This window comes from Jatropha curcas, chromosome 11 (assembly GCF_041381405.1).
Source record: "Jatropha curcas cultivar XTBG-Jc1 chromosome 11, XTBG_Jcur_1.0, whole genome shotgun sequence".
Classification (NCBI taxonomy): Eukaryota; Viridiplantae; Streptophyta; class Magnoliopsida; order Malpighiales; family Euphorbiaceae; genus Jatropha; species Jatropha curcas.
Genome location: NC_143161.1, coordinates 9,463,662 through 9,531,827, shown reverse-complemented (window position 1 = coordinate 9,531,827; position 68,166 = coordinate 9,463,662). Strand labels below are relative to the sequence as shown.

The 68,166-nt window shown below is 30.6% G+C and overlaps 5 protein-coding genes and 2 pseudogenes across 7 annotated transcripts; 2 read left to right on the top strand and 5 right to left on the bottom strand.

Moving 5' to 3' along the window:
- Window positions 1–12,076: 12,076 nt before the first annotated feature.
- LOC105643315 (uncharacterized) lies at window positions 12,077–13,609 on the bottom strand (annotated as a pseudogene). The gene is made up of 4 exons (XR_016318929.1): window positions 13,408–13,609; window positions 13,148–13,197; window positions 12,811–13,040; window positions 12,077–12,718 (listed from the first exon to the last, which is right to left on the bottom strand). The product of XR_016318929.1 is annotated as an uncharacterized LOC105643315 (transcript).
- A 289-nt stretch (window positions 13,610–13,898) lies between these two features.
- On the top strand, window positions 13,899–15,580 carry LOC105643304 (uncharacterized). Its single transcript, XM_012228410.4, has 4 exons — window positions 13,899–14,150; window positions 14,366–14,415; window positions 14,508–14,739; window positions 14,830–15,580. Exons 1-4 carry the CDS (start codon window positions 13,985–13,987, stop codon window positions 15,468–15,470), a joined length of 1,089 nt encoding a protein of 362 aa, XP_012083800.1. The 5' UTR covers window positions 13,899–13,984; the 3' UTR covers window positions 15,471–15,580.
- Window positions 15,581–15,693: 113 nt separating this feature from the next.
- LOC105643293 (hypothetical protein) lies at window positions 15,694–19,701 on the bottom strand. The gene is made up of 4 exons (XM_012228401.3): window positions 19,607–19,701; window positions 18,090–18,592; window positions 16,783–17,392; window positions 15,694–16,283 (listed from the first exon to the last, which is right to left on the bottom strand). The coding sequence occupies exons 1-4, from the start codon at window positions 19,694–19,696 to the stop codon at window positions 15,825–15,827; spliced, it is 1,662 nt and encodes a 553-aa protein (XP_012083791.1). The 5' UTR covers window positions 19,697–19,701; the 3' UTR covers window positions 15,694–15,824.
- An 875-nt stretch (window positions 19,702–20,576) lies between these two features.
- LOC105642733 (Small GTP-binding protein) lies at window positions 20,577–27,076 on the top strand. Of its 2 annotated transcripts, none has more exons than XM_012227661.3 (12): window positions 20,577–20,924; window positions 21,755–22,505; window positions 23,066–23,222; window positions 23,344–23,398; window positions 23,572–23,639; window positions 23,714–23,818; window positions 23,918–23,989; window positions 24,153–24,266; window positions 25,914–26,054; window positions 26,136–26,195; window positions 26,399–26,600; window positions 26,699–27,076. In XM_012227661.3, exons 1-11 carry the CDS (start codon window positions 20,619–20,621, stop codon window positions 26,562–26,564), a joined length of 1,995 nt encoding a protein of 664 aa, XP_012083051.1. In that variant the 5' UTR covers window positions 20,577–20,618; the 3' UTR covers window positions 26,565–26,600; window positions 26,699–27,076. The 2 variants fall into 2 exon arrangements, with proteins under 2 accessions (XP_012083051.1, XP_020538379.1); XM_020682720.3 differs by having other exon boundaries at window positions 20,785–20,924; window positions 21,759–22,505.
- Window positions 27,077–30,306: 3,230 nt separating this feature from the next.
- On the bottom strand, window positions 30,307–33,612 carry WRKY72 (WRKY DNA-binding protein 72). Its single transcript, XM_020682449.3, has 5 exons — window positions 33,499–33,612; window positions 33,324–33,404; window positions 32,165–32,704; window positions 31,931–32,044; window positions 30,307–31,317 (listed from the first exon to the last, which is right to left on the bottom strand). The coding sequence occupies exons 1-5, from the start codon at window positions 33,583–33,585 to the stop codon at window positions 30,532–30,534; spliced, it is 1,608 nt and encodes a 535-aa protein (XP_020538108.1). The 5' UTR covers window positions 33,586–33,612; the 3' UTR covers window positions 30,307–30,531.
- Window positions 33,613–43,848: 10,236 nt separating this feature from the next.
- LOC110010439 (serine carboxypeptidase-like 45) lies at window positions 43,849–46,444 on the bottom strand (annotated as a pseudogene).
- An 847-nt stretch (window positions 46,445–47,291) lies between these two features.
- LOC105642719 (plant cysteine oxidase 2) lies at window positions 47,292–50,971 on the bottom strand. The gene is made up of 5 exons (XM_012227641.4): window positions 50,203–50,971; window positions 49,071–49,189; window positions 48,811–48,973; window positions 47,997–48,275; window positions 47,292–47,741 (listed from the first exon to the last, which is right to left on the bottom strand). Exons 1-5 carry the CDS (start codon window positions 50,477–50,479, stop codon window positions 47,617–47,619), a joined length of 963 nt encoding a protein of 320 aa, XP_012083031.1. The 5' UTR covers window positions 50,480–50,971; the 3' UTR covers window positions 47,292–47,616.
- Between the last annotated feature and the right edge of the window lie 17,195 nt (window positions 50,972–68,166).

Here is a 68,166-nt window from a genome sequence, read left to right as displayed (position 1 = left end):
TGTAATTTAATTATAAAGATTCTAGAAATGCACTCTCGATGGGTGAGATGATGACAATAATTATTTTTTTTTTTAATTAGAAGTCTCGAATTTGAGTTATAGATGTAGAGTCTTTTTAAACACTTGTGAGAGAGCACTTTGCCTTGCCCTTTGTGGCCTTACCCAGTATGAATCTTAATTAAACAGGCCCAGTGAGCTTCAGACACTAGACGGCAAAAATAAAGAAATTTCATTAATTTAATAAGTACATATATATAATGAATTTAAATTAGGTGTATTCTACTTCACCTTTTTCATCCTTTATAAATAATTTAAAATTAGAATATGTCAAATTTAATTTTTTTAGGCTTTTTTTACCAATTTAATTAATGTTATTCAAAACATATATGTTTTTTTTAAGGTAAAACATATATGTTATTTAAGCACTGTTTATTTTTTAAAATAATTTATTTACAAAAGATTCTTCAAATTGTCTGATTTTTGGGTGTTTAAAAAAAATTTGTCAATGAAAAATATTTTTTTAGTCAAAGGGAAAACTGAACCATTTTAAAGTAAAATAACTTTACATTCTCAAAGTGAAAAACAATTTCTAGATATTGAAAAATTTATTACTAAACACACATCCATTTATCTATAGAAATATATAATTTCTAAGATATAGTTGTTGATGTGACAACTTATTAGAATACGGAGGTGATGATACGGCATATATTTTGAAAATATTTTTTAAGAAACATATTTTTTTTTGGAAAATATTTTTTAAATATAACTTATTTTGAGAAATAAATTGGCTTCCATTTCATTTTACTTTTAATCAATAAAAAACAATAAATATTTAGTGAATTAATTAATTGGAATTATTTGCAAGCAATCAAAACTCACATGCCATAAATTAAGGGTAATGTTAACTTGCTAAAGCGACAATCACATGTGTAATCTAATCATTCTTCTCAAATCATAAGCTCATTTCTAGAGAGCCTATAAGCCGCAATTTTGATTTGTGAAATCAACTAATATATGAGAAATTATAGTATATGTAAGATTTTAAACTTTAGTTTTAAAAATGTGACTTTGATCGAAACTATTAAAATAATGTTAATTTTATTATTATTTACCTAATTACTCTTTTATTTTCTATCCGGACGTTATTTAATTTACGATTTGTTTTTGAGCTATTGTGTCGTCTTTTTTCTCCCTTTCTTTCTATTCTTCCACGATTTTCATCTTTGGATTTACAAGTTGAGTTGTCGTTTTGTCTTCTTTTTCTTTTTCTTTCAATTCTTCTACGATTTCATTTTTGGATTTATAAGCTACACTGATTTCATTATTCTTAGCCATTTTCTTGTTTTCCTTGGCTACGATTTCGTCGGTGATTGATTTACAGTCATTTTCTTTCTTCTTTTAATCGATTTATTAATTCCGTTCTTCATCGTTTTTTATGATATTTGATTCTATTACAGTCGATTTGATTCCAATCTACAAAATGCCCTATTACCTGATTGTTTCTGTTGAATTTTTTTATCAATGTTGATTTTGTTGTATTTAGCTCTATTATTTTACAAGTTCTTATCTTCTTCTCCATCAATATTAGCTGTGATTCTAGGCTTCTGTAAATTATAGATTTCAAGTGAGTTATTTAGTTGATTATTGTATGAACATTATCTGCATTTTGAGGTATTGTGTTTAATTGATTTTCTAGGATATTCTTTTAATTTTGAAATTGTTATATATATATGTCGCATTTACTCTTGAATTGAAAAATCTAATTTTATTTGAAAGTCACCAATGAAAACAAAAGGAACCATATACAAGTCCTTATTTGTACGGTACTAAGTCCTTATTGTACTAAACAGAAATAATAATATGCTAAATGAAAGAAATCTAATTATTTCAATATTATTTTGCCATAAAATGACTATTCTTGGTTATCTCCAATGTGGACTATCTAGTTATATTAATGCCAAAGCTTACCCTATTATTGTAGGACAAAGATACTTTTTAAGTTTTTATCATATAAGGTTCAGGCTAAGATCCTAACGAGTAAATAAACTAACATGAGATACAGTAATAACGTGAGTGTGGTCAGGTCGAAATAATACTGTGGACTACACAAAATGGATAGTTCTTCTCTGAACTCATTAAATTGGTGAAACACTTGTGGTCAAGAGAACTACAACTCGAGACCTCTTACTCTTCTCATAAGTAATATTAACAGTAGGTGCAAACATAGATCATTCCATCAAAGAAGCAGTTTAATTTATAATCCATTGTACAGCTGTACAAGTTAAAGTAATTAGAGAATTAGTTAGCAAAACTTAACAGCTCATCATAGTTAGTTTCGTTTCCACCAAATGTACTTTGTATATAATCTAGCTTATTGTGATGTATAAAATATAACTCTCATTTTTACTCAAAGATAAAATCGTTACATGGTATCAGAGCTCTCTTAGCAAAGACGGTTATCAAAAGAGAATTTTCTAGAATTCTCTCTCTTTTATTACGTTTTTTTTCTCTGTGTGTTCTTCTGTTGGATTCTTTCTTGTCTTCAATGGCGAATCACTTGCAAAACCCTTCCAATCCAATTTTCCTTCATCCAAACGAGAATCCTGCTTTGATTCTCGTCTCTCCAGTGCTTACTGGATCGAACTATCATGGTTGGGCAAGAGCAATGCAGATGGCCCTTGCTTCTAAGAACAAGCTGGCTTTTAATAGATGGATCAATTGCGACACTGACAAAAGACGATCCAATGTATTCCATGTGGGAAAGATGCAACACAATGGTATTGTCTTGGATTATAGTCTCTTTCTCCCTCAATCGCACAAAGCATTCTGTGGATTGAGGTAGCGGTTGAAGTTTGGACTGATTTGAGAGATTGCTTCTCTCAAGGGGATGTTATAAGAATCTCAGACCTCCAAGAAGAGATTTATGCTTTTAAACAAGGTGAGCTTTTTGTAACTGAGTATTTCACTTAACTCAAAATCATGTGGGATGAAATGCTTAATTTTAGGCCAATCTCTAGCTATTCTTATGAAGTTCCTTGTAGTTGTGGAGCTGTTCGAACCTTTAAGACATACTTGCAAACTGATTATGTGGTGCGCTTTTTGAAAGGCTTAAATGACCAGTTTGCTGGAGTTAAGTCTCAAATTATGTTAATGGAACCTTTGCCTCTATAAGCAAAGTGTTTTTACTAGTTATTCAACAAGAAAGGCAAGTCACAGGGAGTTTGGAACCTAAAATTTTGATTAATAAGGCAGTTAGAGTTGAAAGGAGTGATAACAATAGGAAACTTGAATTTTTTTGGAAAATATGAGACTTATGGAGGTTATGGCAGAGGAAGTTTCAATTCCTTTAGAGGAAGAGGTCAATTCAATAGGAACAATAACAAGGTGTGTACCTATTGTGAGAGGCACAGACTGTAACATCCTACTGAATCGAATCGTTACATAGAATCGAGTCGAGTCGGGCCGAACTAGAACCCGGTTCGAGCCATTTAAATCCAGAGTGGGGTAGAATGGGATGTGAACTAAAATAAGTAAAAGAAGTGGACTTACTTGAATGAAACAAAAAGATTAAAGTATAAGGAGTAGGACTTACTTGCACTAAAATATAACGTTTAGGTATTAAAATGTAACATCTGGAAAATGTAGGTACTATTTGGTAATTTTTAACACACAATCAAAGATATATTTGGATTACACGAGACTTCCATTTCAGTTTTCCTTCTTCATTTTTTTCATCTTCATCTTCAACCTCTTCTTCATCTTCATCTTCCTCTTCATCTCCTTCATCTTTCTCTTCATCTCCTTCCTTTCTCCATCACTTTTAATGTGATTTAAACACTAAATTCAACCTAGAACTCTATCCAAGTAAGTAGCCTTTCTTAAATTTCATACTTTTGTGATATTTTAGATGATTTATAAGAGTTATGATGTATAGAAGAGGGGAGCTCAAAGTTGGAGGAAAAGGAAGCTAAGAAGAAGATTTAAAGCTCTTTTGGTTAAAGGTTTTATATCTCTTTTGGGTTTTCACATTGTCTTGTATGAACACTTGTGTATTATCAACGATCTGTTGCTGAATGTTGATTAGAGGTCTATAAATGGTGATAAAGCATGGGATAAATTGAATGAATGAAGTAGATATTGATTTCATGCTGAACCAGGTTTGTTGGACCACTGACCAGTAACTTCACCCTGATTTTGACTCTGTTTAACGATGGAATTAGGAAGTGTTATAGAAGAGTTATTTGTTCCTCTATGTTTTAGCTGTCCATGAGTTTTTAAGTGTTACATTTACACCGATCATCAGAGTTTAAAGTATTTACCGACACAGAAAGACTTGAATTCAAGATAACGGAAGTGGATGCAGATTCTGGCTAATTATGATTATGTCATTAATTACCATCCGGGTAAAGCTAATGTGGTAGCTGATGCCCTCAGCCGAAAATCATTGTATGCTTTGCGATCAATGAGAATCAGCATGGAGTTGCAACAGCAGGGAGCTATTCTAGCACAGATGCAAGTACAACCATCTTGGGTTCAGTAAGTTACAGAAGCACAGAAGAAAGATGAGCAAATAGCACTATGGGTTAAACAAGTACAGGAAGACCATGGTGGGAAATTCAGATTGGATAGCAGTGGAGTATTGTTCTATGAAGACCGAGTTGTTGTACCACAGATAGGGGAGATCAGACAGAAGATTCTGCATAAAGCTCACAACAGTCCGTATACAATGCATCCAGGCAGTATTAAGATGTATCAAGATTTGAAGAAAGGCTATTGGTGGCCGGGCATGAAGAAAGACATCGAAAATGTTATAACAAGATGTTTGACATGTCCACAAGTAAAAGCAGAACATCAATTGCCAGCGGGGTTGCTTCATCCAATAACAGTGCCAACATGGAAATGAGATCAAATCACGATGGATTTTGTTACCGGATTACCTCAGACGCAACGGAAGCATGATGCAGTATGGGTAATTGTTGACAGATTAACCAAGTCAGCGCACTTTCTACCAGTTAGGATGGACTATTCTCTAGACAAGTTAGCAGAAATTTATGTTAGAGAAATAGTTCGACTACATGGAGTTCCATCATCCATTATCTCTGATCGTGATCCAAGGTTTACATCGAAGTTCTGGGGTAAACTGCAGGACGCATTAGGAACGAAGCTGCATTTCAGCACCGCATTTCATCCTTAGACAGATTGCCAGTCAGAGAGAGTCATTCAAATCCTGGAAGACATGATGAGATCATGTGTTATAGAATTTGAAGGTAGTTGGGACAGATATGTACATCTCATGGAATTTGCCTACAACAACAGCTATCAATCAAGCATTAAGATGGCACCATATGAAGCGTTGTGTGGTAGACAATGTAGGACACCTATGTGTTGGACAGAACTTAGAATGCAGAATCACCTAAATTGGAGTTATAAATTGAGAGCTGTGACCAAAATAGTATAACCTGTGCAGGCTAGCAACCAACAGCTGGGCAAACTGGCAGTTGCTACTTGAGCTCAATATTTTACTACCTTATCAATGTAATTAAGAGACATGGTAGAGGACAAATTTGTAGCCTAATGTATTATCTAACCATAGAATGGAGAATCACCTAAATTGGAGTTATAAATTGAGAGATATGACCAAAAGAGTACAAACTATGCAGGCTGGAAACCAACAGCTGGGTAGACTAGCAGTTGCTACTTGAGCTCAATATTTGACTACCTTACCAACGTAATTAAGAGATGTGATAGAAGATAAAGTTGTACCTTAATGTGTTAGCTAACAATAGAATTTAGAATTACTGCAATTGGAGTTATGACTACAGAGTTATGCTAGAAATTGTGAAACATGTACAGGCTGCCCTGTCAGATTTCAAGGTTACATTAGAAATGATGTTGGGATGTATATGTAGCTTCATGTAGCCTAAGATTAGTACTGAATTTGAACCTTCTGAGTTGAGTTATATTACAGCAATAAATTCCTTAATCTGACCGGTAGAAATTAGGTTATTTAATGATTGGTACAAGTTGCATCGCGGGTGCATCAATTAGATTTCCATGCAAATTAGTTTACAAGTGATCAATTGTGTGCATTTACTTCTATTTATCTTGGAAATCCTCTTAAAGCATGAAACATACAGAATGAGACAACATACAGGTAAACAATATGGTTTATGCATGTGATGAAGACTTTAATATGCTTTTGTTTTGTATTATTGAACTACCAATAATATGCTCCATTGAGGTTAGGCAGAAACCATGTAGATAAGACTATGTCGTGACATAGGATAGCAGATCTGCGCCCCATACAGTTTGGTACTCCGGCTACAGGCCGTTGAGTGGATATAATTTATATACGGGCCATAGCAGCCCAGCCATACAGTATTCATCCAGTTTCATACAGTATTCATATAGTTCTTCTTATCTCTTCGGTTTCACTATAACCTTATGGAGCCATACAGTTATGAGATTATATTATTTATCACTTATATGATGTAGACTCAAAATTTCATAAGTCATACTGCATAATGAACAACAAGTAAGTTAAGGAAAGTATAATGAAATGTGTGTTTATATGTTTCTTTATACATTGATATCATGAAAGTATAATGATATGTGTGCTTGCATGTTTCTTTGAGCTATCCACTGAGCTTTATTTGCTCAGCGAGTTACTTGTTTAACTTGTAGGTTTTGGAACTGGACCGTAGAGAGTCATCTGACAATTGCTGCAGTTCATCTTTTGAAGATCCAGTCTTCAAGGTAGCTACTCATTTTGATATTTTGGTTCTGTTTATACTTATCATGGCATGTACATGGCATATAGTTGGGCCCATTTCGGATCGATTCATTCGAGTTAACGGGTGGACCGGGAAGGGATGTTACACAGACATACAATTGATACTTGTTACAGAAAACATAGATTTCCTTCTGGCTACAAGTTCAGATATCTAAGTTATCCTGCTACAAACACAATCATGTCAGATAAGAATGGTAGTTCCAATTTTCTAGATATGTAGCCTACATCTCTTGAAACTGGAATCTCTAATGCTATTACCTTTACACCTGAACAACATCAGAAACTCTTGTCCTTGATCCAAGAACAATCATACACAATTGCTACAATAAGCCATCTTACTAGAGACCCTACTTCTCACATCTTACAGCAGCTAATCTTTGCAGGTATTAAAGTCACACAACAACCAAACCGAATCCAAGATAATCATTTTGCTCGACTATCATTGCAATTCTATTCCAGCAGTTTCATGATTTGTAGGTACTAAGTATCCTTTATCCTCAGTTTTATCCTACAATCACATGTCCCCTTCATTTTCTACCTTTGTTCTTAATATCACTACTTGTTCAGAACCCAAAACTTTTGCTCAAGCCAATAAAGATCCCAAATGGCAAGCAGTTATGGCTGCTGAGTTACATGCTCTTGACCAAACCTAAACATGGAAGTGGGTTGACTTGCTTGCAGGTAAAAGCCCCATTGGCTGCAAATGGGTTTCCAAAATTAAATATAAATCAGATGGCACCATTGAAAGGTTCAAGGCCAGACTTATGGCCAAAGGTTACACTCAAATTGAAGGCATTGATTTATTGGACACTTTTTCCCCTATAGCTAAAATGACAACAATCAGATTAGTGCTTATTCATGGCATATTCACCAACTAGATATGAATAATGCCTTCTTACATGGAGATCTCACAGAGGAAGTTTATATGGTTTCACCTCCTGGCCTTTCTCTCTCCAAGGCTAATCAAGTGTGTCTCTTGTAAAAATCACTTTATGGCCTTAAGCATGCCAGTAGGCAATGGTTCTCCAAACTCTCTCAAGCATTATTACAATTTGGTTACTCACAATCATCAAGTGATCACTCTCTTTTCATCAAGAAGCAATCTGATTCCTTCACTTCTTTGTTGGTATATGTTGATGACATCCGCTTGGCAGACAATAACATTTTTGAGATTACTTCTGTTAAAGCTCATTTGGATTCTTTGTTTAAAATCAAAGATTTGGGTGAAGTCAAGTATTTTCTTGGGCTGGAAATAGTAAGATCCTGAGCTGGTATATCCTTATGTCAACATAAAAATGCTTTAGAGCTCTTTTCAGACATAGGTTACTTAGTAACAAAACCTACTTCCACCCCCATGGACACCTATCTTAAGCTTAGTTCAAACACAAGCCACCCCCTTCCTAATTCTTCTCTTTACAGGAGATTAATAGGCAAACTTTTGTACTTCATCACTACCCGTCCTGGCTTTACATTTGCTATTAACCACCTTAGCCAATTCCTTTCTAAACTCACTTTGGTTCACATGTAGGCCCTACATAGGATACTAATATATATCAAGTCCGCTTCAGGCCAAGGCTTGTTTTTTCCTTCACTTTCCACTCCCCATTTAAAAGTCTTCAGTGACTCTGACTGGGCTGGATGCATTGACACTCGTAGATCTATTTCTGGGTTTAGTGTTTATCTTGGAGATTCCTTAATAAGTTGGGAATAAAAAAAACAGACCATTGTTTCTAGGTCCTCTTCAGAGGTAGAATACAGAGCACTTGCAGCTGTTACATGTGAGATACAATGGATTAAATATCTTTTAGAAGAGCTTGCTGTGTCCCACCCCTAACCTGCTAGTCTCTTTTGTTATAACCAATTAGCTTTGCATATTGTTGCTAATCCATGTATCATGAGAGGACTAAACACATTGAACTAGACTGCTATATAGTTTGTGAAAAACTTGCTTCTTGTCTCATTCACTTGCTACCCATTTCTTCCTTCGCCTAACTTGTTGATATCTTCACCAAAGCAATACCAGCTTCTGCTTTAATATAAATGGATTTATCTAATAAAAACTCATGAATTTTAAAAATAATTGGTCCAATCTAATTCATTATATTTTTTGAACTTATTCATTAATTGGATTGGATCGAATCCTTCAGTTTGAATAGAGTTGTAAAGAATCATGTGCAGTCCTAATGTTGACAAAAGAATGATTTAAAATGTTCTTTTCCCTTTTCTTTTTCTTTTTCTTTTTCTTTTTCTTTTTTTTTTGTTTGTTTGTTTGTTTGTTTGTTTGTTTGTTTGAAATAGCAAAAGATAGAATCGAGTAAGAGGAGTTGACAAACAAACAGGAGCCAAGGGAATATAAGGTGAAGCTTTTAGGTCACATGGTTTTTCACATAGTACGACAGCGAATTCTACATTTTTCATTATTCATATTTTTAAAGAATAAAAGTTCAACTTGGTCCTTAAATTTTTAATAAATGTTAAATTTGAAATTTTAACTTTCCGACCAGTTTAGAACTCAAATATTGTTTTCATGATTATTACTTAATTTTGACAAAAAAATTACATTTTCTTCTTTTAAAATAATAAAAAAAATTTACAAATCAAAAACTAAACCAAATAATTTTTGATTTGTTTGAATCAATCGAAGTGTAGTAAGCATGACTTGATAATAAAAAAAAAATTTACAAATCAAAAATTAAAACAAACAAGTAATAAAAATATCGAGTTGATATATAGTCAGCATGACTTTTGAAATAATAATTTTCATAATTTTTAAATTTTTAATGAAGGTTTAATTCATCTAATTTTACAAGTTGAAGTGTTCAATAAAATAATTTTAAAAATTGAAGTTTTTTATCAATATAGTTTTTTGAGTTGAAGTGTTTGAGAGATCAAAATGAAAATTAAAGGTACTATAATATTAAAATAACAAAGTTTAGCAGTAAATTTATATATTCCGTCTATTTTTAGATGACTTCTTAACCTCTCCGCCATCAACTACATAATTTATGTCTAACCTTCAGAAAGTTGGTTAATTCCTTTTCCAATGGGTTGAAGTTCAGGTTTAGTAAAATCATAGGCAGCTCTACTCACATTTAGAATTTGGTCACTTGGAATTAAATTATTATTCACTTGTGTGTAATATTGTCTCAAAATTTGAAGGTTTTCTCCTAAAATATCTCCGCCATTGTTGCACCTAAATTCCAATAAGAGTGTTGAACTACGCTTATAGGAGTTGGGTTTTTTTTTTTTTTTTTTTTTTATCAAGGCTTCTGGCTTTCATTGAGACACTCGATTTATTATTTCCATGGAGCCTTGTACCTTACAAATTACAGTAACTGTTAATGTGTAAGGGAACCCCACAAATTAAGAAAATATTATGTATAATTCAATCAAATCTAAGGTTGTTCAAAATTCAATCTACCAACTTCAGAAATTCAAGATTAGTATTTTAATAGCTATTTTTATTAAATCATTTTTTTACAATTGGAATCCATGAACCAATTAAATTGAACTATTCAATAAGAAAAATTGATCGATTCAATATCGAACGGTTCTAAAAATGATGAGCAGTGTATAAATTAATGATCAATCATGCTATTTTGGGTGAGATTCGGCTTAGACCAATTTGATGTGATTTGAACCAATTCGAGTTTAAATTCAAGAAGCTGGAGTAAGGAGTATATAAATAATAAATATCTAATGGGCACTTGTTCTATTTCCAAAACAAAATAGCTTTAAAAAAGCAAAAGCTTAGCCTTATTGCAATTGATATACTTATCAAAATTTTGCCTTTTGGTAAAAAATTTACTAAAAGATTACAAAAATTTCACCTGATATTCTGGAGGTATCATAACGCTGGACTATGTCAATTGGCTTTCCTATGAAATATTAAAGAAAAAGGGTAACGAATAATATAATAAACTTAAAAAAAAAAATCAATCCTTGAAATAAAACAGATTAATTGAATCTGCCTAAACATGAATGAGGGGTTTAGCTTAGCACATCAAGGAGCTTCAATTCATAATTTTTTTTGCCGCCGATAACTGATATAACCAAAGATGGAAGTTGTTTCAACAATGGCATATATAAACCCGCAACTATAGCTTTTCATGAACAGTTTGATAAAATAGCAATTACCTAATGTAATATAATTAAGAGGAGAAAGAAGTTATTATTTAGAACTTATCTGCAATGTTGGATTAGCGGAGAGAAGAGGAGCGGAGGTGATCGGAAATGGAGGTGATCATAAATGGAGCTGCAAATTGTAGTTTTTAATTAGAGTCATTGATGTTGGTTTCATAATAATTTAATGTCTAAAGTTGTAAAAAATGAACTGAAAAAATATAGAGTATTACAGACAAAAAAATATGAAGATACGACGGTATCTATTTTTAAAAATAAAGGGTAAAGTTTTTTTTTTTTCACACAAAACATAAAGCTATGATTACGTTTTCCCAAGAAAAAAAAAGTAAAATTATTATGGTTAACTTTTCAATTTATACCCATTGGTAAAGTAGTACATGATTTTAATATATTCTTCTTTTTTTTTTTTTTAATTGCTTAGACAAAAAATACACAAACACAATACAGACACACAAGGATTAGGAACACAGACACATTTCTTCTTTTATTTTAAATAAATCACTTTTTTTTTTTAATTATTTGGTGTTTGAATCCCATCGACCCGATTAATCCGGATTCACAATGGGTAAGCCCACAAAAAAAGGGATAAAGCGTTCCATTCGAATGTTTGAAGGGAATTCATATCCAGAGGGTTAAGGGAGAATGATCCCTGCTATTCTATCTCACCCCTTGGGGTTAAATAAAACACTTTAAACTTATTTACTTAACTAAATCAAGTGACCATCATTTGCAAGATTTATGTTAATATGAAATAAAATATCATTCAATTTCTATGTTTTCATATAACCCGTGTAAAGATTCCAGGATCTTTTCACATAACCCTTGATCTTAATAACAATACTCAAAATTATCTCCAGGATTATAGTTGTGAGTGTAGCCAAATCCAAAAAAAAAAAAAAAAAAAAAAAAAAAATTGGTACTGCAGATCAATCCGACAAATACAGTTTATCTGATCACTTACATTCAAAACGTAATTCACACATACATCAAACAAAGACCTAAAAAAAATAATTCTTAATTTAAGAATTCAACCCATTCATTATGAGAATGATAACATTTTCACAATTAAATTATTAAAAAAAAAAAATTGTATGTAGGAAAATATCTCACATACTCTTTTTTTTTTTTTTCTCTCTTTCTAAACATAAGTAAAATTAAACATCATTTCATGCCTATAAACCTTTCCTCCCTCCACAATAGATTGAGGGAAAGCTGGGTGATTAGGGAAATCAGGATACCATTGCGTCTCCAAACATAAACCTGCATGTTTTTTATACACCGCACCTCCTTTTCCTTTAACATCGTTGAGCTTATTTGCTGTATAAAATTGCAATCCAGGCGCATTTGAATTTAAATCCATTCTAATTCCTGTTTTCTCATCCTGCAAATTGGCTACCATTCTCATTGGTGTCTTGGCGTCAGTATAACCATCAATAACATAATTAATGTCATACTCATTTGGAAGAAGAGTGATTCTTTTTCCAACAGGTTTAAGTTCACAATATTCTTCTGTAAAATCATATGCAGTTCCTCTTGCAGATAGAGTTTGAACAGTAGGAATCAATTCAGTATCCACAACTGTGTAGAACTGTCCTTTGATTGGAGTTTCGAGTTTAAGATATCTCCACTATTATGTCCAGCTAAATTCCAGATGTGTGTTGAGCTAGACTCACTGGGGTTGCTTTCTTGTCCTGACTCTTGGCTTTCATTATCATGCTGAATTGGTTATCTGCAATGATCGAGTATGAAACTGTAGCTGGAATCGCGCCAGGAAAACCTGCGAAAAAAATATTAAGAAACAAGATTAGAAAATCTCAAGCTCTCTAGGGTTTGGCTAAACTTGCAAAATGGTAATAAATTATGCTAACCTTTGGTCTCCGTCAGGGCTGTTATATACAAAGGAAATGGAAGGGGTAGGGCCATCTTTTTTGTGTTTCATTGCCTTCCAGAGAACTTTAGAAAATCCTTTTGGGCCATCATGAGGACTCTTTTTGCCTTCATTGGCAACTAATTTATATACTTATCCATTTAGCTTGAATTGAGCACCTCCAATTCTGGTAGCAACACGTCCTACTGTTGCTCCAAAATATTCAGTGTCTTTCTGGATAATAATTTCAATGCTGTGTTAATTACAATCAGTTAAAAAAAGGAAAAACTTTTGCCAATTTTCTAAATAATTTACTAAAGATTAAAAAAAAAATTTCTAACTTGATACTCTTCGATTGTGTCATAACCAAGAACAACATCCACTGGCTTTCCTGTTAAATATTTAAAAAAAGGCAGAAAAAAAAAATATAAGAAAAACCATTTAGCATTTAAAGAATTATTTAGTGACGACTGTTTTGCTTTGAAATGTGCAGATCAAAGGTTAAAATCCTGACAGACTCATCTCTTTTGAATATTTCGAATAAAAAATAAAAGGAAATTCAAAGAAGCATAAATAAAATAAAGAGAATTATAAACTACACCAGTTCTATCAGGAAGAACCAAGGAGACAATAGTTGCTCCCCAATTGGTTAGCTTCAAGGTCATATTTCCCATTATCAATTCAAAAAATTCAGCCTTTCCACCAGCACCATTGCTAGTCACAAATTCAAAGGCCAGTAAAATGGAAAAACGAAATAACAAAGTTATTTTTCTCATTTTTATTTTTATTTTTATCTTTTTGGATTTTTACAATGATAATTATTGAAAAGAAGATAATAAGGCTTTTTTCAATTGCTTATTTATACTTGGAGAAATGCTAAATTATAAACATTATATTTATTTATTATTTATTATTTATTTTCACCAGAAGTTTTTAGCGGTTAGGACGGTGAATAAAATGGGATCCAAAGAATCAGTCATCTCCTCCACAAATAATATGTGAAATGAATAAAACAAGTTATCCTATTCAACAGATCTTCAACAATGTCTATATTTAGCATTTCTCCAAGTATAAATAGTGGAGACATGAGAAGCAATTGAAACAAGCCTTCTTTCATCTTCTTTTCAATAATTATCATTATAAAAATCCAAAAAAAATAAATAAAAAAAAATAAAAAAATGAGAAACATAACCTTTTTATTTTGTTTTTCCATTTTAGTTGCCTTTGAATTTGCCTCTACCAATGCTAAGGCCGAGTTCTTTGAATTGAAAAAGGGAAATATTACCTTGAAGCTCACAAATTGGGGTGCAACTATTGTCTCCTTGATTATTCCTGACAAAACTGGTATATTTTTTTATTCTCTTTATTATATTAATATTTCTATGAATTTCCTTTTATTTTTGGTTTGGGAATTACTCGAAAGAGATGAGTCTGTTAGGATTTGATCCTTCGATCCTATACATTTCAAGGCAGACAGTCGATCATTAAATAAGTCTTTGAATGCCAAATTGGTTGTTCTTATATTTTCCTTTTGCCATTTCTTTTTAAAAATTTAACAGGAAAGCCAGTCGATGTTGTTCTCGGTTATGACACCATTGCAGAGTATGAGGTCAGGATTTTTATTTAATGTCTTAATAAATTTCCCTAAACTTTTCTTCATTACTGATTGCAGTTAACACAACCTTGAAAATTTTTTTCCAGAAAGACACTGAATATTTTGGAGCAACCGTAGGACGTGTTGCTAACAGAATTGGAGGCGCTCAATTCAAGCTGAACGGAAAAGTATATAAACTGGTTGCCAATGAAGGCAAAAACACCATTCATGGTGGCCCAAAAGGATTTTCTAAAGTTCTCTGGAAGGCTATCAAGAACAAAAAAGATGGCCCTACTCCTTCCATTTCATTTGCATATAACAGCCCTGACGGTGACCAAGGTTAGGATAATCCATTGTCATTTTGCAAGTTTAGCCAAACCCTAGAGAGCTTCAGATTTTCTAATCTTACTTCTTAATATTTTTTCGCAGGTTTTCCTGGAGCGATTCGAGCTACAGTTACATACTCGATCATTGCAGATAACCAATTCAGCATAATAATGAAAGCCAAGAGTCTAGACAAAAAGCCAACCCCAGTGAGTCTAGCTCAACACACATACTGGAATTTAGCTGGCCATAACAGTGGAGATATCTTAAACTCGAAACTCCAAATCAAAGGACAGTTCTACACAGTTGTTGATAATGATTTGATCCCTACCGGTCAAATTCTATATGCAAGAGGAACTGCTTATGATTTTACAGAAGAATATTATGAACTTAAACCTGTTGGAAAAAGAATCACTCTTCTTCCAAATGGTTATGACGTTAATTATGTTCTTGATGCTTATACTGACGCCAAGACACCAATGAGAATGGTAGCCAATTTGCAGGATGAGAAAACAGGAATTAGAATGGATTTAAATTCAAATGCACCTGGCTTGCAATTTTATACAGCAAATAAGCTCAACGATGTTAAAGGAAAAGGAGGTGCTGTGTATAAGAAACATGCAGGTTTATGCTTGGAGACTCAATGGTATCCTGATTTCCCAAATCACCCAACTTTCCCTCAGTCTATTGTAGAGGGAGGAAAGGTTTATAGGCATGAAATGATGTTTAATTTTACTTATGTTTAGAACGAGAGAAAAAGAGAGAAATAAGTGGGTGTCAGATGTTAACGCTCACAATTTTTTTTAAATAATTTAATTGTGAAAATGTTTTCATTTATATGATGATTTATTTTGTATATTTCTTTATTTATTTTTTTTGTTTGCATCACGTGGTGTTGATAATGGATGTTTTCATATATTTTTTTTTATAATATAATAATCTGTGCATCTTACCGATGGACAACTAGTATAACGATAAAAATAAAATTAATATTATCAGTTTGACAACAGAAATTATTACAAGAAAATAAACATACATAAACTCAAAGTACATATTCAGTTCAGTTCTTGTCTAATATTTCCATCATAAGGAAAAAAGCACTAAGTGACACAAAATGCAAACAGTGATTTCCCTCTAGTGAATAATGGATTTGCAGTTCCAGTGCTTACCTTATATCCATGCCCAAAATATATACATCCATCGCTCACCGAAGCACCACCGAAAATGGTGGCTCCAGTGTGATTCCGCCATAGAATTTTTCCTGTCTTGGCATCAATTGCATATATGGGTCCTTCTCTAAATGTTGAGCCAGCAAAGAGGACACCATTAGCAATAGTAACAGGGCCAAATGCCCAAGCATTGCTAGGATCTGGTACAGACCATAGAACTTTGCCATTATGGGCATTCATTGCCACCCATCCACCACTATTTGTTGTCTTGTTTGATGGTTTTAAAGTGAAATTCTTACCATCAGAATTCACAATGTTAGTGTAAATCCTCTTTTTGTCAGTGGCTGCTCCCCAGGTACCACCACCACCAATGCCACCAGGTCCTGCTTCCTACATTCAAGTTTTTGAAAACCAAGAATCGTTAGCTCCCAATTCTAATTGCATTATTTTGATTTTTTTATTAACTACATGAATCCTCAATCTACTGGGTTAAGATTATATCCTGCTAGCAGTAGGTCGGTTTAAAGGAGAAAAGTCGTTATTATGATTTTAACCCCTCTTGTTGCATTCTCAACCTGTATTCGACAATAGTTTTTGAATTACCTTTTTAGCTTTTTCACCAATTAAAATACTGATTTTTTTTATAGTGTTCGATAACATAGCATTTGAATTAGATTTTAGAGGTTAAGATAGCATTTTATAAAAGGTTAATCCTATAGAGTTTAATTTTTAAAAAAGTTATTCAAACAGCTACTAACTATTAAAATATGTAACAGCTATCCAAACGGCTAATTTTACTGAATAGGTCTCGCTCTATTTTTTTTTTTTTTTTTTTTTCTTTTCCCCTAAACAAAGCATTAAAAGCACTTAAAAAGTTGAAAGCAACTACCGTGGACCAAATGAGGTTGCCATCATCACGATCCAAAGCCCAAGCAAACCCACTTTTTTGAACAGCAACAACAACATCTTTCCTACTTCCATTGACCTTTATGTTTAACATCATCGGTGCTTCTCCAAAATCAGCATCAGGGTTAGGTCCAGGAATTGGACAATCAGGAGATGTAAAATTTATAATACTGCAAGCTACAAACCACACATCATAACCACCAAGCTGATGAGACCATTTAATCTTTCCAGAATCTAAATCAAGGGCCAAGATAGATTCTGAATGGATATCGGGACCCAAACACTGGTCCAAATGAGTAGGCTTGGTTGCATTATTTTCTTTCTCTTGGCATTCACGAACATGTTGAGGAACTGAGTATAAATTACCAGTTGCAATAAAAACGAGGTTCCTATGTTTGTCGATTGATGGACTGCTTCCCCACACAGCTGCTCCAGAATAATTTCCAGTTTTGTTAAAGTTGTCTGGTAACATGTAGGTTTTCCATAGTATTTTGCCTGTTTTTGGGTCTAGTTTTATGAAACTGCCCCTGAATGTGCAACATTGAGCAATTGATGCACCTTCCTCTATTGATGATGCTCCAATGTAGTAGCTCCTAGAATTGAATGGAGAAATGTTCAAAAATATAATTATACATGCCTATGAAAACACCCAGAGAAGACAAATATAGTTATATGAAATTTGACTTTGGCTAGGGGTTAGCATTCGGTTAACTAAATTGGACCAAACCGAATTAGTTCGATTTCAGTATATCCACATTTGCTTTATGATATCTAAATCTGAAACCGAATAATATAATAACAAATTCAAACCAAATTAAATTGATTTGGTTCGATTTAGATTCGGTTTTTCAAATTAAATTAGCTATTTTTAACTAAAAATAAATTCAGTTAGTTATATATGGTAACTGAACCAAAAATTGAAAATCAAACTATCTTACATATCCAAACCGATCGGTAACCAAATTTCTAAAATAAATATCTAAATCCGACCAATAAGTCGGTTTGATTCCCTTCTAGGTTAGAAACTGATAATTGCTCACTTCTAACTTTGACTTTAACAATAGACTTTATGCCTACAGCTCGTCTGTAGGACTACTCATACACCAAATAAATTAATGAAGAGATTTTTTTAAACTATTCCTTTTTTTTTTCCAGCGAATGGTCATATCAACCAAAAAATTAGTTTTAATTAATTTTGATGATGATAATGATGATGAAGAAGAAGAATAATTAAATGATGATGATGATGAATGAATTAATTAATTAATTATTAACGTGAGATTGACTAACCCTTTGTAGTAAGTTCCAGACATGGTGATAACACTAGCCAAATGGGTTTCAACCTGAGTAGCCCAAACGAAGTCTCCTGTTGATCTTTTAACAGCAACAACAACCGCTGGCCCATAAGTTCCAAATATAAGCAAGTCAGCATCTGCTACAACTGTAGGTGTTGATCTTGAAGCAGTAGAGTTCACATTCAACAAGGACAAAAAGCTTGGTGCAATAACCCCAGAAAGATTTTGCAAATTCTTTTTCCAAATAAGACTTCCATCAAATGCTTTAACTGCATAAATGTAACCATTCCAACTTGGAAAATAGAGGGTTCCATTAAAAATTGCTGGTGTTGCTGAAATGTCTCCACCTGCCAAAAATTTCCATTTTAAACCTAGCTTGGAAGCAGTTTTAGGGTTGATTTTGGTCTCTTTATTTGCATATCTTCTATTTTGTAAATCACCACCATGGTTTAGCCAGTTTTGTGTAGCTTTGTCTCTCTTGTAATAATGAGGTTGCCACTGTAGAATAAAAGATTAAGATTGGTTAGCAAATATGCCAAAATTTGATTTTGTTTACTAAATATAATTTGACTTTGTAACTAAAATTTGATTTTTTTTTTTTAATTAAGATATGTTATCATATGAGAATGAGTTTCATTTATTCAATTTAAAATTATATTGGAGAAATATAGTTATTATTGGTAAATTTGAACTTCTCTCAATATAATTTTAAATCTTATGATAAACGCATTTTTCATATAAAATCAAACTTACAATAACCAAAACTTAGAAACTTTAACCACGCAGAAAAAAGTGAGTAAAAAGTAGAGTTTATGACTGCCACTTAAGGTCAAACTTGCAACAAACCCAGTTTCATGTAAGATCAAACTTATAATATGGATTTGAATTTATTCGACTCTGATTCGATTATTAAAAAAAAAAAAAAAAAAAAACCCTTTCAGTCATTATATTTATTTCTAACCTGACTCGACTTGATTGGGTTTGGATGTCACAAAATCCGACCTGAACCCAATCCATAATCAAGTCTAATTCACATATAGGGCTATAAAGCCAAGCTGAGCTGAGCCAATCTTTGGTGCTCAACCTCGACTCGATGAGAATATGCTTGATTCAAGCTCGATCTTGGCTTGATAACTATAAATGAGTCAAGTTTGATTTCAATCTCAAACTCGAAATCTATTAAATGAAAATGACATTGTTTTTTTTATTATAAGTTTAATTAATTTTGCTTATTGAGAGCTCAACTCAATTTTGGTTTGCGCTCTTAACTCAATAAATCTAGCTTGCCAGCTAATGAGCTATGCTAGCTCGAGCTTGGCTGGTTTACTAAATTGTTCAATTGCTCAATGCGATAAACTTATGGAACAGTTTTGATAGCTTGACTCAATAAATTTATCAAATGAATTTTTATTGAGTCGAATCTTGAGCAACTCACGAGTGGTTTGACTCATTTAGAACCCTATGTAGATAGGAAACACGTAGGTAGAAAACGAAGAGAGAGTAAATACTTACATTTGAATTTGCTCTAGTTCCATTAGTGATGAAGGCACAAAGTGTGCATAAAAAGAAGACAAGAAGAGAGCAGGAGCCAGAAGTTGCCATGGAAATGATACCTTTATTAAATGCTAGAAGAGTATTTAGACTATAAGGACTAATATTTCTGTTATATATTATGCATCATTTGATGTTTGAGGCCGGGGAAGAATGACTTTTATCACACGCATCCAAATAGTTATCTAATATATATATTATTTTAATGAAGTCAACGTTATCCCAGAAATTTCTCTTATATATATATATATATTATTTTACTTATTTTTTTATATATTTAGTTATTATAGTTATTTATTTCATTCAAAGCAGGAAAAAGTCTAATTATTTTTACAAATTTTTCTATTTAAATATATATTTTCTCATTAATTAATTTATTAAGAATTCTCAATTTATTTGAAATATAATATACTATAATTTATCGTTACAATTAATAGAACACTTGTTTAATGCACACTAAAATATAATCTAGTGGTAAATATATGTACACATATATAATAAATTTGTAGAAATTTAGGATACCACTTTCTATGCAAAATACTCTATTGGCTGAACGAATTTTAAAATCCCTTTCTTGTGTCTATCATTTTTTCCATTTTATTATAGATTGTGACTAATTTTGCAATAATCAAAGACTCAAACTTTGAAAATTCAACTGTAATGATGTCAGCATCCCAATGTTTTTTTTTTTTTTTTTTTTGAAGAGAGCATCCTGCATCCCAATGTTTATAGATTTAGTTTAGGCGATCGGAAGTCAAACCCAAAAATGTCAACTTCAGGCTTCAAGAAGAATAATTATTGCCGATTTTTTGCAATTTGGATTAATGTGTTTTAATTGATGAATAATACTAATATATAATTATTTTTGAATTAGAATTGGCAACGATGTCGTTTTTGTACCAAAGTTGCGGTTTAACTCAACGGTAGCACAACAGCAGCTACTTACGATTGCCTGCTATAGCAGAAACCCAACATGGGTTCTCTACGCAGGGTTTCAAAAGCCCTAAAATCACCAAAATGTCTGTTTCTGCTACAATCATATTCAAAATTCAGGCCAATCTATCGTTCGGAACTAACGCGTGCCTTTTGCTCCAATTCGCGCCATAACAGTAAGGAGAACAGCATAGATTTGAGCCAGTATCCAGCTGAGAGAATTAGAAACTTCTCCATAATCGCACATGTCGACCATGGCAAGTCAACGCTCGCTGACCGGCTTCTGGAGCTCACTGGAACAATAAAAAAAGGCCATGGCCAGCCTCAGTACCTTGATAAATTGCAGGTATTTAAACACCATTTTGCTGGTTTTCTCTTGTTTTTGAAGAAATAAAAGATCTTTGTCTTCTTTTTTTGTTTTTTTGTTTTTAAATTTAATGTTTAGAGCAGGAGTTTTTAGAATCCAAAATTTTAAAGTACTGGTATTGATGGGTTTGTTGTAGACGAAGTTTCAGTTTTGAGGTTAAAAATGTCCTTTTCAAGATTAATTGGGTAAAATTCGCAAAATGACTAAATCCTAACGGGAAAAGTATATAGCATAGAAGAGAGAGATGAAACATTATATTGAAATTGAAATGGAATTGCAATGATTAAAACCATTCAAGCTAGTGGAGTGTCAGAGTATGATTAAAACAAACTCTTTGACCATTTGGAACTTGTGACCTTTCCAATAATTTGTTTAGAGTGATATTATTTTGAATTTGGATTGCTTTAAGTGTGTGAAATGCAGTTCAAACACCTTACTACAGGAGTGTTAGTGTTGTTTTTATTTGTATCCTGATTTTAAACTACAATGTGAGTTGTAGAATTTGGAAAGTATTGTAACCTATCCAAAGTAATATTGCAATTTCATTCATAAGAGATGCTTAATGGAAGTGTAAAACTGATGAAATAAGAAAATTTTGAAATAATCTAACAACCATGTATAGGTGTTTCTGAATGCAAAAAACATTGAACTAGCAAGTTGTTGTGAAATTTCATAAATTCAATCCATGTTCAGCCTCGACTGTATAACTTTTTGTTGTAGTTGCAGGGTAGAAAGGTTTCAACACTGAAATTCTTTTTGTCAATTTAATTCTGTATGGCATGTATGTGATGGAATTTGGATTGTCTTAGGTAGAGAGAGAAAGGGGAATAACTGTTAAAGCTCAAACAGCTACCATGTTCCACAAGTACAAGTTTAATGGCCTGAATGTTGGTGATGCACATGAACCTCCAACGTTTCTGCTAAATCTAATTGATACGCCAGGTCATGTCGATTTCAGCTATGAAGTATCAAGATCCTTAGCAGCATGCCAAGGTGCCCTTTTGGTTGTTGATGCTGCCCAAGGCGTTCAGGCACAAACTGTAGCTAACTTCTATTTGGCTTTTGAATCAAATCTGACAATAATTCCTGTCATCAACAAAATAGACCAACCAACTGCTGATCCTGATCGTGTTAAAGCTCAATTAAAATCAATGTTTGATCTTGAACCTAATGATTGCCTTTTGACATCTGCCAAAACAGGGCAGGGTCTTGAGCAAGTCCTTCCTGCAGTCATAGACCGGATACCTCCTCCTCCTGGGGATAGTAATGCACCACTGCGTATGCTTTTGCTGGACTCCTATTATGATGAATACAAGGGGGTAATCTGCCATGTTGCAGTTGTAGATGGCACACTGCGGAAGGGAGATAAGATTTCATCTGCAGCAACTGGCCAAGGATATGAGGTTCTGGATGTTGGTTTCATGCATCCTGAACTGACACGAACTGGAGTTCTTCTAACTGGACAAGTTGGATATATGGTAAGTGGCATGAGATCAACCAAAGAAGCACGTGTTGGAGACACTCTATATAATAGCCGAAGCATTGTAGAACCTCTGCCAGGTATATAATCATCACCCTTTTTGCTACTATGATGCTTATTTATCTTTTGTTTATAATGACTGGAAAATCTAAGCAATACCCTCTTTCATTCGTATATATAAATTGATCTGACCTGGGAACTGTTACAGAGAAATTGAACCTATAGGAACATTTTCTTCGATTTTCTTTGTTGCAATAGAGAAAGAATTTGCCTTTCTACTTTCCAGAATTGTGATGTCCACACAGTTTGACATTTTTTTATTCAGAATCTCATTTATAAGGATTAGATGTATAAAGCAAATGGAAAAGGTAATATTATTGTGTAAACATATAACTGAAAATGAACTGTGCGATATTTTATATGTTGGTGGTGACTCTAGCATACATGATGTATAAATAATTTACATCATAAGTTACTTAAACAGGCCACACAATCCATAGCTGTTGACTAGCACATTTCTAAACAAGTACGGGTAAACAGTGGGAGTTCGGAGGTAGGGGAAGGAGGATTTATTGGCTAATAATAAAGTTTTTACATCCTATTCCTAATATTACTTTTATTTGTAATTCTCTAATTTTAGGTTTTAAGCCTGCAAAACATATGGTGTTCTCGGGTCTTTATCCAGCTGATGGATCCGATTTTGATGCGCTTAACCATGCAATAGAGAGATTGACATGCAATGATGCCAGCGTGTCTGTTACTAAAGAGAGTAGTTCTGCACTTGGTCTGGGTTTTAGGTGCATATCCAACTACTGAATGACGTTGATATGTGCTTTGCTTTTTTGCAAAGTTTTTTTTTTTCTCCTCCATTTAGTTTCATATGCAGTGACATTTTGTGGTTACTGGTCTTATATATAGGTGTGGTTTCTTAGGCTTACTTCACATGGATGTATTTCATCAGCGGCTTGAACAGGTGATGCTTCCCTCTTTTGTGATTTTCTGTAGCAGAAAAATCAAATTGTTTTGTTTGACGTAGTATAATGTTATTATTGTTGGAAGTAGTAAATGCCTAATTTTTGGAGAGCATAATTACTGGAAAATGGCATTGCTAACAAATTACACAACCTATCTTCAAATGGATGACAGGAGTATGGAGCTCATGTTATTTCCACAGTTCCAACTGTTCCATATATTTTTGAGTATTCTGATGGAAGGTATGTCCTTGTCTTGCTAATTTCTAATGCTGCCCATATGCTTTTCCTAACAATTTATGTTGTTGCTTTGCTAGCAAAGTACAAGTTCAGAATCCTGCTGCGTTGCCTTCAAATCCTAAGAAGCGAGTTACAGCTAGTTGGGAACCTACAGTCATAGCTACAATTATCATCCCTAGTGAGTAAGCGCTCACACTGTCATACTCTCTGTGAACGATGACTTGTTTCTTTTTTTAGCATGCTAAGTGCTAACTTGTCCGGCTTTCACTTTTCCACTTAAGGTATGTGGGGCCCGTCATTACCCTATGTTCTGACAGGAGAGGGCAGCAATTGGAGTATTCATTTATCGACAGGTACTTTATATGCCCATCTGCGAATCAAATTTGGTTGTCGATTCTGGCGGTTGAATTGATAACTATGGGTATTAATTAACTGCCTTTCATGTACTGAGTATTTACCATTGTATATAATAATTCAAAATAAGAGTAGTAATCTTTCTAATTCTCATCTTTGAAGCCAACGAGCCTTTATGAAGTATTGTCTACCTTTGAGGGAAATTGTTGTCGATTTTTACAATGAGTTGAAGAGTATAACATCAGGATATGCATCATTTGACTATGAAGATTCAGAGTACGTATGCTCTCTCTCTCTCAAACACAACATCCACAAAACACAGTCTTAAGCTCATTTCCTTAGACGAAGGTGATGCCACCAAATAGGTGAATGTGATACTGTTACCATAGAAAGTGCTGTTGTTTTTTGAGCTTCCTGTAACATGTCAGAATGGGTGATTTTGGCCACAAATATATTTCCCTTAAATGCATGTGACAATTACTGCACAGAGAAATTGCTCTTTTTTGTTGCTTATTTTATTTCTTCAGCTGCTCATATTAGGATTATTGTTTCAAGGTCATAGGTGGGAGTGTGCAATCGGTGAAACAAAACTGAAAACCGAACCAAGCTATAATCGGAAACCAAACTGCACAAACCAAATATTTTGGTCCTGTTTAGTTTAATTAGTTTTGGTAGTCATGCAAAAAAAAAGAAGGAAAATCACTAGAAAAACTGGCCGAAGGAAGGGCCTTTACTAGATTTAATTAATTTATTTTTTAATTGTCTTCATTTTAATTCCAAATCCTCTTCATCATCAATTTATCCACAGAATTTTTATCACTAAATTCACCACTAGGCATTAGGTCTTATAAACACTCAAAATCTCTCAATCCATCAATCTGTTATGCAATAAAAAATCAATTAATGAAAAGAAGAAGAAAATGAAAAGGGATCAAGAAAAGGTAGCTGATGGAATGTACTGTCAGGGTTTTTTTTCCTACATTTCTGATTCTTTTACTGCACCAAGAGGCATATTAATGGATCTCATAGGTTCAGGACACTGTAAATTATGCTGTTTTCGTTCGTCTTGAATCTAGGTTTTTTGTTCTTCTTTGTTGTTTTTTATTTGAATGCTTGATTTTGGGTTCTTGTGATGGTTGTGGATTGGTATTATAAATTTTTATGGTGAGATTTGAGTGGGGATGTATATAGAAAAGAGACTAAGGAACTTTGGCGTTTTTTGTCCCTTTCTCAACCTGGTTTGTTCACTGCTGTCACATCCTTTCTCTGACCAATCTCTGTCAATGTCGTCTTATTCATCGTGGAGGAGGTCATGAGCACCGATTCAGATCAGATCTTGCCAGTGGGATTTTCGACTTTGATGGTGGGGATTTTGTTGGCTGTGATGCTTTGTCGATCCCTGACATTCTTGCTTGGGTTTATATTGATGCCTTGGGTTCTTGGTTTGATTCTGGTGTTTTATGCGGCTGGGATTGTTTCTACAATCTCCTTGTTAGGCCATTCTCTTCTTTGCTGCACTTTGGGCCCCTCCGTCTCCTTGACAGGAGATTCTAGAAGAAGACAGATGCTAGCTAGAGGAAGGGAGGCTTGGACAACCAAAACTAAGCCCTACTAAAATTAAAAGGTCCCAAACAATGTAGTCTTATATTTTGGTTCAGTCTGGTTGAACCAATTTTCTTTACCAAAAACCGAACTGAAATCAGTTTATTGACCAAACCGAGCAGATTACCCAAATAATTGAATTAGACTGGTTTGGTTTGGTTTGGTTTTTCTGTTAAAACTGTTGTGTGCTCAACCCTAGTCATAGGTTATTGAATTAAAGTTTTTATTAAGGAGGTGGTCGTTATCTATGTTTTGATGAGAACTTTTGAATATTTTTAGTTTCACCTCACCTTTAACAAATTAAATGGATTTCATTTACAGATATCAAGAAGCTGATTTGGTTAAACTTGATATCCTCTTAAATGGACAACCAGTTGATGCTATGGCAACCATTGTTCACAATTTGAAGGCTCAACGAGTTGGTCGTGAGCTGGTGGAGAAGCTGAAGAAGTTCATTGATAGGTTTTTAATTTTAAGTTTTGTTTCTGTCTTGTATTATAATTTCTTTGTTCTCCAGTTGTGTGATTTTCATATTTTGAACAGGCAAATGTTTGAGATAACTATACAAGCAGCTATTGGAGCAAAGATTATTGCAAGAGAAACGTAAGTAATATTTAGCTTATTTTTGTGCCAAGAGTTTACCGCGTCAGTTCTTGATAATTTCTTCACGGCAAAAGCAGTAAACTGATATCTTTTTTTTCTTAACCATCTCTCTTTTTCCAAAGGAGAGTGCTTTTCTTGGTCATTTGAGCATGACTATTGGTCACTGTCATCTCTTTACTAATCCTCTTCATGCTGGTTCTTAGTATTTCGGCTATGAGAAAGAATGTTCTTGCAAAGTGTTATGGTGGGGATGTTACTCGGAAAAGGAAGCTTTTGGAAAAACAAAAGGAAGGCAAGAAGCGAATGAAGCGTGTTGGCTCTGTTGATATACCACAGGAGGCTTTCCATGAACTGTTGAAAGTGTCATAGAGACATGTCTAATTGACCATATTTATGGCAATGTTGGTAAGTTCTAAACTTCAGTATGGAACTGCGAATTTTTCTTTTGCAGATTTGTTTCATATGTTTGACAGTATCTCTGCAATTTTGTGAATTTCTTGCAGTTTTGTATCATAGAAAGCAACCTTTAATTTTTATTTTTGACCACCGTTCATCCGTGAATTTTCACGGGATGCAACTCTTGTTGGAGACTAAAGAAGGAGCAAATCGAAGTGAAGACTAGGAAATACCAAAAGCGATAAATTGATTCTGCCCTTCTATCTAATGTATCAATGGAGGTTGTTTTGTAAGGAAAAAATAATTCTAGCAGAATCAATCATTTTTGTTTCTTTTTCTGCCTGAAAAATAGTGGTTTTCCATGTTATCCATGCATAATAAGTTCCATGCAATAAATTTGAAATCATTAGTTAGTGAGGTCGAGGCAATTATTATGGTTTTGTGAATTTTTGGTGGAATTTTCAATTATTACTATTTTGTTGATATATTCGGCATGTTTTAGTTATTTATTTATTTATTTATTTAAGTATTTTCAAATATAAACATTTATGTTTAAAATATTTGAACTTCAACTATTAATTAACTCTTAAAACTACGGTGTTTTGATAAGTAGATGATAAAATTAAAAATTAAAAATGTTTTAATTTTTATTTTGATTAATTAGTGATTAATAAGTTTGGTTAATCAAAATCGGTTAATTATAAATTTTGATTAAATTCGGTTAGTTAATTAAGTTTTCATTTTCATTAATTTCGGTTCAATTAATGATCAAAATTAATTTGATCAAAACGGTTTAATTTAATTTGGTTAAAAAATTAGTTTAATTATATTCAGTTAAGTGAAAAAAAAAAAAATCAGTTAAAAATGTTATTTAAATCGATCGAATTGGTTGAATGCTCACCGGTGCGCGTTGACTGTAATATCGTACTCCCTCTTGTTGGAGAGTTGAAAAATGCTTGACATGGCTATTCAGATTTTGTTAGTAAAATAATCCCTTGCTGGAGTAACTGAGAGCACCCTTGTTGTACTAGAAGCAGATCTAAGTGGTTCATAAGCTTTAGAATGATTTACACCTTCATTCAATTTGGAAGGCAACTGAACGAAGAAATCTTGATTTTTCCAAAGTGGAGTTGGATGAGAAAATTAAGCATTAAATCTTCAAAAGATTCCAGAACTTCTGCCAAAGAAAACTTCTTAGGCACTAAAGTCTAAAGTTTGAGAAGTCTTTTATACTTAAATACTTTAGGATATATGAAGATGCTTGGCTAATTTATAAACATCACATCCAATAGAAATGTTTTCAACGGAAAAATTAGAACCAAGAACTCTTTTCCAAACAATCAATTTGGAAAGAATTACATGCCAATTGGTTTCTTAGTTCTAGGATTTATGGAAAAGACTTTTTCATTAGTAGCTTTAAAATGTTTCTTATGTTCTCCTAATGATTAGTTTATATCCCTGAAAAGCTAATTTCTAGAAGAATAACTAGAATCTACCATGGGGAAGTTATTTCTCTATTTTTTTTTCTTATATTATTGCTATTAGTTTATAAATAATATCATTACATGAAACATAAATGAAACCAGGAACAGAGCTAGACTTTAGAATTTGAGGAAGTCAAAACAAGTATTTTAAAAGTTAGGGGGATCAAAGTGGAGAAAATTTTAAAGAAATTTTTGAGTTTAAAGGGCCGGTCTCCCCTCAGTCCCCCTTCCTCAGCCCCTGATTTTGACAATACCATAATTAAACCAAAACATCATTCATAAGCTTTCAGTTTCAAATGGATGTACAAAGGAGGAGAATGAGATTGATGAGAGAGGGAAACATTTTGAAGAGAGAAAATGGATTTGAGATTTCTGTTTGACGAAAGGAAGAAGAAAGGAGGGTGATAAGGATATTGCCGATTTATTCCATGTAATATTTTAAATGTTTCTCCCCAAGTCCGTAGCTAAATACTAACGGATTAGCAATAACTTATTGCTAATTAATTAATAAATCGTCTATAAATTTTGCTTTTATTACCCATTTATGTTTCTTAAAATGTAAAATTTTTTTCTAAACCCCATTGCTAATCCATCGATAATTTATCAGTAATTAGTAGATAATTTGATGGCTGAATATCAAAATAGACATGAACTTATCGTGTATTTATCTAAAGGAGTTCAAATCTGTCGCTAAATAGTAAAAAATTAGATGCCTTCAATTACTATTAGAATTCTAATTAATCGCTAATTTTATTGCTATAATTATATAAACTTTTCTAATTTTAAAATTCAATTTTAATGTTTTCGGTCGCTGTTGCTAATATCCATAGAAAGCTATCAGTCATGTTCTAGTTCTTTGGATTTTTTCTGAGTTTGGTTCCATTTTTTCTAACTTTGGTTCCGTTGCTAATATCCATAGAAAACTATCCGTCATGTTCTAGTTCTATGGACTTTTTCTGACTTTGGTGGTATTAACTAACAGATCTGATGTCACTACTAGGTGAATTCAGAGGCAAGCTAATCCGATTGCTCACTCTTTGACTAGAACATCATATAATTGTACTGATTTTCAAGTTTGAAACCTTCTTCGAGTAGTAATTTTTCTTTTTATCTCTAAATTTGGTTGTTTCCTTTAAAACAAAATACATATTTTCTTGTAGTAAACTATTCAATGAAAATATCGCACTAAATCGGCCTACTAAGGGTTAAAGTGTTCCTTGTGATGGAGCATTGAACTCTCGATCTAAGGAATAAGAGTGTCGAACCACTCATTTTAACATTCGTTGGTTCATGATCTATATTTTTTAATTACATGACATAAGAGTAATGTATTTCAATATTTGTTTACTTATTGGAAAAAGTAATATATTTTGACTTTTGGATTGATTTTTGACAGCATGGTTTGACCACCGTATTCCTATTTAATGTGTGGGACTTAGTTAAGTTTGTTTCTGTACAATTTTAACTGTAAAATATTTCATAAGAATGATTTACTTAAATTCATCATGCTGAGCTTAATTATAGACTAAATCAATGAATAAATTTTTTTTTTCAAAATAAGAGAATTTCTAACCATGTACTAGAAAAAAAAAAGATAAAATTGAAATAATTTTTAAAAATCTCTATTTTTATTATTTTAGTTTATATTGAGCTCATAGAGAAGTTTTATATATGTTCCATATCCATATAAGGGAAAGACTCACCATGATCTTGGTGCCTACCATGCCCTGTAAAGGCCGATGCTGCAAACTTCAGCCCGTCAGTCTCAATGAATCTAATTTCAATAACATAATAATGAAAAAAAAAAAAAAAAAAGACATCAATTCATCTCTCTCACCCTTCTTTTTTTTTTTTTTTTTTTTGGTGAAAGGAATAATTTCATTGGTTAGACTGAAACAAGTCCTCAAATTAGTTAAGGACAGCATCCTGCAATTTATGAACAATGTCGTACTTTTTACAATAAAAGTTTTTCTTTAATCTCAGACCATGCTGTTAATTGGTTATACATTAACTTATATTTGAATGAATTGAATTTCATAAAATTAATTTAAATATAGCAATCTAAAGCAATGGTTTAGTTTGCATCTCCACTTGATAAACTAAAAGAACATCAACATTGATTCTGCAATCCTAATTGAATCTGAATTTAAAACTTTGCTTTCCTCCATTAACAATTGATGTTTAATTGAAAAAAGAAAATTTAAATAAATATTAAATTACATGTACACTTTTTTAACAAAAAGAAAAAAAAAAAAGGACTTGTACACTTAGATATTTTTTGTGGAATCTAATTGGTAAACATAATTTAATTAATTAACATCCAAAAACCCAAAAGCAAAATAGCATATCAATTAAAGAGAAGAAAACAGCAATCAACCTTTCCTGCTAATTTCTTATATGCCACTTTCTTGTACTTTAATTAACTGCTACTATGTATAATATAGTACTTTAATTTATCAGCTCTTCTGATCCTTTTTAACATTAGCAGGCATAGAAGCACTGTTAAAGATTGAAAAAGGCAATGAAGAAGAAGATTGAAGAATATTTCCCATTTGAGAACTTGAAGAAGACAATCCACTGAAATAACTTGAGCCGCAACCTTTTCCATTAGCCTCACCTAACTGACTTGAGCTTGAACTTGGACTTACACTGGAACTACTACCCATCATTGATGATATAGCTGCAGCTATAACTGTCCGAAAACTCGGATCCGATGTTATTGCCTTAGTTAGGGTTTCTGTTAATGCCTGTTGATTATTTTCCATATAGGGTAACTGAGACAATTGTTGTTTATTTGTGGAATTTAAGGATCCATAATTTTGATACGCATTTCCCCATATTGCTGATAGGTTAGATTCTGATGAAGAAAAGTTAAGACTTGTTGCAGGAAATTTAGAGGTGGAAGAGAATCCTCCTGAGGAAGTTAGGTCTAAAGTAATGGTTGGGAAAAGAGGACAGGAATTAGGGTTTGCTAAATAAATTTGTTTTGTTCTTGAACTGTCATAAACAGCATTACTGAAGTTTAATCCATTGAGTTGGTTATATTGAGAAGTAGAAGTTAAAGGAATTTGAGAACTAATTAGGCCTTGATGTGATGAGGAAGAAGAAGAGCCTGATAATAACATGGAAGCAGCCGCTGAGGTTGTGGAGGCCATGGCTGTGGCTGAAACAGGAAGTGGGTGGTTGTGTGTTCCTTCATAGGTTGTAATCAAGATTGACATGTCTTCTGCACATCTTTGTACCTGAATTCATGCATTTTTTGAAAAGTTATTTTTATGTTCTTAATTATGAAGTAGATATACAATATTATAATGCACCTTCTATATATATGTGTGTGCATGTGTATTTATAAATAAGTGGGATGAACTTGAAATTATAAAGAACGAATCTCATAGACGCGATATATTATACAAACTATTGAACCTTATATAATATAAATGAATTCAATGAAATTTTGTATAATTAATCTGGAATTAAATGTTTTCAAAATTTGATGCACGTGAAATATTCATTTTACTCCCATGGATACACTTTAAAAACAGTACTAGAGGCTGCAAATTGCAATGTTTATAGTGAAATGCAATAGTTGTGCAAACTCACTGACATATCTTGAGATATCTATGTATTTAAGAAATTGTATTTTCTATAATCCTCCTTAAGGATTAAGTAATTTACTTCTACATGATATCTATAGGGTTTCATGCTCTAGATTTGTGATAATTTCTTTTTTTATTCCCCTCAAACCATTCAAACCAAGATTAGAGAATTCATAGATGAGAAAAAAAAAATCTTGAGTCTTGATTAATAAAATAGGGAACAATACTGAGTTAAACCTTTAAATTAAAATTTACTAACCTGTTTTCTTACAGGGCAGGCTGGTGCCACTGTGCAGCGATAATATGCACGTGGACATGGATTTCCTTTTGCAATCTTTTGTCCATATTTCCTCCATTGGCATCCATCATTCATCTAATAAAAAATAAAATCCCATATATATCACATTTCTATAGCTAATCCAAGATTAAATAACAAGTTATATTAACAAAAATTAATGTTAAACAAATAAAAACTGATCAAAATAATACTAACCGTAGGAGTATCACATCTAGCTCTTACACAAACCCTAGCTCTTTTCGCATTACTTTGCTGTGCAGCCTCATCATCAATTGTGTTTCTCTTTGTATTAATCTTACTTGGTGGCCATGTTTCTCCCCCTGCTTGTTCTTCTTCTACACTATTTTCAGGGCTTGGATTACTAGACACAGGCTCATTAGACATATGAAATTTTGAACTAGTGTCTGATAAGCCAAGGGTTAAGGTAGCCTTCAAGTCTTCATTTTCTGTATCATGATTATTAGTTTTGCTGGGGTTACTATTTTTCTCATCTTTTTTAGGCTCACTTGGAGTACTTCTTCCTAGAGAAAGTGATACAAGCTCATGAGATTCTTCGGTTTCGCAACCCAATGGAGATTCTGCTGTGTTCTTGCAAGTTTCTTTTCGAAGAATGTCAAAGAAACGTAATTTAAGTGATTGGTAATCTTTCTCTACTTGTTGTAACATCATTTTCAGTCTCTCGTTTTCTTCCCTCACTTCTCCCATTTCGGCTTTTGCAGACTCCAATACATCCTCCTAAATCAAGAAAACATTATTAGGAGAGGATGACTTTATCAAGAATTTTTCATGTTTATTGATCTGTAGAACAAAAAGCTACAATGGGAACAATAAAATTTGAAATCACCTTTGAATATAAAGGTTAAAATGAAAACTATTATCTTTTATGCAATTACTGAATTAAAGATTAAGTAGTATAATTAAGATAAGATCGATGAACTATATAATTAAATTTTAAAAATATGGATCTTGGCTAGTATATTTGTGTATGAAAAACTAGCTAGTTATTCACTATTTTTTTATCTGAATAATTGAATATAGGTCGAAATGAAAAATATGTTTTAGTGCAATTACTAATTTATCAAACAAAAATTAGTTATTGAAAAAGGAAACAAATTTGTGAATTTTTCTTTTTAAATTTAGACTTCCATTTCGATTCCGAATTAAACCAAACATTCCCTAAAAGAGGAAAAAAACAATTCAAGGTTCTGATGATCTGATCGTAAACAGTAGCAGAAGAAAGAAATAGTAATTAACATTAAATTTTTTTAAAAAAATCTTTCTCTGTGATCTGATAGCAAATAATAGCAGAAGAAACAATTCAAGATTCTGATAATCCGATAATAAACTAACTTACCTCTTTGTTATTATTGCTTGAGTCCTCATTGTTTGATAAAGATGGCTTCACATTCAAACCATGATCCTGCAGTTCTCCAACCTGTATCAAGTAATAAAAATTGTAAGATCAAAATAATTCTATTAAGCCATAGATTTATCAGAAACTTTAATCATTACTAAAAATAAATAAATACCTTATCATTAGTTTCTTGACTGATGAAACCCTTTTCTTGGCTAACCAAATGATGACGAACAGTAACTGCACCACCACAACTAGCCATTGTCGCAGAGCTAATTTAATCTTGTTAATTAGCTTTTCTTAATGACTTGCAACCTGTCTATCGCTACTTCTTATATATAATCGAAAGCTAAAAAAGTCTCCTACACATGATTCAATTAACTAATTATTAATATTAACTTCATATATTATTAAATAAAAATAATTAATACATTCAAATCCCAGTCTATAATTTATCTGTCCATTACGCAGACATACAAAAATGTCAACAACTCAACTTATTTTGTATAATTATTTTATTAAAATAGTAGTAAAAATATCTAACTTCAAAGGTTACCAGTTAAGATACAGATGGAGAATATATATATATATATAAGTGTAGAGAGAGAGCTAAATTATCGGACAGTCGTCATATATAAAAATTAGAGGAGAACTATCTTTGAAGGTTCGTACCAAGGTGACTTACTGATATAGTTAATGGTCAAAGTTGCAGCTGGTGACGCCTTAGATCCGCTGGCCGGTGGCCGAGTTATTGTGGGTCAGTGTCAACGGTTGTGTTTTTTTATATCATTGTCAAGTTTCCGGTCAATACGCTTCTTTAACACGCTGTGTGTTTATGACATTGTTGCTCCTGCAACTGACGTTGCTTTTCACATTGGTACTTATATTACTAATATAACCAAATACAGAAATGATAGATGGTTCAATGCCTGTGAAATATTAATTAAAAAATATTTTGTTGTAAATATTGATTGATATAGTCAAGAATTAAAATGTCTGTGGATGAGAAATGATCTGTCATTATAAGTCATACAAGAGCGAGCCATAGGTTCATCAATGTAAAAATTACTATCAACTTCAGACATATGAGTTTATTTATATACTAAATCAATTTAATAAAAATATTTAATTTACAGTAGGGTATTTATAAATTTATTATTAAGAAAAAAAATAAAATATTATCAACTTATGACTCTTAATTATTTATTTAATGTATAGAGTGGATGAATAAACCGGGTCTAGACAACTTTTATAATAAAAAGAAGATGTATATTTTGTGGCATCCGAGCATCATTGGATTCAAAAAAAATAAAAGATCATGTCCTTAACTAATTAGGAATAATATGTACACGACATGGAGTTTATGCACGACTTCGAGTCTGTTCGGCAAAATTAGTTGTTTTGGTAGTTTTTAGTTATTTTAATAGCGTTGAGTTGTTAGTTGTTCGGGTAGCTTTTCATAAAATACTAAAAGTTAAACGTCACATAAATTGACTTTTTATAAAACGCTACTTTAACCTCTAAAAGCTAGTTCAAACATTATATTACCGAATACTATAAATAATAGCGTTTAGCATTTTGACTACTTAAAAAGTTTTTATCGAACACAACCTTCAACCTGTGGTGAATATATAAAGATGGTAATTGCGTATAAGAAAAATATTTAATTTCATGATATTCTATTACATTCTGATCTATCAACATAGAATATGTGAAAGTTAGTCAATGGTATTAGCTTATTGTAATAAAAAAATAACATATAAACATAAAATAATTGTTGCATTAATATTACAACTTCTGTTAGCTAGGAGTAGATATAGTTAGCTATCATGTATAGGTCATCAAGCATAGTTAAGATTTTAAGAGTCTTTAATTACTCAAAAATCAACTACAGGAGAATGGAATCATGCAAGTTGCTATTTAATTTAATTAAGGTCTCCTCTTACTAAGTGGATTTTTCAACTTTGTACCAAATATTAATTGGTCAATCACGTATTATGTTTTTCTAAGCTGTTGTATGCAATTGAAACTTAGTTTGATTACAAAGTTTTACGTATGAAATTAAGATGTAATAAATTTAAAGACTTTGTTTTCATAAAATAACTTGTAGAAAAATATTTTTCCACAATTTTCCGTTGTTTGGGACATTTAAGAAAATAACTCAACGAAAATATTTCCATAGTCAATGGAAAATTAAGTCATTTTTTAAGAAAAAAAACTTCTCATTCTCATAAGAGTAAAACATTTTCCAAATATTAGCAAACTTTATAAATCTTTTGTTTTAATTTATTAATCATCACAGTCACTAACACCAGTCACCTTTTATCACCGACCACCACCACCGATGGCTTTTATAATTTTATATATATATATATTTGCATTCTTTTCATATTTAATAACAAAATCTTTAAATTATAAAATTTCTATTATTATTAATATTTTTATGGTCTTATGAGATAAAAAATTTAATATTTTTAACTAATTTTCAATATTACAACCAAACAACGGAAAATTATTATTTGAAAATATTTTTTAAGGACAATATTTTCCATGAAAATAAATAATTAATTTATTTATTATTATAATTAAGTGTCAATGTATATGGGGATCCTAAATGTAAAGACTTCTAAGAATATTCCATTCATCTAAACATTATTGCACTATTTAATTTCTCTTCTATTTTCTTTTTCTTTTTCTTTTGTTAAAAATATTTTTCACAAGGAAAGGAATAGATAATTGCGTGAAAAAAAGTAACTTGAATTTAATTCATGGTCTATGGCAAGAATACATACAATATTAGTATAGTAACTAGTACTTCCTCTGTTCCGAATTTCATGTCCCTTAAACAAACTATTATTAAATTTGTCTAAATTATAATAAATTATTGAGTAAATTTATTATATTACTCTTGATTTAATATTAATTTTTTTAAAAAAATATTAAATTAAATTAATAATTATTGATCATATATAAAAGATAAATATGAAAAAAAAATATTTATTACTTCTTAAAATTATAAATATGAAAAATATTTTGCAAAGAAAAGTAGTTGCTGTTAGACAACCTAAGAGATGGAATATACAAATGTCTCAAGATGTCTTCATTTGCAGCATTTTCCAAATTATTAAAATCAAAGGTATTGACCTGAGTTTTTAAAATCCCAATAATCCCATGTTCCAAGACTTGCAAAGGCATCATTGGATCATTTATTTTATTTGATATCGATTTTGAGGGAGGGATATGGTGGTCCAAATACATCTCCGGTTGTGAAGGCTCTCAAATTATTTAGTCTTCATAGTTCCTAACCAAAGACTTTTTCAGGCCAACTTGTGATTACTATATCTAAATAGGTCAATGGTCTTTATTAATCAAGTATTAAATTATATTATTTGATTATATATATATATATATATATATATATATATATATATGGAGCTTTGATTTTGATTTATTTCTTTTTTTGACATTACTATATTCGATAGATATTATATATTTACCGTAATAACTATATAACGGTATTCAGTATATAATATAATATTTTATTTTATTCAATATAACTTAGATTTAAATAAAAAATTAATATAAATTAAAATTAAATTATCATTATTTTAAGTCAATAAAATTAAAATATTTAATGATATTTATCCATTACGTTATATACTAACGGAATTACGGAAGCAGTTTAGAGACTATTTATCACTTTTGAACCAAAGCAAGAGGCAAGCAGTATTAAAATAAGATTCAATCAAACTTATAATTTCTTAATATTTCTAGAGCATTTCACTAAACCAAACAAAGTTTGAGAACAATTTATTGAACACTTGCAATTGAGAATAAAAATTGGAGCAGATTGAAGGATATTTTACTTACCGCAAGAAAAAGACATGATTAATTTTTAGTAAAAGGTTAATGTATAAACAAAAGCCTTGATATAATAAACAAAAAAAAATTAAACAAATTTTTGATAATCAAAATCAATTAAAACTATATATATTCAAAGCACAAGTAATACCAATAAAATTAAAAATTTTCTAATTTGAATACGATTAAATTATCCTTAATGATATTTTTAATATAATTTTAATTAACCAATAAAATAAAATTTTTATAATTAGAATAGCACTAAATTATCTTTAATGATATTTTTAATCAACCAATAAAATTAAAAGTACTTTACTAATTAGAATATGATTAAATTATTTTTATTGCTAATAAATATCAATAAAATTAAAAGTTTTCTAATTATAATAAGACTAAATTATCTTTAATAATATTTTTAATCGATTAGAGCATGAAGGGACGTGTTAGGAATCTAATGTTCCTCTTCATACTTTTATATATACTAGTTTTTTTATGATGTGCGTTGCACATTGATTATACTCGTTATTCTTTATGTCATTACTTACTTTTACTTATAATTTATACTCATTTTATTTTTTTATTAAATATTGATTATAATTTTTATCTTATATCATTTAGATTTTTATTATATCGTCATTTATCTAAAATTCATTATAACTATATATGTACAATCTACAATATCACATAATAAATACATTTTAATATATATAGATACGTAGATATAATAATAAAATATTATATATATTTTTTAATTAAAATTTTCAAATGTTCGTCATTTCACACATATATGTTCAATTTATTTAAAAATAAATTTTAAAAAGTAAAAATTTAAAATTTTGAACGGCTTAATTATATATATATTCTATTTGAAAAATTATTTTTTAAAAAATATATCGAATCAAATTATACAAACATAAAGAAAAAGATAATATTATAAAAGAATTTACTTTTTTCTTTTTTAATTCTCTCCTAGATAGAATATTTTAAATTATAATAAAAATATAATTAAATATTTAAAGATACATTCTAGTTGTTTTATAATGTGCATTGCACTTGTTGCTCGTTTAATATTCGTAGTTGATACTTGTTTATTTTCATTAACAATATTAACTATTTATTATAATTTCTCTTTTAGATTGTGTATATCTTTTTAATATTAGAACTTCATCTTTTTCTTGTGGATGCATAAACAGTTAAAAATAAGTTAAATATTTTAATCAAGTTAAATCTACAAGAGCTTAGGTAATTTATGTTTTAAATTATTGATTTTAATAATATGTACCTTTTAAATTTAAAAATTATTTATAAAATTTATCAATTTAAAAAAAATTAATTCAAATATAATCAATTTAATAAATAAAAAATTTGAACTCATTAAACTTTTACTTATATTAAATATAAAATATATGAATTTATATATAAAATATAGAATTCATTTAGACCAAATAAGATTCAAATAAAATTTTTAATATTTCATAGAACTTATGAATAATTATAAAAATTTTAATTTTTTACATGTTTGACCAAATAAGAAAATCGTTATATATAATATTGTAAAGAAATTTTGTTTCACAATCTTTAATCAAGTGGTTTTACTAAAATAAGGGATAACTTTTAAAATTAATTTTAAGTAGGTGAGCATATACGATCACCTTAATTTAAAACCACACCGAATTAAATCAAAATTAAAATATATTTTCAAAATGAAAACAGTCTCAAATTAAATATAGTTCAAAATCTAATTAGTTTAATCAATTTTACATGCACTTTTAGGTTGGTCAATTTAAGTCTTTCACTAAAAATAAAAATCAAATAAAAAAATTTAATTTATCCATGCAAACTAAAAACCAATCTAAATCAGTTTTACCCGATGTTTTAATATTCTTAAAATTAGACACGTCCATAAAATTGCAAAGGGATATAAGTTATCTTCTTTTGGAGAAATCTTAGACCATTAATTAATATAATATTTAATTAATTAATCTAATAATAATATTTTTGAACATATTGAATAAATCCAACTAAGTGCAAAATTGGCAAAGTATATTGTATAACTCCTTTCTACTTACTATTTATCATTCTCTTTCTTTCTCTGTTCTTAGGTCTCTGATATGAGATAAATGCTATAAAGGTGTGTATATATATTTTACATAAATATATTCAAGAGAAGATTAAAAGAAATATCAAATTTCACATAAACTATTAGATCCATTAAATATTTATTATTCTTATTATTGTATAAGATTTTTTTACTTTTATTGGTATAATCCGATTATTTCTAAGAGTGTTATAAAAGAAAAATATCACATATTCTTTTCTATAGTAAAAAAAAAAATATTAGGTAACTATAATTGTCTATAAGAAAAAAAAGTGAAGAAAAAATTAATTAAATATTCTGGTATATACCACTTTATCATGAAATTATATTATTTTTTTTCATAGAAAGCACTAAAAAAAATTAAATATCAGAATATTTATATGTAATATAATTTCAAAAATTTATATTTAAAAACTTATTCTATTTGAAAATTTATTTCTAAGAAATATATATCCAATCAAATCATACCAACATAAAAAAGAATATTAATAAAAAGTATTATTTTTATTTTTATCTCCCTCCTAAATAAAATATTTTAAATTATACTCAAAATTAAATTAAATAAATAATAAATTTAAAAATAAAATATAAAAATTTCAAATGTCTCGTTATCATATATATTTATTAAAAAATAAATTTAAAAAAAAGATAAAACTTAAAATTTTGAATGCTTAATTAACTATATGTATTTATTTAAAAAAATAATTTTTATAAATTATATCCAATCAACTAGTATACTTTTTATATATATATATATATATTTGACATAAATATATTCAAGAGAAGATTAAAAGAAATATCAAATTTCACATAAATTAGTAGATCAATTAAATATTTATTAATCTTATTATTGTATAAATTATTTTCACCTTCATTGCCATAATCTAATTATTTCTAAGAGCATTATAAAAGAAAATATCACATATTATTTTCTATAATAAGAAAAAAGAAAACTATTAAGACATTATTTTTATTTTAGATAATCATCTATAAGAAAAAGAAAGTAAAGAAAAAATTAATTAAATATTTTCATGTACACCACTTTATCATGAAATTATATTATTTTTTCCATAGAAAGAACTAAAAAAATTAAATATCAAAATATTTATATGCAATGTAATTTCGAAAATATATATTTAAAATTTTATTCTATTTGAAAGTTTATTTTTTAAAAATATATTCAATCTAATTATACAAACATAAAGAAAAAAGAGTATTAATAAAAAAATACATTTTTTCTATGTTTTTCTCCCTCCTAAATAAAACACTTTAAATTATAATTAAAATAAAATCAAATAAATAATAAATTCAAAAAATAAAATATAAAAATTTTAAATGTCTTATTTATGATATATATTTATTAAAAAATAAATTTAAAAATAAATTATGTCCAATCAACTAATAAACTGTAATTTTATAATTGAACATCATTAAAGATATTTTAGAACATTTTAAATTTCATTAAAGATGATATGAACAATCTCATTATTCCCTTCATTTCCATTTTTATATATAGTATAGATATAGATAGATTATAGATAGATATAACATAATGCATGTACATGAAAAACAGATAAAGATTACACATTTTAAGAAGAAAAGTGTACAAAATATATAACGAAGAAAATTTTTATAAATTTGGAGAGGCAATATGTATATTTTTAAAAACATATAAAAATTAGGGAGCGTATTCATGGGGTATTGTTAAGCCTAGACCCTCCCTTATATGTAGATAGAGCCATGAATCCAATCTAGGTAAGTTTTTTCGTATATATTTTTAGATAGTTACCTCACTCTAACATTCCAACCGGAGTGCTTGGTGGGATACTGCAATTGGGTTTAAACTGGCTCTCATGTCACTTTGTCATTGGACCATTTTCCTCTATTGGCTTATGCATGTACGTAATGTCAACACATATAGTGATGCCCAAGTATCATTTCAATTATAATTTAAGCATAAGATGTATATGTTATGGCCTACCGCAAGAAAAAGTTGGTAATACATAATTGCTTTTTTTTTTTTTTTTTTACTATCGGTATTCGAATTCTAGTACTAGGGACCACTTAATCCAGTTTAAGATTTAGTCACAGTTAAGATTCATTGATATCGAAAAAAAATTTGAAAATCAAAGTAAACGTAATGGAAAAATTATAGTCGATGAATCTTGAAACGAAACATGTACCGAAGCAAACAAAGAAAACTAGGTGGTTGAATCAAAATAAATTGTTATTTTGACTAACCCGTTATGGATGAGTTAGGAATTAATTCTAATTCGACTCAACTAATTTAGTATATTTTCCACATTCAAGTATTTGCCCCAAGGAAGAATCCTAGAATTCCGTCTCTTTTTCTGGGTTTGGAAAAGTGCGGATTTTCAAGAAAGGGAATCTTATGATATGCTGGGAATCTTTTATGATAATCATCCGCGTCTGAAACGTGACAAGTGTGTGTAGTGAAGATCGAATCCGAAGGTTCTTCCTATGTTATCAGCCTGCGTTGCCAATTGAGTCACAATTTATGTCGTTTAACGGTAATTAATTTTTTCTTTCTTTCTATTTTTAGCAAAATCCAATTAAAACTTTCGTAACGAGAAAGAAAAACTTTTTGTTGTAAACATAATTATTTCACTCGAGAAAGAAATACTACCTACTGGTGTAAACATAATTATATATATATACACACACATTAATAAGCATTCTTGATGGAGACATGAATGGAACGGTTGGCCCAGTGGTTCCTGCACTTTCTATGCATGGTGTTGACCGAGGTCATGTTTGGTTCAATCATGCCTAATTATTCCTTGTAATGCATGGTGTGACATCTTTGTCGGGAAGTTATTTTCTTTATGCTAATTATTCAATAAACGGTAATGAAATGTGACGTGATGTAATTAAAATTATTTGTAATATAGCATTACAATAAATATATTTTTAGTTACGTTAAATCACGTTTCAAGTTAAACTTCAACTTTATTATTTGTAATAATTTACACTCTAGAATAAATTTCACCCTAAAATGCTCCAATTTCAAATTTGTGTCAAAATGACAATCTGATTACAAATTTAATCAAAATTGCTATTAAACTATAATAAATGTAAGACTCATCGTAGCTACCCAACTTTTGTCAGCATGCTGTAAACCGCACCGCAAAAGCTTGTTTTAACTCAGGAGTCTGAGTTGGGACGATCTCAAGTCTGACAGACGCAGAAATAGAGTGAATGGTATCTTGATGTGATGGTTTTGTCTTGATTTCAGTTTCCATTCAGGTCAGTCAAAATTTTTAAATTTGCTGCCCAAAATGGGTTGGTTCTGACCGGTTTTTTACCATAAAATTTTTTTTTTCGTTTCCTTTCCCTCTCATTTCATTCTAACCGATTCATTAGTTTTGGGTTGATTAAAGATAGAGTGAAAGACTAGGGGCTCAACCTCGCATTTGAGTCGGCGCATTGGCTCCAAGCTAGCTATAAATTATTACAATACCAGTTTCAAGTTGAGTTCAACATTAACTTAATCTTGCTCTAATTTTGGGTCTGGTTCAAACCCAATCCTTGAACAGGCCTAATCATAGTTCAGAGCCAGTAATAATCTTGTAGTACGTGAAACTAATAAATTATACTATTAATAAAAAACAATATAATCAAGAAAATCCTGCCTCTAAAATGAGATTTTTCGATCTCCCAAGTGATGAAATTAAAGATTTTTCTGTCTTCCGGAATGATAAAATTAAAACCCCGATGAAATTTATTAATTGTATAGATTTTAATCTACTTTTCCTTAACCGAAAAGAACTGGCAAATATATAAGTTTCGTGGTCTAAATTCGATGATAAGGGCGTGGGATAGGTGATCCACTTAGAAATGAATGGAAAAGTGTGGAGCTTGTCCTTATGAAAGGGACCTCATGAGCTCCTCCTCTCACCGTTGCAAAAGTCAGATAACTCACATTCTTCCCCATCTTTTAGCTATAATCCTCGTCTGAGTGAGAGGGATTTTCGTGTCTTGGTCACCACTGTTACATCCAAGTAATTATAAAATGGAAACATAAAACTAAAATTAATAGAACAAAATTTTAGATTGTGAAATTCACCTGTAAAGCAAGACAGGAATGCGCTCTTTGAGTAGCTCTGCAATTAGTGGAATTAGATTCATGTCCAGATTGTCTTCTTGATACACAAATGGCCTGCAAACACCAGCTCAAACTATAATGCTAAATAGACTCTAAATACTATAAAAGCAACTTAATCAAAAGATTAGAGGAAAAAGATTTACCCTTCGCAGATGTCCCAGTGGAAAGGAAGGTGAGTTGTATTGGCATTAAGTGCCTTTTATACTTCAGGCTTGTTAAGATATGTCAGTATCCTCCCTCCAAGACATGGATCACCTTGCTGGGTTACCCTCCTTGCAACCTGTTCAAGGATCTTGAAGAGGTAAGTTAAGGTGATAATGAACTATTACATCTAATTAGTTGGTGTTCTTTCACATTATCTATAAAAATGAAATATGAATAAGCATTAGTTCAACAATAATTTGATTGTTACTAACATTATTAACACAGTTGACAGCTACTAGGACAGCAAACAATTACTAAAATATCTACTTTTACTGAAGAAGACCAATAGATTCATATAGCCGACAATAACTAGCGAATCTGAATAAATTAAAAAACCATAAAAATGGAAAGCAATTAGGGCATATAGTAGCATGTATCTTCCAATGCTTCCCCTTAGGTTTAAATTGCTCCATGGAGGTTGTAGACAAGCAAATAGGAGAAAGGAGATCAACGCGAGCAACATCATCACCAATTTCATCTGCAACTCGATTAAACACATCATTACATCCTTGAGACCGAAGATCATGAACGTATTCGCGAATATTCTTGGAATCATTGCAAACTGTTTTATCCAACATTAATGTTTCATCCGATATGGCTCCATGAGCCCACAAGTAATCCCCAGCTAGAACACTTATGTCCAAGTCTAGAAGTGGATTTCCAAGCTACAAATAAGAATTAATCAAACATAATTAGCAACAAGATTAAGTTAATCCCCAAAAGAAATGTGCTTAATTAGTATTATATTACAGCAATGGCTTTCAGATTGATGGGTTTGATATTTGACTGCTTGTTGTACTCCACTATTCAAGCTGAAAGCTGAGGAATATAGTGGCCTGCAAATATAAGTATTAACATTAAAATTGCCTGTTCCGCAATAGCATTTTGAAGTAACTTTTAGTGCTTTGCTCAAGTCAAAACTCTATCTCTATTAACTCTAGTCTCTGGTAATATGACTTTTATAATAGCTTTTAGAGGTTAACAAAACTTTTTATAAAATCTTAAACCTTTAACTTTAACTTTTATAGTTTAGCATTTAACTTTTAATTATTAATTTTTTTTTTTGACAATCATTTTTTTTTCTCTGAATTTATCTAATTAAACAACTAATATCATTTCTTGTCATTTAAGTAAAATAACTATTTTTACCGAACACTTATAATTTAAACTGTTATATAAACAGTTAACAGCTATTACAATAACTAACAGCTAAGAGAAAAAATATAACTGATATGTAATAGAATTACCAGCATAACTCTCTCCTGCTACAAACAGTTGAGACTCCTTATGCACTGGAAATTCTTCCAACCAATTTACAAGAAACTTCAAATTATCTTCAGCTGTCAAAGATACACCAAAATGGTAGAAATTAATCAACTCATGGAAACAATTAATAGAAAGCTAAGCATATATTAAAAAATAAGAAAATGCATACCAGTTGTCGTGTCATTCGAAAATTCGTAATTTGAGCTCGTGTTCGAGTATGAAAATCCAATTCCAATCGGCGATTCGACAAATAACATATTTGATTCTATTAAATTTCCACGAGAAAATTATCAAATAATGAGCAATTTAAGTGACAAAACACCTTAACTGGCTTGTCAGAAAGTAATTCAAAACCCTACCCAAGTTTCAAGAATATTGATTCTTGATAAGAACTCCATTTTCTCCTGGTTAGAAGGGACCATGTTCCATGAAAGCTCCAAAACCAAGTGAAGAACAACCAGGACCTAATCTCAAAAACAACTAATAATTGCTTCAATATAAATGGTTTTGTTTATATATATATATATATATATATAGAACAAGAAGAAGAAATGAAGTTGACAAGGACATTAACCTCCATTGAGCCACAAGGTCAAGGGAAGTGAAAGTGGATTAGCTGTCTCCGCTTCAACAAAGTAATAAAACAAATCTCTACCCTCTTTCGCATCTGTTACAATGTAACCAGAGTACTGTTTAAAAGAAACATTGCTTGGTTGACGTGGTAAGTTTTTTAGAAGCTCACTACCAGATTTGAGAAAGAAGAGGAGAAAGAGTAACAAGGAAAAGAACCAAATAGCCTTGAGAATTCAATTAACCGCTTGAACACAAAGACATTCTTTTTTGTTTTTTAAAGATAGTTAATTTAAATTTCCATAACTATATTGTTCCTAACGAATTGCATAGTCGTCGTCGTCCCGTTCAATCAAGAAATTATTTTGTAATGTTTCTATTTCTAACGTGAAGTTTATGAAAATCCCAAGAAATTTTGAAAATTCTTTGATTTTATAATATTAAGCATAAACATACAATAGAATAAAATATAACTAAAAATATTACGATATAATGTATGTTCTTTTATCATATATTAACATCATATCTTAAAATCAACTGAAGTTGTTCCGAGTGAAAAAGATTTAGATCCTTTAAGAGGTCGAGTCGTTGAATTCTTATAGATAAAAAAAATCGCTCTGAAAGGTGTTTTTCTCTTTAAGGGCAGCCCAGGAGACTGGAGACACGTTTCGTAGCACCCCAAAAAAACATTACATTTTAGATTTCCATGAAATAAAACAAAAAAGAGCACACAGATTAAAGCACAGCAGACAGAGGTGTATTCCACCTTGTTTCCCATTAGACAATGTCAAACATACCTAACACAAAGTAATCAAATATAGGATTTGCATTAAAGTTTCCAAATTTCCAATGCTATTACTTTAATTATTTAACAAAATTTCTTACCTTAAACATTCCGAAAACGGGTTGTAGCCTGCATGTGTTTTGTCTGCCCCTAAAAGTACCCAGCAAGAAATTGCACACTGAAGCTGTCTCAGGTAGTACTACTACTATCATAGGTTGTTGCTTAAAGAACGGAAAATAAAAGAAAGAAAGCAACAGCAGAAGACAAAATGTTTACTTCTATATTGGTTGTTTGGTTGGAGGGATGGGAATTGGGAAGAAAGGAAAGCATTTGGTAGGAAGTAAATAATTTTATCTAAAAAAGTTTAATTTATTTGATTTATTCTGCACTAAACCAACTGAATACTCTGTTTGAGGACGATGAAACAATCTTTCTTTCTGACCTTCAATTTTGAAAAATGAAAAGTCGTTCTTAATTTTCTTTTGAGAATAATGCTCAATTTGGTCACATATGATTTATCTGATAATCAATTTTTATATTGATTTAATAGGAAATTTCAACAACTATTTTTAAGTTTTTTTAACAGTTGAGAGTTACTGATCAAATTGATCTAAAAACCCATATCAATAATTTTTTTGTTTTAGTATCAAAAATAAAATAATATCATGAGTCAATTTTTACACATGACGTACATGAACCCTAAATTTATCCCTTTGATTTGATCAGCCAACCCAAAAATCAAATTCCCTCATGAATTCACCCCACATATCGTTTATCCAAATCATAATTCCGATCAAATCAAACGATTTTTTTTTAAAGTTCCTTCAATTTGAAAAGATCAAAACTCGTGGGCCATAGGGGAAAGAACAAGAGTATCTCTTTCCTTTTCAATCATTTCCACCCAACCAAACAAGGGAAACTTCACTTTCTTTCATCACATGTGCAACATTTTCCATCCTTTCACTTTTCCTCCATAACAAAATATATGATTAACATGTCACTCAACAACAGAGAAAATCTGAGGATGGGAATGGCAGAGAGTGGCGTAGAGATAAAAGATGATAGCGAAAACCAAAGTAAAAGTGCCCCTTTAACATTTTCTCATTTAACTGTCAGCCTCTCTATCCTGTGCACCTACAAACACTTTTGTCCTTTTTTCTTAACCTTTTATGTACATAAACTGTTGAGTGAAAAAGAAAAAAGAGCACTAAGTGCTTCATATCCCATTAGAATTCATAACCCATCAGGGAAAAGAAAAAAGGAAATGACAAAAACAAAATAGTAAAAAATAGGACAAAAGCTCTAACTGTAGTCTGCTATACTGAACTGGCAGCAGCAAATGGTAAGAGATGTACTCGAGGAAAATGTAGAAGATCGATTTGGTTCAGATCTCAATTTTTGGGCCTCTGTACAATTCTCCAACGACAACAAATTCCTCAGGTAGCCTCCCTCTATCTTGAAGCCATGCATAATTTTCTCTTTCCTCGTCTGGCACAGAGACCCCATCAACTTCATTTTCAAACAAAAAATAAATGAGTTCTCAAGCATGAATGATCAAAGATTTTTTTGGGTTTATTCCTATTTTTGGTCTCCAATTGTTATCCATGATCTAGTCAGTCACTAACGGTCCAGCCCCATCTGGAGAAGGCACTTCTTATGAAACATTTGTTTTGACGACTATGATCTTTTTTTATATAATTAGAAAACAAAACCAAAAACTAAAATCACCATTGGTACCAAACATGCCCTTGAGCCATATGATACCTGAGAAATTGGCAAATGGGAAGTCGTAATAGTACGTGCAGTGTCGACCATCAGGATCTGAATATGGGGGACCGAGCACGTCTAGCACCGCGCATGCTGTAACTGCTGTGAAACAATGCATGTTGCCTCCATCACTAGGGTAAAGGATTCGGGTATCGCAAGGTGCAGTGAAGTTAGAGTTAACCTTGACCTTAGCCAGTTGAATTGGAGGTTGCTGGATTTCAGGCTGCTGGATGTTAGGTCGGTTCACATCGGGTTGCTGGATCTCAGGCTGCATTGCTGCATAACGATAATAAAAACCAAGATCTTGAGGATAATTTCACTTTCAAGAAGAAAAGCAAGTACTAAAAATCTCATCTCCATTTGGCTAATAATAACAATGGTCAATGTCTGCCTTGTAAAGCATGAGATCAGACTTATACCCTAATAGCTCTATTTTCTTTTAAGAATTTCCAATTTACCAGGGGCAAAAAAAAAATTCTATTCTCTTGCTTTCTCCTGGAGTTCCAGATATACACTGAATTATGAAGAAATTTATACTTATAGCTACCAAGTATGCAGAAATATAGACAACTCAGCATTAGTTCATTTTGTCCTTAAAATTACAGTCTCATATTTTTTTTTTTTAATTGACCCAATGCATTAAGCATTCAACATTTGGGGGCTTTGAGGATCGAAATTTATGTTGACATTTGTACCAGCTTCTGTTCATTTAAAAGTCTATGCTTGTTGAGATATTGTTTAGAATTATTTTAGGTTAAAAGTTCAACTTAAACAGCATACCATAATCAGTATAAAATAAAGAAACACTTACCTTCAGAATAAGTCACCACGCCAGAACCATTGGAAGGGCCATTAACCACCCAATCATATGATTTGATGTGCATCTCTCCAAACAGTACCTTGCTAAAAACAGTCATTCCAGGATGATTATGAAGGGGAATAACTCCAGATGGACGGAGGCAGAAGATACCCATCTGTAATAACAATAAAAAAAATTACAAAACCCAAAACAAAACATAATTTCCCAAGACAAACAGTTCTGTTTATAGATCACCTCAAAAACCTACATACCGAGAATTTGTCACATTCATGAAGATGCAGGTATCTTATTGCAGGGGTTCTCCCAGCAGCAGGAGTACGAAAATATGGCATTTCTGGACTCAAACCAACATCCTCCGGTTTGATGTCATCTAGAGAAAAGGAACCAGTCAGTACCAGAAAATTACAATGCAAGTAAGAAAACAAGAATAAGACAATAAATATTAAGATTGTTGAAACTGCGGCCAAGAAGAGATTTTTATTTATTTTTTATTGTGTTTGTGTACTTCAATGTCTATTAAGCTAATTTTTCTAGACAATGCCAAATAAAGCAACTTAAAAAAAAAAAAAAACGAATAACTAATTCCAAACATATTTCATCATATGGAAAAATAGATAGACAATGGCAAATTGCTCTTGAAATAAAATGTGATGAATCACAAAAGAAATCAAAGGCAGAAGTATCAAGGAAACAATATATGTCGATACAAGTACAAAATGAAGCTGTAAAGTACTAGCATAGTGAACTTATGGTACCAATTGATCCCTTTTTTATTCAATAGCTTGAGCTCAAAACCAAGCATAAAAAAAATACAAAAATGTACCTTAATAAGACAAGGGGGAAAAACAATGGTATCGACATTGCCACATTCCCAGACAGAAAAACATGATTATAGAAGTAAACACAAAGAACATAAAAATAAAAAAATAAAAAGAAAGAAAGAAAAGAAAAGAAGCTGCCAGCTCACTCTACCAAAATGCAAATAATGTGCTAGAGGATTGAAAGGCTCCACAGGAAGATTAAAAACATTGCAAGAAAAAAAAATGGCAATTAGAAACCATTGACATGTAAAGGTATTAACTAACGCCTAATAGCCTTAAAAATCTTAACTTTTTAATGGCAAATTTGAGATGTAAAATTTAACTCTATAAAAAGCAACAATGTTAATGTTGACATATATAATACCCAACTAATAACTAACTAAAAAATCACCTTCCTTTATAGTATTACAACTTGCGTAATCCGATTGCCAGAAAAACTAATACTGAAATGCATTTGAAGAAATCACATTGTTAATACTAAAGAAAAAAAAAAACAATTTAATACACTCTACCAACCTCACAAAACCACCAAGCAAAACCCAGACAGAAATTTTTCACGTACCCAAAACTGCTTTTAGCTTTTCGATTTTATCAGGAGGAGGAACAATTCCAGGGCCACCAAAGGTAAAAACTTCCTTGCAAGTATCATAAAGCTTTTGGACCGGGGAAACCATCACCGTTTTCTTTTGTTGCTGGCGTCGCCGGATCTTTTTGCCTCCACGGCTATTTGTATTGGCTTTTGGTTTTGGAGATGGGTCCAAAATTGGATTCTTTTCCTTCTCCAGTTCACAAAATTCTTCTTTTTCCTTCTTTTTGGCCACGCTCGTCTCAATCCCCATTCAGCCAACCAATCCTCAAAATTACAACCAAAATCGCAAAACAATATATGGGTATTCTCGCAAATGTAATAACTATGCTTAAAAGGGACCGGGTATGGCTCAAATTCTCAAAATTTTAAATCAATAAAAAGATGGGAGTTGTAGAAAATGCCCAAAAAACAGAGGAGGGCATATGTAGAGGTATTATATCTATAAGTATTTATATGTCTATAATACAGTATTTAAGTATTTGTATTCCTTTTTGTGTTCAGGATGGACAAATACATGAAGAGACGGAGAGATAAAAAGAGGAAGACAGAGATGGTGATGATGTGAAAAGAAGCATCTCTGTTTTTGCTGTTGACGATTGAGAAGACGATGATGATGATGGAAGATAGGGGATTGAAGAGAGAGTTTGGGTGTAAATGGTAGGAGACAATTGGAGGTTTCTAGGCTTATAGCTGAAAGGGAAATACAGATGGTTTCTTTGGGAGAGTGAAAACCAGGGGCCATTGCTTATCTTTCCTATGGGCTGTTCCAAATACCAGGAGGATTTTTATCCCGAGTCTTCCCCCGTTTTTTGTGTTTCTAATTTTGCCCCTCATTTCTTTTTTTATTTTTCACACACAAAATATATAATACTCCACTATGCAACAATTTATTTTTCTTATATTTTTGTTTTCTATTTAATTATCATCTTAATTGTGGTTTGGAAATATTTGGTAACTCCAATATTTGTAAATGTGACCCCAACATAGAGTATAAAAAATAAAAATAAAATTCAATCTGCGGCTAATCCATTTAGTTTTTTTTTTTTTTTTAATAAGATCTAATTAGTCTTGCCTTTAATGTGAATCAAAGAATAACATGAGCATATATTTTATCTCGTACGTGGATGCACACATTAAAAAATTTAGCCCATGATCATTTATATATTGAATTTATTTTTATTTCAAAAGCTTTTTATTGGTCAAACTTTTTATGATAATTTATAGCCCTAAACCCCTTGTTATACTCATATTTGAATAAAGCAAATTATCATAATACTAAATGATAGTAGATAGTGATAAAATTGATATTTTTTGAAAGGATAATGATAAAATTGATATGAAGATAAATAAATTATTGTACGTTACTTGTTTATAGTATAATGATAATAGGTAGAATGACATTAACTATTCACTAGCTTTGGAGTGAGGGTTATATGAAGGAAAAATATAGTTGTCGCCAAGAGTTATCCAAGTGAGATAATAGGAGAAAAGATCTCCCAATATCCAGGTATATTTGGCTAATTATAGATTATACCTAGTTATATTGCTAACAGATCTCTAATTTATTGAAGATCGATTACTGATTAAATGATCGTCTATCCAATGTTTGGGTATTTATGTCCAACTCCGAGTGAACTAAAGAGACAAGCCACAAAGTTATTCTCCCTGTTCTCGAGCAGGACACAATTCAAGCCCAAGTGGATATCACAAGACTCATAGGCAAGTCTAGGCATGGCCGGTTCAGTGAACCGCCGGTTCGAAATATTTAAAATTTTAAACCGGAACCGACCCTTAAACCTCTGGTTTCGGCATAGTTTAACACGGTTCCGGTGAACCGACGGTTCAAATTACGGTTCCGATTCAGTTTCGGCATTACGCAAATTTTTAAAAAAAATAATAAAATTTTGATTCCGAATTCATGAATAAATAATAATTTTAAAATGTTTAAATTTTATTAAGTAAATGAATTATTATAAAATTTAAAAGAAAAACTTCTATTAACTAACTTAGAACTATTATTACATTAAATTTACAATTTTTGCTAATTTACTAATATAAAAAAACTATAAATGGAATATAAAATTAATGGAATGAGTTGGAAATTATTATTTTCAAATACTAAGAAAATTATTTAAAAAATCAAATGAAGTAAATTTATGAATGGAAAAATTTAAGATTAGAGAAAGAATTTGGAATTGGATGTAAGAAAATAAAAAATAAACAATAGATAATTCCAATATTAACGAAAATAAAGCAATAGAAAAAATAATGAACTATGGAAATTTGAGAGAATTTTGATTGAGAATAAGAAAAGAATTAGGATATAATTGATTGTGAAATAAAAAATCATCAACTCATCATATTTATACATGTTTCTCATTTATTAGTTTTCCAAATTGTCCCTTATAATAGAAAAATAACAGTTATATTTTTGGATAATTTAGTAAATTACAGTAAATAAATAAATAAATGATTAAAAATGAATAAAATTTATTTACCAAAAAATAAATAAAAAACACATATCATATTAAAAACTATCCGTTACACTCTTTTTTTGTACACTTGAAAGTATTTTTTTATATAAATCAACTATTCATGTACCATTTTTTATACAAATTAAGTTAAAAATGTGTATTTTTTTTCATAACTTTTTATAACTTATGTACCATTTTACTTCTTTTCACCATAAATCAAATCAAGTGATATAAATTTTTTTATAAAAATTTTAAGCTACAATTTTTTGTGCATCCGGTTCGAACCGGACTGGAACCGCCGGTTAACTGCCGATTTCAGTTCAAAATTATGAACCGCCGGTTTTGGTCCGATTCCGATTCGTCTACAGTACGGTTCGGTTCCAGTTCGATTCCGGTTATAACCAAACCGGTGGCCATGCCTAGGCAAGTCCATCTCAGAGCGTTGATGGCGGTTCGTCTGGAAGGGTGGTAATGCTAGCCAATCAAAAGTGTTGCATTTAAAATTTAAAAATTTATTAACTATCATGTCGCTCCAGTTACCTTGTTGTGCCTACAAAATGTTAGCCGCCTTTGTTGAAAAAAAAAAAAAAAGGTTTTGCTCAATCCCACATCGGGGAGATGAGCAAAAGAGGGTGGTAGGTTTGGTTATAAAAGGAAGCTAATGTTTAGCTTTCTAAACACACCATAAATACTTGAATGTGTTTTATATTAGGGATTTAGAGCAAATCTCTTGGAGTCCCTTAGAGTGTAAAATATTTGGGTTGTTTTGAGGGTGTCGAGTAGAAAAATATTTTGTAATTGTGGTTGTAACAATTTGCTGCATAGTGAATATTTTTCTTGGTCATCGTTTGGCAACGACCGTGGTTTTTCTCCACTTGGGGAGTTTTCCACGTTAAATTATCGTGTTATTTATTCTCTTTAATTTTTTAGTCATTATTTTATTTTCTCATTTGTTCCTGCTTGAAACCGATCCGAAGGGCGGGAAAATAGCGATTTTCCCAACAAGTGGTATCAGAGCCTGGTTGTTAGGCAGAGCTTTTAGTGTTAAAATAATTTCTTGTAATTTAAATTATAAGTATGCACTGTGGTTGCGGCTTAGTCTGATCTTCCACATTAGAAATACTGTTGTTAGAAATTATTTTATTTTAAAAGCAGGTGGAGTTTTGGAAGTCTTGAAGCGGATGGAGCTTTGCTTTGGTGTGCTTGAGTACCGGTTGTGAAGGTCATGATGATAATTATTGAAGTTATTCTGGTACGAAAGTTCTGATAATATACCGTACACGTAACTTCTGTCTAAAAGGCCGGATTTTAAGTGGGACCACTTGTGACCCCTCCGCCCAACTTGGATTTTACGTGGAATGGTAGTACTGTCTAGGAGATCATTGTGGTCTTTTTTGTGTATTGTCGAATCAGTTTACTTCATTAATTATTGGGTTCACTATTATAAGCACAAGTAAGCATGTCGGCTATGAGATGTGAGATTGAGAAATTTGACGGCAGAATGAATTTTGCACTGTGGCAAGTGCAAGTCAAAGACGTGTTGATTCAGTCTAGACTGCATAAGGTTTTGAAGGGTAAACCAGTCAGCGGAAAGAATTCAGGAAAAGACAGTAGCAGTGGAGATTCAGAAAAATCCAAGATTAGCGATGAAGAATGGGAGGAGCTGGATATCAAAGCTGCAAGTCAAATTTGCATGTGTCTAGCAAAAAATGTTCTTGCTAATGTGCTTGGATTGTCCATGACAAAGGAGTTGTGGGAGAAACTGGAAGAATTGTACCAGGGAAAAAAATATCCAACAGGTATATTTGAATGAGCAATTTCATACGTTGAAAATGGCGGAAGGTACAAAGCTGTCAAATCACCTGAGTGTTCTTAATGGCATCGTCCCTGAATTGGAAACTCTTGGAGTGCAAACCGAAGATGAAGATAAAGCTCTCCGACTCATCCTGTCACTTCCTTCGATATATGAGCACATGAAACCTGTTCTGAAATATGGTAGTAAGGAAGTGGTGTATGCGGATGTGGTTAGTAAGCTCATTACTGAGGAGAGAAGACTGAATGAAATGGAAAATAAATCATATGAGGATTCAGCTTTATCTGTCGGTATCAGGAAAAAGAAGAAAAGCTCCGGAAAGAGGAAGGTTGTCTGTTGGGTTTATGGTTAAACTGGACACGTGAGGAAGGATTGCCTGAACGGTGGAGCTGATTCGGCTAGAAGCTCTAACGTTGTTTCTGCCAATGTGATCTCCTGTGGCGAAGGAGATGATGTGTTCTCTCTGTAATCGAGAGATGTGTGTCCTCATGGCATGATTGCTACCCGTTGAGATGCCATGGAAGAGAACGGATTATTGGTAGCTGGTCCACGGAAATGCGCACGACATTGGTTGACAGTTGATGCAAAGTGTGTGGTGGAAAAAATATGTCGATGGCTAATGAACTCTCGGAAAAGTCAACAGGAGGGTTGCACCATAAACTATTAGTAGGATCCGACATGGCTGATGGAAAATTCTTGGAGTCGGTAAAGTGGTTCCAAGTGGCGATACTCTTTTATGGTGGAGTATGATAATTCTTGACGATAAGAATTATGATTGTCGGTAGCAAACAATGTTGTGGTTTTTTTATTTTATTTTCGAGGTGGAGATTGTTAGCCGCTTTTGTTAAAAAAAAAAAAAGGTTTTGCTCAATCCCACATCGGGGAGATGAGCAAAAGAGGGTGGTAGGTTTGGTTATAAAAGGAAGCTAATGTTTAGCTTTCTAAACACACCATAAATACTTGAATGTGTTTTATATTAGGGATTTAGAGCAAGTCTCTTGGAGTCCCTTGGAGTATAAAATATTTGGAGTGTTTTGAGGGTGTCGAGTAGAAAAATATTTTGTAATTGTGGTTGTAACAATTTGCCGCATAGTGAATATTTTTCTTGGTTGTTGTTTGGCAACGGCCGTGGTTTTTCTCCACTTGGGGAGTTTTCCACGTTAAATTATTGTGTTATTTATTCTCTTTAATTTCTCAGTCATTATTTTATTTTCTCATTTGTTCTTACTTGAAGCCGATCCGAAAGGCTGGAAAATAGCGATTTTCCCAACACAAAAGTTGCCTCTCTTTTCTCTTTCTTCTATTTGCACCTTTAATAATCCTTATCCTTTTTTTCTCTCTAATAATTCATGTCCTTTGTTGAATCCAAGTATTGCTCGAGCAAGCCCTAACTTGCATCTCTAAAGAAACCTCACCAGGAGGACATCTAAGTTAATCATATTTATTTTAATTAATAAAGACTTGGATGATATCCAAGTTATGGGATTCTTAAGGAGTTCCTACTCCGCTTACCTATTAAGGAAATGAGGGTCAATGTTGGGCTATCTCGGAATTCCTTGAAACTATTATGAGGAGGACCTCCAGGCAGGAGTCAAGCTTCCTCTGCAGCCCATATTGGTGGATTGCTACAAATTATTGGGCACTATTAACTAGGTGGCACCAAACAACTTAAGAATGTTGCTCGACATATCAATCCTTGCTCTGCAATCAAGCTTTACTCTGACCTCTTATTATGATAGTGCCTTGTACAACTTCATGGGCGAAGATCATTGCCAAGGAGGGGTGCAATATATTCCTTAGGAAAGTACCTCCATTAAAGGTAGATGGAAGAAGAATTTATTCTTAGTGGCTTTTTCCTGTGGGGTTTAACATATCCAACCGCTAGTGTCAGGGGGCTCCTAAGCTGAGGCATCCAAATACATATGAATTTCACAAAATTCTAGTAAAAAAATGTGAAATTTCCATATGAATTTCACAAATATAAACAACTTAAAACTTTATAACAAAACTCTTGATCCTCCTAACTTCTTAAAATTATTATGCCAAGAGTACTTTAATAATAAAAGCAAATGAATTTTTCAATTTATTCTGAATATGAAAAATTATTTACAAGTGAATTTTATCTGGAATATATTTATAAATGAATTTCACATTTTTAATTTATTTATATTAAACGAAGTGTTAGTTTAATAATTCGACAAGTAGAAATTGTTTATAAGTGTGATCAATCAAAGTGATTAGCATTTACTAATGTGAGTTTGATTAGTTAAAGAATAAATTTGTACTATTATAAATTGCATAATAAGGTATGTTCAGCAAAAAATAATTATTTTAATAATTTTTAGTTGTCTTAGAATTTATTCCATAAATTTAACTGTTTTAATAATTGTTAATTGTCTTAATAATTATTAGTTGTTTAATTAGTGTTTTATTAAATATTAAATGGAGTAACATTTTATTATCCACTCTTTCAAACTCTAAACACTAGTACAAATTTTATGCCTGAACATTATAAATAATAAATGTGGTGTTTTGATTTAAATGCTACATGAAAAGCTATTGTTGAAAGGTGCATTGGTAGCTGTCGTTTATTTAACTAATCTGCTGTCTCAAATTCTAAATACTAGTATAAATATTATATTACCAAACAGTATAAATAATGAAAATAATACTTAATTTTAGTCAAAACGTTAAATACTATATGAACAACTGTTATCTAATATGATGTAAATATATCGTAATATAGTATGAATATATATTTAAAAATTATTTTTAATATTTAAGATATTAAATAAAAGACACTGATTAATCCAATTGCGCACATGATTGATTTCTATCTAATTAAATTACATGTATAAAAATGTGTATTAGGTCAACTTATTTATATTAACAATTTTTACTTTATCTTCAAAAAAAAATTTACTTAATCAAATTAGAGAATTATAAGTAATTGAATTACTTACATAAAAATTTTACTTTCATTCGTATTACTCATATTAACATATATACATTTATTATTTCATTTAATAAATAACGCAAGACAGTTTCATCCATATCACCCGTTTGGATTTGGGCTACAAGGAGGATAATGGACCTTCCAAGACTTTCTAGAAAATTCACCGGCCTACTCCGATTAATTCACTTCTAGAAAATAAAGTTTTAAGGAAGTTATTTTATGAAAAATACAGTGTGAATATGTTTAGTCGATATATTGAATTTTCGAGAAATAAAATAAGGTTAATGAATTTTCACATCTAAAATAACAATAATACTCCTGCCATGAATTCAAGTACAATAATTAAAATAATTTATGGAAAAAAATCTATGAAGCACATTTTATATATATTTCACACCATTCAACTTATTTTATAATCCATATACAAAATAATAATAAACAAAATATTATAGTAATTAGAAAAATGTTGCGTTTGTGGAATAGTTTAGTAAATTAATTAAGAAATTAATTTCTCAAGGCTGTTAAGAGGTCAAATTATTTCCAAAAGCATGGATATCATGTGAAGTACAACACATCAAAGGCTTGTGGATATCCTGTTTTTTTTTTTTTTTTTTTTTTTTTTTTCACAAACAAGAAAAATATATTAACATAGTAAAACAAGAGTACAAGAGGTAAAGTAATCCAGTACAACCAAGACCATACAAAGTTGACATAGGCTATTGTGGATATCATGTGAAGTACAACACATCAAACAATCCGTATAAAATAAGTTAAGCTTAAGCCAAAAATACCAAATTCTTTCACAAGCTTTCATACTTTCAGCTGTTGCAACAGTACCGCAGATAGAAAAGGGCAAAATGGAGATTGTTGAATTTCTAAAGGTCAGAAAGTGCATTTCATTGGGTTGAGAACAGGAATTTCCTGTACGGACAGAAAATTGAGGAATTCAATTTTCTGAAAAATTCTTTATTTTTGAAAACCAAACATTACTAAATTCATTACTTCTGAGGAAATTCAAATTTCCGGCTTCACTTACCTCCTACCAAACAAGGCCTTATACTTCAGGGAAAAACAATTTCCGTTTCTATTTCCTTTTAGGTCGATAATGTTTTGCGATCATTGAATTTTTTGTCAACAGTGGATACTGTGTTTCCTCCACTAGTATCACCTAAAAGGACTTCACAAAGCTACAGAGCTCTATCCAGCCGCCATTCACATTTTACTCAATCTCGTTCATTTGTTGGTTTTTGTTGTTTTCAAATATATATGGCGTTAAAATAATAGTTTTGCGTAGAATATTTATTGTTTTGAGAATAATACAAAATAGTTAATAACTTTTTTTCTGATTTTATCTATATTTATATTAAAAATAATAACGCCATATAAAAAAAAAATAGGGGCAAAACGGGAACACCGAGATGTACTCATTTAAAATCAATCAATTCAACAAGCATTTATCAAACAAGTTTTAAAGCTTATTGATAGTCAAAATCAGTCAATTTTCATTTTATTTTTCTTTATAGCATGCATAATATGCATGTATAAATGAAGTAAGATGTAACCTAACCTAAACTTGTCAAAAGGAAGAAGGTTAAGACAAAAAATGTTTGGTACACAAAATTGGTTTATTGTGTAAATGCCTCATAACATCTTAAAAGAAACAAATTGTTTTGAGCTTTTGAATTTTCAATTCAAGTTCTTGTTTCTTTTGGTTTTTCAAAAATCTACCACTTGTTTCAACGTTTTCTCTTGAGCTTTTGAACATGTATTATTTGAGCTTTAGCCATGAGAGTTTTTTTTTTTTTTTTTTTCCCTTTTAAGAATGGAAAATAATCGTAAAAAATACGTAGAGAAATGTATTTTTCCTTGTTTGGAAAAGAGAAGGAAAATATTGCAGGAAGTAATATTTTATTTATTTTACACCTGGGCTCATATGTTTTGGATCTCTCCAATTTGGAGAGAAAATAATGGAGAAAAATGAGAATTTCATTTACTTTTAATAAATTGCCTAAATACCTCAAATAATTAAATCACATTTTATTATTTAAAAATAAATGGGGCATGATTATCATAACATTTTCTTTTTTCTAAAATTTCGTCACTTCCAAAAAAAAAAAAAAATTTCCTCTTAAGTGTATCTAAACATAAGAGTACAAAATAACTACGGAAAGAAAATTAATAATTTCTTATTATTTTCCTCACGTAACGTCCTTTTCCAAACAAAGTGTTAATGCAAAGTTGCATGCTGCTCTTTTTGTTTTTAAGAATTTTGTATTCAAAGATTTTTGAGTTTAATGTTGAATTATTATGAATGCTTTTGTTGTGGATGTCTATTAACGCATTCTCAACTCCCAAGCCTCTTCATATTCTTCCATATATATTTAATGAATTTATTTATGAGAATTTATTACTCCCTCCATTTCACTTTAATAGCAACAAATGAGCATTTTACATTGTTCCACTTTAAGTGTTCATTTAGGATTTTAAAAGTGAATTTTTTTTTCAATTTTACTGTTATTTATTAGGTATTGTACTACCTCCGTTCCATAATACTTGTTATATTTGAGAAAATAATTTGTTCAAAAATACTTGTCACATTTGCGATTTCACAGAGTACTAAATCTTTTTTTTCGTGTTTACCCTTTGCATCTAACCAATAATTATTACTTTAATTTAATGGTTTTCTTAGAGTATTAGTATTAAATTAAGGGTAATATAGTAAATTTGCTAAATAATTTATTGTAACATAAACAATTTAATAATTTTTTTAAGAGACCTGAAATTTCAAATGTGACAAGTATTATGGAACAGAGCAGTAACAAAATTAACATGAAGTTTTAATTTTAAAAAGAGCAATTTAGACATTCTATCATATATGTTTAGAAAATTAATATGTTCCAATCATTTCCTTAATTCTTGCGAAAAAATCAAATGTTGCTATTAAAGTGAAACGGAGGAAATACTTTAACTCTCAGACACTTTCCGTTGCCTTTGTTGGATAAAATGGTTTTATCCGAGTTGTAATAACAACAAATAATCTTGTATTATTAATGATTTATATTAGTGTGTATGATTAGTAGATACTTTCTCCGTCTAAAAATATAAATTGTTTAAGATTTTTATACAGCAATTAAAAAAATTAATTCCTCTTTATAACACTGTGTTTAGTAATTTGGCTAAATTATCCTTTATTTAATATCATTAGTTTGAGTAAAGATGATTTTTAGAAAATCATAAAACTAGTTAATGTTGTTTAATATATATAAAGATAAAATTCAAAAATGTTTATTAATTACACTTTAATATTTCAAAACAACTTATATTTATAGATAAAAAAATTATTCTAAAACGACTTATATTTGTAGATAGAAGAAGTATAATCCATGAAAATTAATGTAAAGAGTTTCATATATTAAAATCTCAAGAATTATTATAATAAAATTTTATCAATTTTATTAGGTCTGTTGCTTTCAATTATTTGATTTTGCTCAGTTATAAAATTCCCATTGAATTTATTTCATCACCTTAAAAATTTATCTTGAAAATTATTTTTGAGTTAATTAACTTTACTACTGGGAATTTTTTCTAAGTAGATTTTGAGAATTAGAAATTTTGACAAAAGATTTTGAAAATTGTATTTTTTTTTTAAGTAGAAAATTTGAAAATTGTTTTTGGTTTCAAATCCTCCAGAATTAAAATTTCTAATTGAAAATATTTTTTAATGTACTTTTCAACAGTTCAAAACGAAGTTTTGTAGTAAAAGTTATAAATTTTTTCAAATTTAGTAGCAGTCGCTTTGAGCCACTCAATCTGATTTTGGGCAGCCTAATATTATCTAGCAGAATTTCACATTTTGGCACTTTGTCCTGCCACCGAAATTGACCGCCCAAAAATTCATTTTCAAGCTTGTTCTGTTCTTAACTCTCAACATTTTAGGTTGCCGACCTGACTTTGCATCGCCTGATATGGATTTGCTGATATATAAAACAATGGAATTTTCTTGGTGGTTCAATAGCTCTTTTGTATTCAATATATCTCAAATGGATATTTTTGAAATTAAACTATAGATAGATGTCGTAAATCTCTTAGAAAAGTTTACAACGACATTGCAAAAGAAATTTATTAAGTTTTCTCGTTGTTTCCATTCTTTTTCTCTCTATAACTTGAGTTAAATAAATTGATTAAGTTATTAAAATTTATTATATATGTAATAGTATTTCGAAGCTAAAGACGGAGTGGAAAGGACATGAGAGGAAGATTGTGGCTCTCAATGACGAAGCAATCCATGTTCTCTTTTGTGCATTTAGTGGAAGTTACACAAGTGTTCATGAAGACTACTGCAAAGGAGGATACATTGATAATCACTGATGAAGGCACAAACCAAGTCAAAGAAAATAAGATGATGCTTACTAACATGAGCTCTTCAAGGTGGAATCCAACAAACTATCAATCAAATATATAATAAATTCATTGAGATTGTTGGGGACTCTTGGTAAAAGAGTTATACAAGAAGATTCGTATAATTCTTCCAAAAGAATAACGTTCTAGAGTGACTTTTTTTAAAAATGCCAAAAATCTAAATCAAATATCACCTAACGAGCGTTTTGATTTTTGAGTACACGCATAGACAAAAGATTATACTTTTGTTTTAACATGTTTATAGGTTGGATGAGCTCTATGAGGACCTATTTTGATTTCCCCATCTTTGAGAAGTGGGAGGTTACTCTTTATCTCCTTTTGGAAGGTAGTTTTGGAAGTTTAAAAAGGCTAGAAATCTTCCAATGCTAGGAAAACTCCTTTCAAGTTTAGTAATGTGGTAGCCACTTTTCTTTTCTATTTTGGAATTGGCCAATTGATTTTTACAGGATCAATCGTCAATTGTTAAGAAAATCACTTCTAATCTTTTCCACCATTTTCAAAGTCGGAACTATAATGATTAATAAAGAAAGGTAACACACAATAGCTTCTTCTTGAGCTTATGTTGCTTTTGTTTTTCATTCATACCCTTTTTAGAATTTTTGTACCATCTTTATTATTTTTCTTGATAGATGGATTCATTGCATTTTTTATTAATGTTTCATTCAAGTCAAATTCAAACGAAATTGGAACAAGGGAAATATAGAAAAATTGTAAACTTTTAATAATAATATAATATGATTACAATAAAGAAAAAAAAAAGTCTAAATTCAGATTTAGACTCAAACTTGACTGTTGACTCTAAACCTAATAGTTAATATTTTAAGAACCGAAAAAGAAATATCATGATTAATTATCATAGAGGTTACCTATTTTGATTAAATAATGTTATTATTATTATATCATATCTCAAATTAGGCCCATATTAAATTTTCTTAAAATATCTTAAGAGTGGTTTAAATATTTGAATTTTTTTTATATTTTCTAGATTACGATATAATCACTTGATACTAGTAAAATAATAATTGATATGTATTTCTCTAGTTATAATGCTACTAATAATCTATATTTATAGTATATATAAATATGGAAATACGGAGAATATGAGATTTCTGATGAAGTTTGTATATTCTAAAATAGCTTTAATTATGACCAATTAGAAAATTATATTTTATTAGTTAATTAGATATAATTCATTAAAATTATTTTTTAAAATAAATACAGATAAATAATTAAGCATTTTAAAATTTAAAATTTTATTTTTTAGATTTATTTTATAAATATATACGATAATGAGACATTTGAAAATTTTTATATTTTATTTTTTAAATTTATTTTAAATATTTGATTCTGTTTTTATTATAATTCAAAATATTTTATTTAGGGGACCGATAAAAACAAGAAAAAGTATATTTTTTCTTTATGTATATATAATTTGATTGGATACATATTTTTAAGAATAAGTTTTCAAATAGAATATACATAATTAAATATTTCAAAATTTTTAATTTTTCTTTTTAAAAATTATTTTTAAATAAAATGAACATGGAATGACAAATAAATGAAAATTTTAATTTTAAAATATATATAATATTTTATTGTTATATCTATATATCAATATATATTGAAACATATTTATTAGGTGATATTGTAAAATATATATATATATATATATATATATATATATATATATATATATATATATATATATTCACATTAATCTCATATCAAATTTTATTTTAACATTACAAAAAACTAAATAATATAAGACAAAAATTATAATCAATATTTCATAGTCCCTTTGTCCTATTTTGTTTGCTTGTTATTCATTTTTCGATGTCCCAAAATGTTTGCAAGGTTTCTAAATTTGTATGTAAATATTTTTTTTTTCATAATAACCTTTATAATTATTCATTAAATGAAGAATTTTTTTTATTAATATCTTAATGAGTTATTAAGGGTAAAGAATGACAACATAACTTTTATTGACTAAATTTTTAATATGTGTGTTTTGTCAAACCATCCAAACAAAATAGAACAGGTGGAGTTTTAAAAAATAAAAAAAGAAAATAAATAACGACTAAAAGTAAGCAATGACAAAACAAATTAAACCAATATGAATAAATAGTATAATCAACTATAACATGTCGAGAACAACTAGTAACAATAAAAAAAAACATAAAAGAAGCACGAAAAGTTAAAGGGCCCCTCAGAATTGCAAACTGTTCTTAAACTTAAGATATTTTTGTTGAAAATAATGTCCCCCAGGCTAATGCCGCCTAGACTTAAGCTTGATTAGTCATTATTTCTGAACTTCTTGGCAAATGACATCATAATAAATGGATCAAGGTGGAGACATTATTGGGGTTTAAATGTGAATAGAGATTTATGCTTGTTTAGATGAAGAAGCTCACCTTCTAAAACTACAAAATTCTCTGATTCCAATATAAATTACAAAATTGTTAATATAATACTATTAACATATATTTCATACATATACAAATGTCTTTAATTATTAACATGCATATTAAATATTAAATTATATTATTTCAAACTTTTAAACTATTCAAGACGCTCTTATTTTGATTTTTCATTTTATATTTAAAACAGATTGTTCACCGTTATGAGTATTATCTTTATTCTTTTTCTTGCTTTTGAAAAAAAAAAAAAAAACCATTGAAAAAAAATATTAAAAACAAAGAAAGATGATAAAGCACGTGATTGTCTTTTCTGATAAAATAATTTTTTTAAATCAGGCTATTGGTATGCAAATATAAAATAAGTACAAAACAAATGACAAATGGGTTCTCCCATCATACAAACGATTAAATTAATATTAGGTCAAAATAATAATAATAATAATAATATACATTCAATTTGTTGATCATCCAAAGTATGATTTTAATATATATATATATATATATATATATATATATATATATATATATATATATATATATATATATATATATATATATATATATATATGCGCGTTGACAAATAAAATTTTTTGTGTTTTTTAGTAAATTACTATTTGTAGGAGTGAGCGATCTTTCAGTTCAACCCGAAATTCGAACTAAACTAACTTATTTCAGTTTAATTCGATTATTTTTTAAAATTTGGTGATCATCTAATTTGAACAGTGATAATCATTCAGTTTTTAATTTTAGTTTTATTTTGTATATAGCTAAACGAATTAATTTTTTATACTCAAAATAGATGATAAATTCAAAATAATCAAACTGTTCTGGTTTGATTTGATACCAAACTGATTTCTCTCAGAGTTTAGTCCGATTTTAATTATCATGCAAAATTTTCTTGAATGGTGATTTAATTGAGGATGTGTATATGCAAATTCCTCCAAGTTACCATCTTTAAGCAGTGGGCATCCTCTAATAAATCTGGTACTCCTAGTATGTAATCATATTTCTTCATCTTTCCAATTTTCTAATGATCAAAGGTTTGTTTGCACAATTCAAAAATCATTTTATGGATTAAATCAAGCTTCATAATGGAATGCCAAAATTCACCGAGTCCTTATTATTGCATGGTTTTGTGCAATTAAACTACCGGTATCCGGACCCTATTACCAAGAACCGTCTAATCCGGCTTGCGCCTCAGTCACAGTTAAGGCTCTTCGTCCTTCCCGAAGGTGTGTTTAGTGGAAGCAATAACATAGTTTTATTGAATAATAAAAAGGGTTTTTTAATTCTAAATTTAAACTCAAATTTTTGAAGTATTTTCTTGGCTTGAAAATTATTTTAAGAACTAATGCTGGAATTTATGTATGTCAAAGAAAGTATACTTTGAAATTGTTAGAAGAATATTTTCTCTTGGCTGCAAAATCAAGAAAATTCCAATGCAGCTTATTCTTAAACTTGTGCAAATTGAAGATCAATTACTGGCAGATCTAGTCTATACAGGCAACTAATTCGGAAACTGACGTATTTAATTTGAATCTGACTAGGCTAGATATATATCAGCTATGCCTTTGACTTAATTTATGGATCAACCTGCAAAACTACACAGCAGGCAGCATATCATGTTTTGAGATACCTTAAAACTGCTTCTGGACGAGGTATTTCCTTGTCTGCTTCTTCTGAAATTAAGTTAAATACATAGTGATTGGGTTAGTTGTTGCGAGACTAGAAAATCTGTGACAGGGTTTTACATCTTCATTAGTTAATTTCTTGTTAGATGGAAATCAAAAAAGCAAAATATTATCTCTAAAGGTCTTCTGAAGTAGAATCTTGGGACAGTATTAGTTGCTGCTGAACAAGTTGAACGTACACAATATAACATATATGTTAAACTTGAGGGGAGTGTCAAATAAATAAATGAAAAAAGTTAAATTAAATTGGTTTACAATAAGAATGAACATACTAATATAAAATACATAAATCATTTATTAATATAAAATATATTAAATAATTATAATTTAATCATACTTAACCACACCCGACCATATTACGGTTTTCGGAATGGAACCGTCCGTTCGGAACCGGAACCGATGCCCTACAGTTCGGTTCTAGTTCCACCATTTTTGGAACTGTGAATTGGCAGTTCCAAGAACCGGCCCAGAACCATGCGAAACCGATAGTTCGAACCCGCGATTCCAAGTAAATTTTGAATTTTATGTTAAACGGCTAGAACCAGCGATTTCACTGGTTTGAACCGGCTGGTTCCATCGGTTTGAACTGGCGATTCAAACCGGCGGTTCCAACAGCTTTTTTTTTTTTTTTTCAAATAGTTTTGTGAAGCAACTAAATTATCCTTCCTAACAACTATAAACTGCTACATAACGGCTAGTTTCAAAAGTATGTGTGGAAAAATGATTTTTTAGATTTATTATAAATATTTCATTCCATTTACAATCCTCTCACATAAAATTAAGTTGAAGACTTTTCTAAACAAAAAATAAATTAAGTTGAAGATTTTTAAAAAAAATTAAGTTCAAGTATTTTTTAATATTTTAAGGGTATTTGTTTTAGAAATTATTTTACAAATTTTTAAATTTTGAAGAAAAAATATTCTTTATTTTTTTACTTTAAAATTATGCGATTCGCCGAAAAATCGATCGAAACCGTCGGTTTTGAAATCGTTAAGAAATCAGATTTAGAATCGTAACCGGAACCGTTAATTTTCAGTTCGATTTCGATTTTAAATTTTTTAAAAACAAATTCTGTCGATTCTAAAACTACGGCGACTTCTATACTAAACTCTATTTTTTTTTTTTTTCAATTTATAATAAGTTAGGAATATATATTTATGGACCGTGAGAATATTTATTGTCAGAAAATTGAAAGAAATGGGACCTTGACTACACATTTGACAATGTAATAAAAGCTGTTTACAGTTGGGCTTTACTGACATGCACACATGTGCAATTTGCTGCTCCGGCTGGGATTTGAGAGAGAAGGTTATCTTTACATTGGCCAATTGCCCATATGTTGCACTTCTCTTTCTCTTCCTCTTGGAAGCCATGAAAGCTCGTGCTGGAAAAAACAAAAGAAATATTAGATAGACTTGGCATTTAAATCAATAAAATTTCCAAAAAAATATATTATAAATTTGAAACTTGAAAGTATTTTAGATTTTAATGATTTGCTTTACAATTAGGGATTTACGCAAAAATTTGATGGGTGCTAAAATTTTCATCTTATATATGGAGATGTTTAGTTGGAGGAAAGTAAACTAAAGAAGTATAACTTTATAAGGAGTGAAATTTCTAGAGAAGTGAAACTTATGGAGAAGTGAATAAAATATTTGTGTGTAGTTTCTAATTAGTGTTTTTGTCTTTCAAGCATCGAAAGGACTTACCTATCCTCAATGTATAAGTCCCACTAAAGGTGGCTATTGTTTCGGAACTGAACCCAAAATCGACAGTTACGATTCCGGCTTCTTAACGATTCAAAAATCGACGATTTCAGTCGATTCTCCGACTGGTTTTTCGGCAACTTTTATAACTATAAAATAAAAATTTAGGGAACATTTTTTTTGTTAAAATTTTAAATTTTAAATATTTATGAAATAATTTTTAGAAAAAAATTAAAAAAGGCTTGAATTTAATTTATTTGTTTTAAAAAAAAAGCTTGAAGTTTTTTAAAAAGGGGTAGAATTTAATTTTTTTTTTTTTAGAAAAATCAACTATCCATAAATATCCTTAAAATTAGCCGTAATATAGTTGTTAAGAAGGTTAATTTGGAGATTTCACAAAAATATTTGAGAAAATAAAAAAATTGCTGGAACCGCCAGTTCTGACCAGTTGGAACCGCCAG

Excerpts from the sequence above, each read along its gene's own strand:
- LOC105643304 (XM_012228410.4), top strand. The coding sequence starts at position 13,985 with ATGAGAAACATAACCTTTTTATTTTGTTTTTCCATTTTAGTTGCCTTT. Across the intron at positions 14,416-14,507 it reads ACACCATTGCAGAGTATGAG|AAAGACACTGAATATTTTGG; the intron begins GTCAGGATTTTT and ends ATTTTTTTCCAG. Across the intron at positions 14,740-14,829 it reads CAGCCCTGACGGTGACCAAG|GTTTTCCTGGAGCGATTCGA; the intron begins GTTAGGATAATC and ends ATTTTTTCGCAG.
- WRKY72 (XM_020682449.3), bottom strand. The coding sequence starts at position 33,585 with ATGGCTAGTTGTGGTGGTGCAGTTACTGTTCGTCATCATTTGGTTAGC. Across the intron at positions 32,705-33,323 it reads CAAGCAATAATAACAAAGAG|GAGGATGTATTGGAGTCTGC; the intron begins GTAAGTTAGTTT and ends TTCTTGATTTAG. Across the intron at positions 32,045-32,164 it reads CTAGATGTGATACTCCTACG|ATGAATGATGGATGCCAATG; the intron begins GTTAGTATTATT and ends ATTTTTTATTAG.
- LOC105642733 (XM_012227661.3), top strand. The coding sequence starts at position 20,619 with ATGGGTTCTCTACGCAGGGTTTCAAAAGCCCTAAAATCACCAAAATGT. Across the intron at positions 22,506-23,065 it reads CATTGTAGAACCTCTGCCAG|GTTTTAAGCCTGCAAAACAT; the intron begins GTATATAATCAT and ends CTCTAATTTTAG. Across the intron at positions 26,196-26,398 it reads AAGATTATTGCAAGAGAAAC|TATTTCGGCTATGAGAAAGA; the intron begins GTAAGTAATATT and ends GCTGGTTCTTAG.
- LOC105643293 (XM_012228401.3), bottom strand. The coding sequence starts at position 19,696 with ATGGCAACTTCTGGCTCCTGCTCTCTTCTTGTCTTCTTTTTATGCACA. Across the intron at positions 18,593-19,606 it reads GAACTAGAGCAAATTCAAAT|TGGCAACCTCATTATTACAA; the intron begins GTAAGTATTTAC and ends TTTATTCTACAG. Across the intron at positions 16,284-16,782 it reads GCAACCTCATTTGGTCCACG|GAAGCAGGACCTGGTGGCAT; the intron begins GTAGTTGCTTTC and ends ACTTGAATGTAG.
- LOC105642719 (XM_012227641.4), bottom strand. The coding sequence starts at position 50,479 with ATGGGGATTGAGACGAGCGTGGCCAAAAAGAAGGAAAAAGAAGAATTT. Across the intron at positions 48,974-49,070 it reads ATGAATGTGACAAATTCTCG|ATGGGTATCTTCTGCCTCCG; the intron begins GTATGTAGGTTT and ends TTGTTATTACAG. Across the intron at positions 47,742-47,996 it reads CCCATTTGCCAATTTCTCAG|TTGATGGGGTCTCTGTGCCA; the intron begins GTATCATATGGC and ends TTGAAAATGAAG.